The sequence below is a fragment of the Hirundo rustica genome, chromosome 4 (assembly GCF_015227805.2).
Source record: "Hirundo rustica isolate bHirRus1 chromosome 4, bHirRus1.pri.v3, whole genome shotgun sequence".
Taxonomy (NCBI): Eukaryota; Metazoa; Chordata; class Aves; order Passeriformes; family Hirundinidae; genus Hirundo; species Hirundo rustica.
In genome coordinates, this window is record NC_053453.1 from 66,649,298 (window position 1) to 66,712,858 (window position 63,561).

General features: G+C 43.4%; 1 protein-coding gene across 3 annotated transcripts; it reads right to left on the reverse strand.

Moving 5' to 3' along the window:
• Positions 1 to 484: 484 nt before the first annotated feature.
• Positions 485 to 45,887, reverse strand: STK38L (serine/threonine kinase 38 like). Of its 3 annotated transcripts, XM_058420318.1 has the most exons (15): positions 45,450 to 45,666; positions 18,733 to 18,877; positions 16,956 to 17,007; positions 15,596 to 15,718; positions 14,998 to 15,081; positions 13,209 to 13,332; positions 12,521 to 12,675; positions 11,539 to 11,641; positions 10,867 to 10,928; positions 9,375 to 9,492; positions 9,089 to 9,212; positions 6,681 to 6,776; positions 5,707 to 5,798; positions 4,383 to 4,555; positions 491 to 3,397 (listed from the first exon to the last, which is right to left on the reverse strand). In XM_058420318.1, exons 2-14 carry the CDS (start codon positions 18,864 to 18,866, stop codon positions 4,428 to 4,430), a joined length of 1,395 nt encoding a protein of 464 aa, XP_058276301.1. In that variant the 5' UTR covers positions 18,867 to 18,877; positions 45,450 to 45,666; the 3' UTR covers positions 491 to 3,397; positions 4,383 to 4,427. The 3 variants fall into 3 exon arrangements, with proteins under 3 accessions (XP_039918370.1, XP_058276301.1, XP_039918371.1); XM_040062436.2 differs by lacking the exon at positions 45,450 to 45,666 and adding an exon at positions 45,843 to 45,887 and having other exon boundaries at positions 485 to 4,555; XM_040062437.2 differs by having other exon boundaries at positions 491 to 4,555; positions 45,450 to 45,689.
• Positions 45,888 to 63,561: the final 17,674 nt, after the last annotated feature.

Consider the following 63,561-nt stretch of genomic DNA (forward strand, 5'->3'; position numbering starts at 1 on the left):
GTGGAGGGAGGCCTGTTCTTTTCAGGAAGGCTCCAGACAAGGCCAGGCAGTGTCTGCTTGCATCTCTTGGCTTTCAGCTGCTCCACTCTGATCATTTTTTTCATACAACTTTCACTGCTTCTGCTGCTCTGAACTTGGCAGGGAAAGTGGAACAGTAGGACAGAAAGGATTCCATAGTGGATCAAAGGACACAACTGCCCCTGGAAGCCTTTCCTGGATAAATTACAGCCTATGGGGAAGGTAAGACTCTGGAGAAGATCAGTACCCGTTTGAGAAGTAGCTTCTTCACGTGACTGCAGGTGGGACAAGTCAAACAATATTTGCTTTCTCTACTTTCTCATTGAATATAACAACACTGGGGTGTTTCACTGTCCGTGGAATTCCAGATGAGAATGCACAAAATAGGATCTCAATTCCTTAGATATCTCCCATTCTGGAAGAGAAATCCAGCGTACGAGGTAAAAGAAATGACAACTGCAACTTTACAAAAAGAATGCTACTTTTATTTTCAAATGCTGTAAAAAGCCTCATATAAATTTTTATAATGCTTCTATGTAACTTTCCCAACCACAACTAATGAAACAGTCTAGGAAAAATATAGCAGTTGCCATTTTGACTCCAAGAACGAGCTGCTGTGAGATCCCAACAGTAAAAGGACAAGGTACAGTGTGTCACAACGCCTGTATTTGCTCGTGTTATTGAGAAAGTGAGAGCACTTCCTAAGCATTACCTGGGCTAGACTGCAGCATTCCCTGCTTGCTGGGCACAGAAGGAATGTCACCCCTGGGGACAGAGCTGGCTGCTGTTCCTGGTGCCCATTCCTGGTGCCCATGGCTGAACTCCCCCTGGCAGGTGCCCTTATCCCAGACTGTCTCCAACGGCTCAGGTGGGGAACAATTGACCTATAAAAATAACACTTCTATAACTCTCCAGCAAGGCAAATTGAACAGTGCAAATGCAGTATCAACAAGATTTGATTTCTGAATGCTGGCAATTTTTTTTTAAACTCCTTTTGCACATGAGACAACCTCAGCTGATGTCCTGTACCTAAGGCCACTCACTCATGCTGATTGGAGATGGAACGAAGTGCAAAAGCTCAGCTGCAGTTCCCAATCCAAGCTTCCTTCCCATTTTCAGGGAATTCCAATGCAGAATTTGGATTCAGGCTCTCCACTTCCACCGACGCACTCAAGTTTTCCCTGCTGGAATAGGTAAACATCCCAGCAAACCTCTGATAACAATTTGCATACACAATTTCACGTTTTAACAGAAGTTTAACAAAACATACTTCCCAGAAAATAAATTTTCACATGGTTGCAATCATCAAGCCATTTCAGGATCTTTGGTACTCCAAGAATAAGAAAAATAAATGGCACAGTGACTAACATTGCCAAAGGAAAACACACAACCATCCAAAGGAATCAGACAGAAATAACAAAATTAAAGATATGTTGCACTTCCATTTTTTTTTGAAAGCCGGTGTAGATTAACCTGCTGTTCTCTTTAATCCATTACAGTGTCACAGTTTCACCTTTTTTAAAAAAAAACCCCTATCATCCTAAAAGCAGTAGTTAATATTGTTTAACTTGACTTACTGATTAAAATAATGCTATGTTTACAAAAAAATTTTAAAAGTCAACTACCACAATACAGGAGTTTATGCTAGATAGGTTGCAGGCTGTTTCCTTATGGATATAACTCCTATGTGAGCACTGATATGATTAATCATCTGCAGTTTTAAATTAGTATTATCTTTAGTGTTGCAAATAGAACGGTTGAGCTTTTTCCCGAGTTTGTAAACCAGTGAGTATGTACAGACATAGTTGTTTAATAGATAGCTTTAAATTAAATTTGTATTTCTCTGCCCTCCCCTAAGCCCCACAGAAAAAAAAAAAAAAGAAAATCACCAGTATCACTGAGCATTTGCAGTTTTCATGAAACTGAGCTTGTCTCAACAAGTTTGAGCAAAGACTTCTTTGTAGGACACGTTAATGGGGTTACTGTGCTCTTCTGAAAGGTGGTGTTTGCAGGAATTTCAATTCCAGTGCACACAGTGTCCCATGGATGAGACTGGAAATGAAAACCAATGAAAATTGTTTTGAATAGCAGTGTCCTTTGAGGCCAAGTTTGCATCTCAGGATTTTTCTTCCTGCTCAAGCTTCCCTGGTTTGCAGTCCAGGCCTCAGGAAAGGCACTTCCTTTCCTGAGAAGCCTCAGGAGCTGTTGGGGCACTGGCAGAATGATGCCTGGAAGGTGGATTTAAGTGAGTTATTGTTTTTGTACAGCCTTTGGATGGTCACAGGTTGAGCCTCAGCACAATGACAAGGCTAAGAACAACACTGGAGAATTTTTAAGGATCTTGCCCCAACAGCAGTACTGGGATGTTAACTAGTGTAAGGTCTGGGAAGCAAATCTGGGACATCGAGGAGCTGGATGGGCCTCAGGCCATGGCTACTCCTGGTTGAGGGGCTGAAGACAAACTGTTTGGTATAAATAACAGATATTAGATGCTTCAAGGGAGACAAAACCATGGAGGAAAGGCTGGATCAGGGATCCTGGCTGGATCAGGGAAGACTATCTGCCCATCACAGGCACCGAATGCACAGAAATCTTGCTGGTAAATGGGCTCTTATACAACGGATGAACATCTCAGTATGTTTTTCAGAGCATACAAATAATTCAGAACAGCTGATACCACAGTGCCTAACAGCAATAAATGTTTCTCTAATGGCTTTATAACAGTAGTTTCCATATTGCTACAAAAGTCTGTCCAGTGGAATCCTTCCTGCTGTATGCCGAAACATCCTGTGCTCCACTCAGAGGGGGCTGCAGAGGTTTCAGGGTGCCTTTCACTGGTGTGCAGAGGAGGGAGACAGCAACAGTGACTCTGCTTGTTCAGCCACTGGGGAATTGTTCATTGCTGTACATCTCTTTAGACCAGAAAATGACAGCAGAGATCTCTGCTGTACTGTGACAGATATAAAGCCCTGCAGATAAGCTGTGAGTACAGGCAGAGAAACTCACCAGCGACCAGATAATTGCAAACTGCTCAGGGAGCACAGCTCAGTCCTGAACTGCTGCTGAGCTGATGTACAAAATCAGAGCCTACACACGGAGGTATTTCTGCTTCTGTTTCCTCTGCCCGGGGGAAGGAGACCTGGCTCGGCTGTCAGGTTGTCACCATCCTGCAGACTGGCCACAAGAACATTTAGGTGGTCCCTGGAAATGGGCTACAGGCTCAGCTGATCCCTTCTAATCCCATGGCCAAGCCAGGTGGAGATCCTGGAAGAAAAGGAGCCCATTGGAGAGTCTGAGTCTAGTGGGACACTCCATTTCCTCTATGTGAGCAGAGGCTGCGATTCTGGAGAGGTTAGAGCAGGATCCCTTCTGCCTGCAGCTGCTCATGGAGGAAAAAAAAAGAAAAAGCACCAGTCTGGTCACTCGTCTGGAACACATTTTGCACAGAGAGAAAAGAATGTTTGAATTATGAGCAGCTCAAAGATGATCTGCTTTAAAGCAGAGGCAGGAACACAGACCTGGAAAATCCACCACCTCCTCAAACTTTGTATCGGAAAGTTTCCTTTCTGCTAAAAATATTGATACTTTTTATTCAGATTCCTTTTTTCTTCTGAAATTGCCAGTAGGCATCATCACCTCTAACAGCAGTACTGCCAACCATCCTTTAAAGCAGAAATATCGCTAAACAGATCACAGGGACTGCCTCACTGCCACAACACTGTGGGAAAAGGGACAAAAGGGACAACGATGAAGGGCTGATAAAGTCCTGCACTGGGGGCAAGAGAGGGCACACAGGACATAAGGAGGCCCAGAGGACACTGCTATTTAAAATAATTCCATGTGCTACACTCATGGGGGATGTGCAGACCACAAATGGAACACCCTTGAGCAACTGCTCAGAGAGGTTTGCAAGTGTGGACAGTTTTCTTTATACTGCTTATCTAAGCCCCACCAGGTGAACAGTACAACAACAATGCTGCCTCAAATGATATGTTTCCCTCCTGGGTGGAGATTAGATGGTTTACAGTACAAACAAAGCCACAGTACAGAGAGGCATAATTAACCGTTATCCACACATAGGCAGTGCAGGAAAAGGGATGCACGTTCCTTTTATTCCAGTACCTTTGTATAATAAAGTTAACAAAAATATTCAAATATTAAAAAAAAGAGGAAAGGGATTAAAAAAAAAAAGAAAAAAAGAAAAAAAGAAACAAACAAAAAAAAAAAAAGCCAGCTGGCACTGCCAACTAATTCCTGTAGTAGTCCTAGAAATCCTAATCCTGTAGAATTTCCGTGTGAAATCGATGCGCACCAGAGTCGATGTGTTGATAACTAACGCCAAGCGGGCCTGGTGATGCAGCTACCTGAGGTTTGTGTTTGCAATTTCCTTTGGGGGGTTGTGTTCTGTTTCACAACTTCCCAGCTTTCATGTAGGAAGGGATGGAGCCACGCTGGGTGAGCCCTTCAAACCTCTTGTAGGTGTAATTGAGGAAAACCCAGTCTTTGGATTTGTAGTCAGGTTCTGTCGTGTTTGGCACTAAAATGCAGAAACAAAAGCAAACACACATTAAAACAGTTCAACCCAGGCTTCTGAGAGAACTTTTCACCGAGCTGAACAGCCCTGAACTCTTATTTCCTTAGTCAGCAGAAACTCCTGGAAGAAATCCTGTTTCTAATCAGGTCAGTTGCCTTTTGTCAATGGTCTGAGTTATAATTTCAGGATAGAACTCTGAAGCAGAAAAAAAGGGGGATTTTGTTGTTTTTTTTTTTTTTTAATTATGTCTACACACTCTGCCAGGTTTCCATACCTTGACAGAAGCCGCTAGCACACCCACAGGATACACAATTACAAACCCTGTGACATTTCTGAAGTTCTGATTTTTAGGTATCTACATGTATAGTACCATTTTCAGTGGGTCTGAAATGCCAAAATAATAAAAATATTCTTGGCATTATCCAAATCTGGACTTATCCAGCTTAGGCACTGGTGATGGGTTGCTTTGCATCAAAAAGACAAACTTCCTCACCATTAAGTAAAAGCCATTTCAGAAAAACAAACAAACAAAAAAAAACCCCAACAGCTTTTGGATAATTCTTATGGCTGTTAACACAGCTACACTTAGCAGACAGCAATTAATTAATCACTGTTAAATATCTTCTAGTCTTCAAGTAACTGAAACCAGTGGACCTGGGAGTATTTGTATGTCACAGAACCAAGCCTTTTACATAGGAAAATTTCCTGTAACTTGCTTGAAATCAACAACCAAAAAAAAACCCCCGAAGTGAATTCATGAATTACTGTGTTAAGTAATCAACTGTCTGCAAATTCTTACCCACAAATATCTCAACAAGTATGTTTGGCACAAACCTCAAAAGTCACGGAAGATGAAAAGTAAATCAGTGCATGATATTTTACCAGGCTGCCCGGCAGGAAACTCCACTGCTTTCTGTGCTCCCTACCTGTGCAAACCATTTTTACCAATGGCTTTGACTCTTAAAATCTCTGGGCTTTGCAGCTATGAGAGATCACAGGTTTATACTCATACTTCAGAGAAAATACAGAGACTTGATCTAGAGACTAACTTGATTGGGGCATCAGAAAAATTAACGTAAACAACAACAAAGGCAACTGTGCAGTATTCTGGTACGTCACAGATGGAAATTTAGAATTCACAATGGCAGTCTCACCTGGCTGTAAAATGTCCGATTCAGGAAATTCATCAAAGTTGGAAGTATCATCAATACTTTTGATTTCTATAGGGATTGCAGCTGGTCTTTCCCTGCAAATAAAGATAAATGCCAGCAGAGTGAATACTGGGAACTGAGACATAAAATTCCAGTTTTAACTTAGCTTTTTACACAGCTTCCCTTAATGCAGAGCACAGGGGTTCCACTGAGTGCCTCACCGATGAATCTGACTCTCGTTTGCTGACACCACGGGGAGATTGTTTGGTTTCCTGTCCCCATTGGTGTCTTCCTGGCAGGCTTGGGGCAAACATCATTTGCCATTAAGTGAGAGAACATCCCACACTTATCTGCCACACAGTTATCACCGTGATCCTGTCACCAGCCACCACTGTGGTTACAAACCCAGCCCAGCAGGATTGCACTTGCACCCGGAGCTTTACAATTCCCGTGCTCATCAGCCTGGATCTCATCCAAAGCCTTTGGACTCCTGTAGCTCCTCTTTGTGACGCTCAGCATCTCTGTCCCAAACCAGGCTGGCTCTGCTTTAGCACCTCCACAGTCAGGGAGCCCTTGAAGGAGTTTTAAGGTGGCTTTTGAAACTGCCCAAGGAATCTGTGCCACCAAAACGTTCCCACTGGGACACAGCACTGTGGGAGAGGCAGTGATTTATACCTGTAAACTCACCACAGTTCTAATTACTACACTTACAATTAAATACACAGCCACCCTACAACAATTTCTTTCCATTCTGGGCAGTCTGGAGCAATCTGAGGCATCTCAAGAGAGTTAAACTCTGATAATTTCTATGAATGTCAGCAAAGCCTGGAAGCCTTCAGTATCCCCCATCTACAGCCAGTAGCTGCCTTTCAAAATGAAAGACAAATTGGAAATAATTGTCCTTGACATCACCCTACATGAAATTCTTGCTTTCACAGCTTTTATTCTCCCTGTAAAACATGTGTGTATATACATACCTGATATGTCCCCAGTCTACTCCTTCAAAAAATGGATGACTTTTTATTTCCTCTACTCCATTGCTACCAATTCTATTTTCAGAGTCGATACAAAACCTGTGAAAGGGGAAGAACAAAGGGAGTGTTACAATAAATTCAAACAGAAGCAACAGCACCCAGTATCAAAAATATCAAGAAGTTCTGTCAAGTTGTTCCATCACTTGGAGTAACATCAAAGCAGCCCATTGCCTCTAGGAGAGAAGGGAAACAGTAGAAGCAGAACATTGTTAAATCCCGAAACAAAAAACTATGATGCCAGTAACTGACACCTTTTCTAAATTGCTACATCCCCATCTTCCAGGTTTGTGAAAAGTTGCTGCATGTTCTGGTCTTGTAAGATCAGTTTGGAATGGAGGCTTAAATCCCTACTGCTGAGAACTCCTCTGGCATGTTCTCAACTATTTAAACATCCCTGTTTCAAAGTCAAGCTAAGAAGAACAGATATACTTGGTAAATCAGGACTGCTCTCTGATGGCACATTTTGAAATCCCAGTGAGCCAGCCCATTCCAAACGTGCCGTGTCCCTATTCTCCCCCTCCCCTCTCCTCAGAGATGCAGGTGGTACCAAGACCCAGGGGCTGTTTCTGATACAGCCCTGCTGCATAAGCTCAGCTCAGACCCCACAAGAAATCGTCAGTTTATGAGAAGCAGCCATGAAACAGCAGGAGGAAAAGGGTGAAATTGGAGACAGACAGGATTGGTGAGATGGGGACTGTTACCTGCAGGCCAGACAGGAAAAGGCTAAAGTCCTAAAGAAAGGAAACAGGGAGGTGGAAGCTCTCTGAGAGCAACTCAGTGAGCTCAGGGATTTGTTCCAGGGAGCAGCAGAGGCTGACCCTTCTCCTCTGGACTGGAAAAGCCTTTCAATTATCTCATCCAAGAGATGGGAATACTAACATTTGCCAAGGAATTAATTAAATCCCAGCCATCTTCTGCAAGTGTAGCATAACAGGTTAGGCTATAAACTGTCTCCAATTATCAATTAAAGCTCTTTTGCTAGCAGTTGAGTGTCAGTGGGGAAGAAAACCTGCCTGTATTTGTATTGCAGCCCGGCAGGCTGGGTGGTGCCAAGGACCAACAACAGACCTCAAACCCTGCAACAACACTCAGCCACAGGATGTGTCAGGCTTTGTCTGAACTTGAGCTTATTTTAGTTTGGATTTATCTCTATCTATAACCCTTTAGCTTTGTCTGCATCTCCCTTTAAGCTAAAACATGTTGCTCAACTTGTCCAAGCCGTAATGGACAAAGTACCCAAAATGCCCAGGTGCTTGCTGTCCAACCTGTTTTGACCTCACTTTAATAGATTACTATAACTAGGATGTTTTACCCCAGTTTTAACCCTTCTCCTTGTGGAGGCAAACTGATAAATCCAAGTAGTTGTTGTGTAAGTAGATGTGTGAGCCAGACATGCTAACAAATACACTGAAATCTCTAAAAAATCCCCAAACACAGCCAGGACTGAGGAGGAAGAAATCTTCAGCAGTAACGCTGTACTCTGTTCAGCAAAGAACTTGGGATGCTGACAAGGAAGGTTGAGCAGAACAGTAGAGAAACAGATAATGAAAATGCAATATAACTTTTTTACACGAACTTATGCATGAGGGTTAGCAACAATTCAATCATTTGAGCTGTTAGTATCACTAGCTGGATGCAGGATAACTGTTGTAGGATAACTGTTGTAGGATAACTGTTGTAGGATAACTGTTGTAGGATAACTGTTAGTATCACTAGCTGGATGCAGGATAACTGTTGCTTATTTTTGTAGGTTACTGGAGCACTGCTGGAACTAATAATAAATTCTAGTTTTGTGAAGTATATTCCCCTTTTTGCCTGTAACAAAACTGTGTAAGGCTATAACATTAGCTTTGAAAAGAAAAGAAAAGAAAAAAAAAAGGAAAAAATATCAAACCCAAAATCAATGTGTCCCCCAAACCCTCCCAGGACAAGAAGGCATTTCTACCTGACCTTGTCACCAAAACCCTCACAAAAAACCTCAATGCAAACTAAAAATTGGGATTTTGAAAGAAGTGAGTAAATCCAAAACATCCCAAGATTTCTGTTCATTGCATGAAATGCTGGGGAGTGGTTATTTTCTCACCACCTATGAGAAGAAAAAAAATTCTGTGTTGATCACTGTATTTTTGTCTGCTCTATCTCTCCTTATACCATGGTATAAATCAAGATCATTCCCAGCTTATTCCTTCACGTTAAACAAACGGCAAAGGGAAGAAAAAAAGACTTAAAAAATCCATCAAGGATGGTGACAGAAGAAGCCTTCCCTCCAACATAAAGCTTCCTTCACACAGAACAGGAATGAAGATAACCCTGGCTGGGCAAGGGGCCAGAATTGGGTTTTTCTTACTGACCTTAGAATTAAATCCTTTGCTTTCTCTGAAATGGGCACCTCTGGAGGAAATACCAATGTTTCTTTCCAGTTCATAACTTTCCTGTAAGTCTCTTGTGGCGTTTCTGAGCAGAAAGGTGGATACCCTGCACAAACAAATAAAACTTTAATCAACTTTTTCCAGGAGAGCAGTGACCTGGGCTTCTGCTTTTGTCACTGGGGCTCCCAAATTTAACAAGGTTTTTCTCTTCTGAAGAAATGGGACCTATTACCTTTGAACAACTCTTAAGCTGGGGTTTTTAACATACCTATTAGCATTTCATACATAATCACTCCCAATGACCACCAGTCACACAGCTTGTTGTACCCAGTCTGCATAAACACTTCTGGAGCAATATAGTCTGGGGTTCCCACAGTAGAATATGCCTGGAAAAAAAGGAATCACCTCTTTAAAATAGGAATACTGCGGTTTTGCACTTTGCAATACCTTTTCCTGGGGATCTACATACAGGATCTTGTTATTTGGTTGAGCAAGAATGCTTAATTTGAGAATTCACAGGAACTAAAATCCCAAGATTATTATTATTATTTTATATTAATAAACACAGAGAACCCGGAAAATATATGGAAATAATACACTTTAATGTGATAACATCATCAAATATTGCAATTGCAATATCAGAAAGTCATCTTAGGTAAAGTTTCAGGTAACTGCATTACAAAAATACCCAAGAAGTTCTAGGGAGAGAAAAAAACCCAAAATCCAACAAAAAACCCTCTTAAAGACTAAAGAAGTTCCCCAAAAGCAGTTCTGCCACAAAAATACTTTACTTCCATTTGTCTGACCATAAAAAACCACATTGTTTGATTGAACAGACCCAAAAGATTTAGGACTGAACCAATGGAAAACCAAAAACTTGGCTCCTTTTCCAACAGTGCTGATGCAAGTTGTCATTTTGGCCTTTTATTGTCTCTGTGGGAACTGTTCTTCACCACACAGTTCTGCCACATCAGCCTTCACTGGAGCTGAGAGAAAGTCTTTTCAGGGATCTAATTCCAGGCTGGAGTAAGGCTGTGGAATACAGCCCCAGGAGGCAGCATGGTGGCTGCAATGTAATCTCATTTTGTCTCATGAGGAAAGAAGAGACCACAGTAAAGCTTTTGGGAAATACTGCAGATCACTTTTTAAAAAAGTTGTGGGAAAATAAAAGGTTGCAAAATTTGACAGCTGAGGTTTTTTTGGTGAAAATCACGGGCAGGGATGGCAGTCTGAAATCCCATGGCTGACAGACACTTAGTTTTGGTTCAGTTCATGCCACAAATCCCCTCTCATCACAAACCCAGGCTGCAGCACTCCAGCACCAATGCTCTCCCACAGCCTTTCCACCACATTCCCTTCCAGCAGATGGGAATTCCTCACAATTCTCTAAAAAGGAATGCTGCAGCCACACATCTGCCTGTGACTGAGCTGCAGGATCCAGAGGCAGGAGTCCACACTGTGCACACCAGGTCTGTGCTCAGAGAGCCCCAGACACAGCTTGGCCACGGGGCTGAGGACACCTGAGGGCTTGGAACAGATGCCCACAGGGCAAACAAAGGCACAGAGAAGAGCAGGGTCTTGCTATTCAATCTGGACCCCCTTCTTTGAGTTATTTGTGATTTTGGGAGCTTGTAGAGAGCCACGTATGAGGCCCTTGCAGGTTTTACAAACCAGGAGCATTAGTACTGAATTTCAATTTAACGCTTTCTGTAAATAGTTTAAAAGCAAAGCAAAAATTGTACATTATTTAATTAACTCACCAGCTGTCGCCTGTTCTTCTTCCACGTTTCTGCTTTCCTCTTTGAGTTCATATTCTGAAATGCTAATTTACAAAGTAGTTATTAAATAAAAAAAATATTTGTGAGAATTAAGAGAAAAAAGATTTATAGGGCTCCAGTTTTAAATAACTGTTTTGTATATTTAGAATCCTTTAGTCTAGAAACAAATACTTGATTATACCTGAAAATAGGAACATGAGAGTAACTACTGTCCAATGCACAGCTGAAACTCATGTAAGTAGGACACCTACCAGCAATTCTAAATTAGAACTTGCTAAAAATTTTAGATCAGCTTCTGAAAAGTTTAATGAGACTGTCACTGACTTCAGTCCTTTGGCACATGGAACCCATGTTTCTCCTGAAATAGCGGTTCTGTAACTTCACTGACATTATGAAAAACACATTAAAATAAAGATACATTAGATTATGTGTATTCATATCTGTGTATGAATGTGCAAAAATACATGACCACTGCAGAAATCATCATTTCTTGTCTGTGAAATGCTCCCATGACCCAGGGAACAAGCATTTCCAGTTTTCCAATTAAATGCAATCAGCCTGCCCCATCTTGCTTATCCCAGCAGAAAGGCAGGTACAGTGTACAGCTGCAGCTCAAAACCATTCACATGTTAAACTAGGACAGCTCATACTCACAGAAGTCACTTGGTGGGTTGTGTGTGAGGTTCCTGTAGAACTCTGTTCTGTGGGCTTTCTTTAAACCTGTGCAGAGCCCAAAATCAGACAGCTTTACGTGACCCTAAAGAAATAACCAGAGAACATGAAACCACTATTTAGATAGGTAGTGCTTGGTTTAAAAAAAAAAAAAGGAGTTTTAATCACTGCACACGCCCCCCCAGGCCAGGATGGGCTGGCACAGGACAAGCAGGGAAGTCAAGACTGAACCTCGGTGTACTGGAAGGGTCTGTTTTCTCTCCACCAGGCTATGGCCTCCCAGGAATGGTTATATCTACAATTTCCCAACAGCTGAGGGCAGCTACTTTGTCTGGTTTTGTTTTGAACTGGATACCATCGTGACTGAGAAAGCCTCCAGGACAAAATTCCTTTGCTTTGTTTTGATGGTAACCTTGGCTTTAATCAGGTTTCCAGACATCAGTGGAGAGAGAACCCATCAAACCTGACAGGCCTGTGCATGCTGTGATAACACCTGGCCTCCATGATCTTAAAGATCTTCTCCAGCCTAGATAATTCCATGATTTGCTGATGCTTACTGGGTGCACTTCATGGCCAGAATGGTCAGTGTAACTGAGGGAGTCTCCCCAGGTGAGTGGGCGATGAAATAGATGAAGTGTACGAATTGAGCACTTAAAGCATTGTCTGAATTGTCCATAGCTACTTCAAGATGCACAAGAGCAAGGGCACCACCTTTCCACGTCTATGAATATCAGCATCTGGTCACCCTGAGTGCGTTTTCTCCCTTAAAAGCCTTGCCTTAAAATGGTTAACAGGCTTCTGAGTCAGATTTGGCTTTGTTCAAGGAAAATACAGCGGCCATTCCCTGCCCTCCCTCCAGGCAGTTTGAAACCCTGGGGTGGCACCAGTGGCTCCCACTGCTCAGCAGCAGGATGTGCAGCCTGGGATCTTGGAAGCACCAGCAGAAGGTGAGCCCAGTACATGCCTTGGCATCCAGCAGGAGATTGTCTGGCTTGATGTCCCTGTGGATGAATCCCAGCTGGTGAATGGCATCGATGGCCAACACCGTCTCAGAAATGTAAAACTGGGTCTCCTCCTCTGATAAAGTGTCCTTCTTCATTAGCAAGGTCATCATGTCACCTCATCAAAGAGAAGAAAACACAGCTTAGGGATCAGAACATTTAAAATCACAAAACTACAAGAAGCCTCAGTAGAATATATAACTGGCCTTATAGCTAGTAATCATAAAACCATTACTGCAAGGACCTACAAACCCAACTTACTTTTTTAGCTGAAAATCCTAAACAGGAATTTTAATTGAATGGCCCAGGAAAACAGAGTGGATTTTTACACACGCTAAATTTATTGCACAAGCTGTTTGAACAAGGGCTTTTCTTCGGTTTTGTTTTTACTGTTAACAGCTTCAGACGTAAAAAGCAGAAGTTTCTATTAGAATAATTATCTAATTCAAGTCTATTTAATACCCCTTCAGCCTTTTTCCTTCCCCTAAAAATCAGGAATGGTCACATGATTGGAACTTCATTTAGAAGAGTGTTAACATTTTTATTTTCACAAATTATACAGCATGCTTGTTTCTGATATTTTATAAAGCTGCCAACAAAAGCTAAGGAAGAAGTACCTGTTATCACCTGATGCCACAGCACCCAGCTTACCTCCAGGTAAAAACTCCATGATCAGGTAAAGGTTCCTTTTATCCTGGAAGCTGTAAAACATTTTCACTACCCAGGCTCCATCCGCTTCAACCAAAATATCTCTTTCTGCTCTGATATGGGCCACCTAAAATGTTTAATTTAAGAATTATTATTATTATTATTATTATTATTGGACAAATTTTGAAATACTTCAACAAAGAACATCACACCACACTCCTAGCCCTACAGCATATTTTCATGACTTTTAGCAAAGGAAATATTTTTCTAGCTCTTTCCCTACTCATATTTTCCATTATTTTTTACAAGATCCTAGGGTTTCTCTAGAAACACAAAGCACAGCTTGTTAAGCTGGTTCTGTTTGTTAGAAAGAACTGACAAAGCTGGTAGGAAAAGTGCAAGTGAGTTCAGGAATATCTGACCTTGCTCAGGATATTCCAGTTCCACCTAAGGCTTTGGAAAATGTATGGAAAGCTGCTACCCCATAATTTGCTGAAAATTAAGAATAATGGAGATTGGAGGAAGGGGGTGTGTTTTCACTAAAGCATACCCTCACCCTGGAGGAAAAATTAAAGATATGCATCCAGAAATATTTCTTGACAGCTGTAAGAAAGCAGCAAACAGTTCTTCTGCATTTGTTCCCTAGTTCTACTGGTGAGGAACATCTTCACATGAATCTTGTCAGGTTGCATGGGGCAAAGGTTCTCCCTCTGCAGGAGACACTCCAAGTGGGGTATTTATCTTTATCTGGCTTTATTAAGTCTCATTAGAAAGTATTTCTTTCCACCCTCGACTCCTCAATGCAGCTCTAAAATAAAAACAGGAAAACTTCGCTTAAAAACAGCCAGGATTTCTCCCACGTGCTACCAGGCTTGGGAAAAAAAAAAATACTAGAAGATTTTTTTTTTAATGTGTGTCCTCTGCTCTCCATGAAACAAGCCAGGCAATGACAATTCCAGCAGATAAACACTCTCCAGGGAAGATCACTGTCCCAAACTGAATGCAAAGTGTGAGCTCAGACTCCTTCCCATATCAGGTTCTGAAATAGGGGCAGCACCACACAAATCCTGGCTGCTTTGCACACCCTGCTGCTCCTCTGGTTCCCCAAATTCAGGGCATGGGCTGTAGGAGACATCATAATCTGTGCCAGGATTAAAAAAAAAAAAAAAGTACCACTACTGCAGGGAAATGCTGAGCAAATGATGGGTAAGGTTTGGACTAGTATGAAAAAAGTCCTCTTTTATCTCTTGAGACATCCACCCTTGATTTCTCTGCTTTGTGATGCTAAAGTACGTGCTGTGTCCTCACAGTGAATTGTTAGCTAAAAAGCAAAGGCAAAAACCAAACCAAACTAACAAAATCAAAGCAAAAAAACCCCCAAGATTAGACCCAACTATAAAGCAAACCCAAGGAAGACAAAGCCGATGAACAATGTGATTTCTGCTGGTTTTCCTTAAAAGAAAACATCAAATACCTCTGGTTTTACTTTGGCACAGGATTATTTTCCGGAAGTATTTTCCTTGAAATGCAGTTCTACAGATTCAATACCATAAGCTCCATGTTGATAACGGGAGAAAAATAAAACCTTTGTCACTATCCCAAACTGGTTGCAAATAAAGTGTTTTTAAAATGCAGTTACATGATCTTATCTCCTACCTTCTGCTGCTTTTGTGCTGTGGTAGCAATGCCACAGACCCTTTGCACTGCCACACCATTGCAGGGCCTTTCAAAGGTGGAAAGCATTTTCTAGACAGGGTAAGTTTGAGATTTAGGGGACTTAGAGATCACAAACCTGCTCTTTCTCCAGCATATCTGCTTTTCTCAGTATCTTCATTGCGTAAATGTGACCTGTATCCTTCTTCTGAACGAGCCGGACCTTTACCGAGAGAGAGAACCCAGTCAGTCTTCTCTGCCACAGAAATCCACTGGAAGGCCCCAGTTGCCAGGCATGGAAAAGTTGTCTTGTTAAATATTGAAAAAAAGAATTATTTTCCACCATGTACAGCACTAACACTAGTGAGGAAGAGCTTTTGGTTTTAGGAAAAGTCAGCGGGCACAGTGAATTCCAGGTAGCTTGGACTGTGTAGGTTAAAATTCAGGAGGAGAAACAACTGATGTGACACAGGGCAGAAAGGAGGTTTTTCAAAAGGAGCTGTTCCACTGCAAATCCATAATTTTAGAGGGACAACATCAGTGTGGGAAACTAAGGGTCTTTCCAGAAACCTTGGGAAATCAATGCATGTGATTAATCACTAGACTTATCACACTTGGGAGAACGGCCCAAATAGCTGCCATTCCGAATAAAACAATTCATTAATTTGTAATTAGAATGTTTCGTTACAGCGGTCAAGTCCATTTTAATCTCCTGTTCAAGCAAGAATGCCACAAACCTCTCCAAATGCTCCTCTTCCTATGACTTTCAAAGACTCGAAGTCATCCAAGCCGAGCCTGGTCCTCTTGAGGCGCAGGAACTCCGTTTCCTTGCGAGCGTGCTGTGAGCGGCGCAGCTTTTTCTGAGGACACAGGCACAGCAATCTGTCAGTCCTCTGGCACTAGGGAGTCAGGATATGCACCCTCCCTTCCTGGGGAGTTCTCTGGAATCCCAACAGGAGGGAGACTTCTCCTACATTTCTTCCTGAATTTCTCCAAGTATGATCCTCGAGCATGGTCTTTTCTACAGAAGCCTCAGGCACAGTTTCATCTTTTTTTGGTGGGTGGTGGTATTTTATTTTTATTACTTGTGTTTTTTTAAAAAAAGAAAAATGATGAAGAAAAACTATCATACTGGTTCAAATAAATTGTACCAGTCCCAAGGCCAGTGTCACTGCCTGAGGGACAGACCCTTCATTTTGGGCAGCGTGAAGGATCAATAAAAACTGAAATTTGTGCCCCATCAAAAAGAGTGATGACAGGCAACAAGGAGCTTAGCAAGCAGCAGAGGCCCTGGTTACACATCTACAACAAAATCCATTTGGTTTATGGCAGGCAAGCACTCAATTCTGAAAGAAAAATCTGTCCAAATTCCATCATCAATTTTGTCTGATGAAAGTGTCACCAGGATTCACCCTGAGAGAAGACGGATGCTGCTGGTCCCTGGCTCAGGCACCTGCCACACTCCGTGCTGGGATTACAGCACCTTTTAAAGCCACAAGATGGCAATGCACATCCACATTTCCCCACTTCTCAGGCGTTACAGCAGCCACAAAAGCTCCAAAAGGACTGAGACACTCTCCCTGCTTATTTCCCAGCCTATCCTGAAGGCAGACATAGCAGACATAGACCTCAGCAAAGCAACTTGTTGACAAAAATTCTGAAAGGTGGCAACCAGACTGAGATCCCTCTTCATCTGTATCCAAAAGGAACAAAGGTGTGATGGTTTATTGTTTAAATCAAGAAAAAAAAACGTTCAGTATTTTGCTTTCTACCCTCTTCTAACCACAGGCCACTATTTTTTTCTTGCCAAATACAACAGCAAACAGTTTTAATCTTTGTAAAGCTTTCTAGATACTTGCTATGGCCACGTCTCTTAAGAACTACAGGTAGCATGAAAAGCCTTGGATAGCTATTGCAAGTATCAGTCAAGCATATTCCCAGCTTCCCTAATAAATGGGTTATTACAGGGGTAACATTCATGTACAGAGTAAAACCTTCTGTCGTGCTGGCTGATGTTTCTGTGAGCTCTTCAAATGCCCATTTGAAGCAGTGGGACAAAAGCAAAGCAGTTTGTGAGGTTACTTAAGCAGTATTTACCTCCTCATCTGCAAGGCCTTCCTCTTCCATAGCCACTTCCAGCTTCTTCTGCCTGCCAAGGAGAGAAATAGGGGATTGAATCTTTTATTATTGATTAAAACCAAATATAACACCACAGCAAGTCAACACCTTTGCTTCACATACTCCAAGTACTGAAGAATTTGCCTCAAATGGAAACCTGAAGGCCGACAGCCCCACTCCACCCAGTTACTCATTTGTGAACAAAGCTGAGGAAAATGTAGAAGCAAATTTAAGCATACGCTTATGTACTTGCAGAATCAGACATTAAACATACATGACAAAGTATGTCATTAGAGTGATTATATCTTGTTGAATTAAGGCTGTTTTTATCAATTAGGATTACAAACCAGAATAAAAATGGATTTCTTTCACCGTTTCTATCTCAGCTCCATCTCCCACAGGCCATGCAGCTCCACCTTCCACCCCCTCTGTGTGACCACCTCCCCCTGGTCACACACCTGCTCCTGCCCCGCTTCCTCCCATGCCAACTAAACTCCACCCCCTGGATGCAGCATCCTCTCCCTCCCAGTGTCCTGCCCAGGCCAGGGCTCATGGCTCCAGCTCTTCCACACAGCCAGGCTGGGAGGCTCTGAGCGGGGAGCAAAGCCTGGGAATACCCCACAGGTGGCAGGGGGTCAGCACATGGCAGTGTGGCTGCAGGACCCCTTTCTGTCCACCCACAGGATGCTCCTTTACAGCTGCCAGGGTGCAGCTTTCTGAAGGCTGGTTACCCCCTGCAGCAGGCAAGAATTCAAAGGCTTGAAGCCAGGCTGCTGGTGCCTTTCTGCACTTTAGGAAGTACAGCAGAATCCTCTAAATTACAGGCCCTTGATAGACAGTCTATTCTCCTAACTAGAAGCAACTCCATTACATGGAATAATGACTAAATATGATGAAGAGAGAAACCCTGCTGCTTGACTGAAAACCCTTCAATTAAAAACATATTAGCAGGCGAATGATAATTTCACACACTAATGACTATCCAACACAACATTCATTATAATCAAACACTTGGTGCTCTGACACCTAACTCAAGTGGCACTTCACCACCTCAGAGACAGGACTGGGCACTGCTGGGAGAAGCTGAGTGGTGATGACCATCCCATACTCACATGCAGGGAGTACCAGGCAGCACCACCCAAGCAGAATTTACAGATGGGCATTGCATCATCCCCAGAAGTCAGCCCGACCACCTGAGAGCCTCTCAAACCCTCCATCATCAACATCCATTCCACACCAGCTCTTTGCCTCCTTTCCTCACCCCATCAAACACCTCAGCCCTCTTCCCTATCTCCTATACACTCCCTCCTGAAGGGTTTAGGAATCTTGGCATGAGCTCCACGGTGCAGAGCAGGAACAGAACCCAAGGCCATACCCCAAACCTAGCTCCCACCCCTCAGCAGCTCTGCTGAGTTCATTCCCTGGGGCACACGCAGAGGAATCAGAGGTCACCAACCTCACACAGAATGAGAAACCTCACATGAACTGCAAAATAACACCCTGCACAAGGCAGCTTCCCCAAAATAAATGATGAGGAGGTAATCGCATGAAAACATCAGAAGTGGAGCTCCTTGATCCCTCAGTGACTGGGGTGTTCACAGATCCCCCCAAAGACAGCCTGTGCCCTCTAGGAACTCACTCTCTGCCACCACGTAGAGAAAAACTTCCCCGAGCTGCCCCATCCCTGGAGATTGGAGTGCCCTTGAACAAACAGCAAGAAAAGCTGCAGAGGGGAGAGAGGAAGCAGAGGCAGTACCTGGTTTCCCTCTCCTCGTGCTGTATAATTAGGTTGCTGTAGAAGTTCTCCAGCGTGAGTTTGGCCACCGTCACTCTCTCCCGGGTGTGGTTACTCATGGGAAAGGATGTTGTAGTCCCTGCAGTCATCGCCATGGTAACATGTACTGAAACAGAGCAGGTCAAATCATTACTCACTTCAAAAAGAAAATTCAAATAATATATGTTCCTCTTTCCCACCTTCCATCTCCAGATTTTTAGGCACTCCAGAATTCACAGTAAAGGCATTGTTCCTTAGATATAACAAACCCTATTAAAAGCTGCCTGATAAAATTATCCCAAGATAGAGGGGAGGATGTGCTACCCGCTCTAAAACATAACAACATGCTGGCAAAACAAGGAGTGAATCATAGCAAAGAGCACTGCATGCTCTGGGCAGCTCACATAGCAGTGCTTGTCCACAAATAAGGAAAACGTCCCTCTGGCAGACCTCAGCCCAACCTTGGGGTGGAAAAAGGAAAAAGGGAAGGAGAGAGAAGGATCAGGCAGCTCCCAGAGCAGGACTTGTCACAACTCTGTGACAATTTCAGACTCCAAAAATTCTAGATGCTAAAAAAAAAAAAAAAAAAAAAAAAAAAAAAAGGGATAAAATGAGACAGCAAATGGACCAACCCCATACCCCAGTCCAGAGAAGTTATTTCAAGAATAAAGATAACCATTAAATATATTTGAATTTTAAAGCTGCTCCACAAAGTTACACCAGGCCAGGTGGTACTCATGGCTTTACACACATGGTCACTGGGCACCTAAAAACTGGGAAGAAAGAAGAAAGCAGAAAGAAGAAAGGCTGCTCTCCTTGAGAGCTTTCATCCTGAACCCAAAGAACTTGGATGTACTGGAAGAACACTTTTTAATGCTGGGAAAAGACATCTCAGGGCAGCTCTGAGCGCCCTGCAGCTGATCCAGGAAAGCCAGGGGAGAATAAAAAACCCAAAAATACAGCACAGTTTGTCCTAAGATTCATGCCCAACCTGGAAGTGGGTTGAGGCACTTTAGGTTGAGGCATGAAAGAAAAGCATGAAAAGCAACATCTCAGCCTCACTCTCATTTGGTCAGATTGTCTTGAGATTAGTTTTGAAAAATTACACAGAAGTACACATCACAGCAGGGACACATACCACTATCCCAGCTTGCTCAGAGCCCCTTCTGGCCTTGGACACTGCCAGGGATGGGGCAGCCACAGCTGCTCTGGGCAGCCTGTGCCAGGGCCTCAGCACCCTCACAGGGAACAATTTCTTGCTCATATCCAATTTAAACCTCCCCTTTGTCAGTGTGAAGCCATTGCCCCTTGTCCTGTCACTCTGGTCCCTCGTCAAGAGTTTCTCTGCATCTTTCCTGTGGCTTCCTTCAGGCACTGCACTTCCTTTTTATCATTTACTTAATCCTTCCATTTCACCAGAGGATTGTGCAGAAGGCAAATCTTGAATTAGGCTTAATTTAAGCAGATCCTAATAGCTTTTAAGGTGAACTGATTAGGGGTTTCATACAGAAGAAAACTCACACGTCCACACTGGGGCAGGAGGACGGCTGAACTCTGCTCCAGGCTCTTGGTTTGGATTCTGCCTGCTGCACCCTTGAGAGGGTGGGATTTTAGCCTGTGGATCTTTCATGGGATCTGGAGTGACAATAGGATATTTGTTGCCAGAAACGCAGCTGCTGTGTTGCAAATAAAGGCATTTTATAGCATCATGCAGTTATTATTTTAGCTGTTTATTTTGAAGTGCACGAGACACAAGAATTCTGAGAATAAAAATATATCTCTCCATAAAGGCACAAAGGGGTTTTAATAGCACTACAGCTGCTTCAAAGTGATGCCAATATTTCTATTTTTTAATTAATCCTTTATCCCCTTCAGTTTTCTACTAAAGAAAGATGAGATCTGTCAATTCCAACTAATATTTACTAAAAATTAGGCAGTTCTATTCTTCACACAGAGACATCCCCCGTGCTGGACACGTTTCCAAAAGCTGGGAGAACTTAGCACTGATCTCATCGTTGTGTTTATTGTACAATTTTACACTTTTTCCCTCGACAGGCGGGAAAAGATAAATACGAAACAATTGATAACAGCAAATCAAACAGAGCAACTGCTGACCACACACCAGCACCTGTGACAAGTTATTTCAAGAAATGACCTGACAGAGTAAAAATCTGCCTTCTGGTAATTTTGGAACATCAGGATAGAGCAGCATTAACCCAGGCTTGAAATGGATTAACCCGTACTTAAGGTAGAGCGGGCACACTCTCACACCGGATATTTCTCCTTTGCATGTCCTGTATTCCTGGTAGGATAAAACAACACTGCAACTTGATTTCCTCTTCATTTGTTTTCCCCATGCTCCACACACTCACAAATCCAAGTCACTGGGCTATATTAAACTTGTAAAAAGGAGATCCCAATTCCAGCACTGGCACCCCACACTATGAACAGCAGGGGTGACCCTCTTATGCTTCACAGGAGGGAAACACAGCTGAGTGTCTCCAGTTAGCTCTGCCACTGTGGGGAAAAAAACAATCCAAAACCACCACAAAGGAAATATTGTAAAACCAAGAGATGCCTTAAGCTCTCCAGAGTCCCCAAAGCGAATGAAAAAGAGCACAGACCTGGCAGGAGGTGAGAGATATCCCACAAAATCCTATGTGAACTCACAGCCAGAAAACCTCTTCAGCCTTTGTCCCCCTGTGTCAAGCCCCCAAACACAGCACAAATCCACATCCCAGACAAAATATTCAGCTGGGAGTCACCAAGTACAGCCCTTAAGCGTGACCTTTAAAAACAAATGATGCAGAGGGATGGGGGCGGGAAGGAAGGAGCTCCAAAACAGGAGCTTTTATTGACAGCACACTACTTGGACTGACCTCACCACATTAACGGGAATGCCTTGAAAAGGTGCCACCCATAATTCTTGGAAATGCCCTCAGAAGCCTACTGGCTCACCCAAATTCATGCCACCTCCAGAGCGGAACCATTCCACTCCTGCTGCATCACTGGAGTTACTTTAGGCTCCCTGGACCACGCAGAAGGTCATATTCCACCAGCTAGCCACACTGAGCCAGAACTCCTCCTGCTGACGGGGATCTTTCTGAAGGGCCTGGAACATCCCCAAGGGCGAGGAAGAAAGACATCAAACGGATGCAATGGACAGGAGCCGCTGAGCCCGCGGGACCAGGGCCCGAGCTGCCAGCAGCAGGGATGCCATATGTGCTGCCTGGCCCAGGAAACAAGCCTGTGCCTCCTGCAGGCATGGCTGAAATCCCAGCCTGAGCTCTCCTGGTGCCAGCTCGGCACCTGCAGCACGGGGATAAGGAGTTATGGACGTGCAGCAGCCGGGGAAAAGTCTTGCCACCAGAGGCAGGAGGGAGAACAGCACAGAGGGGAGGAGAGAAGGGATGTTCCTGAAGGATGAGGGAGAGCAGCCAAATCCTACTGAACTGGAGTTTTCAAGAGATGTCTCCAAGCAAGCCTCTCTCGATCCATCATTGAATAGAATATGTCAGTTGGAAGGATCCTCTCCCTCCTGGTAGAAAAAGGTTGCCTGATCAAAGCATACATTTGACCTTTTTCTTCCAAGATCTTTCCTGATTGGGAAGCAGAGAAAGGCCAAGCAGCATTGACTACAACTTCAATCTGCCCTTCCATTTGTCACAACAGCTCTAAATCGAACCCTGCATCTGTTTGCCTGGAGCTTCCACCATTTAAACCCCCACACCCATATTCTGCTCCACCACTGGTAGCTCCAAACCCCACATCCTCTCTGAGGCACCTCTTGGCAGCTCCCACAGCCTGTCACTAACGTTTTCATTAAACTATTGGATTCTGCCTGCTGTTAATGAGTGCAAAAATCACTGAGGCATCCAATCCCACCTGCTGCAGCAGCTCCAAAGAGGAGAGATGGAAGAAATCAAAGCAAATGGAGAACTGAAACACAGCACTTTGTTCTACCCTGAAACACAGCACTTTGTGGGATCACTTTCTAATCAGGAAGGGATAAGAAGATAGAATCCAAGCCTTCTGCACAGGCAAGTCTCCTGCACGGCTGTGTCAGGAAGAAAAGCCACAGGATGTATCAAATCAGGCTGGATCTACACAATCGAACTAATCCGAACTAATCTGAATAAGTCACACAATGGAACATCGTTTTTCTTTTTGAAGCCACGAGTGTAGTACAGTTATACAGTATCCCCAGAATAAATTTTATCAGGACTCAGTGAGTATTTAAGTCAGGGAGCAAACCCCACAGCCAATTCTGTCAGACAAAACCACCTTTTTTCCACATGACAAAAGGATGCTGCTGGGTCTCTGATTTGGATTTACAATATCAAGCTACACACACGTTCAGCAGGATAGGGAAGAGCAATCGTCCCTCCAAAATGACATCAATTCACAGAAAGACTGATAATAATTTTCATTTATCCACCTAAGCATACTCCTAAAGCCCAACAGTTAGGAAGACAGTTTGCTATTATAGTAAAACCCGTCAAGTTTATTAAGTTTCCATTTAACATTCCAAGAGAATTTGCCTCTTGAATCAAAGCCTCTGGATAAGGCAGATACTGAAACATATTTTTGCCTTTCAAAATTCCCATTGTTTCAGCATGACACTAAACTTGCTCCTGAAATGAAGTACACAAATGGCATCTTTCAAGAATTAGGAAGTAAAAGAGAAAGGAGAGACAAAGCAAACACATAGAGCACAATAAAGTGAGTACCTTCAGAAATTCTGGCTGTCACCACTGTGCCCAGAGGTGGGCTCTTCTGGGTGAGAAGTGAGAGCAGACTCTGCTTGGTTCCTTCCAAACACAGCCCAGCAACTCATCAAGCTGGGCACTAAAACCCACGGCTGACAAGGATTAAATTCAAAAAATGACAGGGATTATATTTAAAAAATGAGCTGCTATCTAAGAAAGCAGCACGGACACAGCAAAGCTTCAAGCACAAGTGCCAGCCCCGCGGTCTCCAAATAGTTTGAATTCTCCCAAAGAGAGACAGGATATATATAAAACTGAAAAAAACCAACCCACCATACACAAATAACAGCATGATTCACACCAAGGGGCAGTGGGCAGGGCCAGACAAATGAAAAAAAAAGCCCAAGGCTTGGCAGGATGATGTGGTGGGACGTACTCTTAGCAGCTTCTGAGACGTACAACCATACGTGGGGTGAGCAAACAGAGAGAAAAGATAAAAATGCTGTACAACAGCCGAGAGCTCCGTGAGGGAACAAAAGGAGAAAGTACCATGAGCCCAGAGGGAAAATGACTTTCTGTACTACAGTTTCTGCTAGCACAGGTTTGGCAATTGTGCTGTGTGTATTTTCACCATCCAATTGTTTATACCGAACCTCCTCCTGTTGAGGATCACAGAATGGCCTGAGCTGGAAGGACCTTAAAAATCATCCAGTTCCAAACCCCTTGCCACGGGCAGGGACACCTTCCACTATCCCAGCTTGCTCAGAGCCCCATCCAACTGTGAACACTGCCAGGGATAGGGCAGCCACAGCTTCTCTCAGACAACCTGTGCCAGGGCTTCACCACTCTCAGAGTAAAGAATTTCTTGCTATATGCAATCTAAATCTCCTCCTCTCTGTCAGTGTGAAGCCGTTGCCCCTTGTCCTGTCACTCCAGGCCCTTGTCAAGAGTCTCTCTCCATCTTTCCTGTGGGCTCCCTTCAGGCTCTGCAAGGGCACAGTGAGGTCACCCCAAAGCCTTCTCCTCTCCAGGCTGAACCATCCCAATTCCCTCAGCCTTTCCTCCCAGCAGAGCTGCTCCATCCCTGTGCTGCCCTTGGTGTCCCTGCTCTGGCCTGGCTCCAGCAGCTCCCTGTGCTTCCTGTGCTGGCCCAGGGCTGGATGCAGCCCTGCAGGGGGGTCTCAGCAGAGCGGGGCAGAGGGGCAGAATCCCCCCTCCCCTGCTGCCCTGGGTACAGCCCAGCACAGGGAGTTCCTGTCTTCTTTTTCTACAAACCACTTTAAATCCAATTCCAAAGCTTTTGATTAGCCTCCAGAAACACCTAAAACTTGACAGGACCCTGAAGTCTCTGAGCAGCAAGCTGGCAAGAAAACCCCACTGAGTCTCATTTATGTCAATCATGGGCCGGTACTTTTCAACTCTTGGGGTGTGATCTTAATATTTTTGTGTTATTTCTAAATAGAGCTTTCTGTGCTTAGAACAGAACCTTGTCTAAAGTTCACTCATGTCAACAAAAAACCCCTTTAGCTCAATAGGTTTTGACCTAATAATCCCATTCCAGCCTCGGGATGATGCTAGCTGCTGTTACTGAGGTTCATAATTATCAGATCAGCATGTTTGCCAAGCACTGCTCTGGGGTATGTTTCAGACAGAAAAATAAATATTTCGTTCCACCATAATTCATGTTTTTAGTAATATCACCATTCACAAGCCCCTGCTTTATTTAATCTGCTACCTAAAGGAAGCAACATTCCCTGCCAAATAAAACGAATCAGATATTTCACGTGCAGATTCTTCTTCAACATTTTGCCTTGACCAGATCCTTCTGACACCCTTCAGTTTTTACAAGTCTCCCTTTGGGAAGGGAAACTGAAATAAGACTGCAACACACCATCACTGACATTTCAGCATCTCCTTTACCTTGTTTATTTACTTCATCTCCTTTAGCTTTCCTTCCCCAACGTGCATTATGGTTGAGTAAGTTTTGTTACTTTAAAGTTACAGAATTAATTATATTTGTTCTATTTAAAGCACCACTAAGAAACCAAGTAAAATTAGCCCCATTGGAACAGGCTTTGCTATTTAAAAGCCAAAGATGTTCAAATGTTTTAGCCATTTTCAGTCATTCTTCCCCCATGGGGCATGTGGGTGAGGCTCCTGTTATAGTCCCAGCTAAAAGCAGAAAGTGCTCCGTGACTCCTGAACCAAAAGGAGTGGACACTCCCAGTGCCTGATCCCCAGGGCTGTGAGAAAACCCTGGGGAGGCACTGCCAGGCACACAGGACTCGGGATGCAAACACTGCATGAGTCCTGCAGCCACTGTGCTGATGGCCACGATGATGACGATGACACCAGGGAAACCCAGGGGACAGCAACACTCAGAGAGCATTTTGGGGTGTCAGCAGCCAGCTCCAACACGCTCACTAAACCCCAGAAGACCTTAATGAACCCAAAAATATGTTTTTAAGAGGAAGAAAGGTACTTCCTGCCTTGAGGTAGATTCCAAAACCTAAAAACATCCCAAAATAGCTGCGTGGGGCTCTGATTAGAGCAGACAAAAAAATCCCTCTGCCAAACAGCAGGAACCCCTCCCAGCCCAGGCCAGGGCTGTGTGCGTGCTGTAAGCTGGCATGAGCCAGCACTGTCTCTGAAAGGAGCCATCCCATTTTCCATCCAACCATCTGTTTGTTTCCCTCCCGCTGCCGCTCCATGCTTTGTGCCAGCGCAAGAAGCTGCACGACCCACACTGATCAACCATTACCAGGCTGAAAAAAGTTCTTTTTAATATAGTTTGGATGAGGCTGGTTTCACCTGCAGGGATTGACAAGGGCCACCCTGCCCCAGGCTGAGCCCACTTGGTCCTTCCCACGGAGTCAGCCCGAAAACGGGAAATAAGCGGGCAAGGCCTCCTCGTCCTTTAATTTGGCTCGCAAAAATTAATCTCGGAAATCATTCCAACACACCCGCAGTAATGATAAGGAAATATTTCCTAATATGGAATAAAAACTGAATATTGGAGTTGTGCTGCACTCCAGGATTTCCTGCTATTCAGCACAGCTGAGCAGCAGAAGTCTCCCATGAACAGCGGCCGAGATTCAGCTCTCCGCTGCTTTCGACGAGCAGCGAGCGCAAATTCATTTTCCTGACAGGAAAAGGTACAGGCTGAAACGATGTACGGGTATACACAGAATATCCAGGGGAATATATGCATAAACTAAGTCTACCTACACCTATGTAAGTTCCATAACCTACATGTATTTCCTTTGAGAGTTAATCTTTTGTCCATTTCAAGTAGCAAAGAAACTTTTGATCCAGAAGTCACAATCTTGGCTTTCACAAACAACGGGAGACTGGCCACCTAAAGTCTAAAAGAGCAATTCTACTAATAAGGTCACTTCCATCTCAGCTCCACTTGCCTCAGCCTTTGGTGATACAATCACATTCTTTAAGCTCTACTGTCAACAGCTCTGTCCCAAAGTGAGGAGCACATTTTGAGACATTCTGTACTTAAAACACTCACTCATGGGCATGCAGTGACTTACCATAACCTTCCCAAGCTCAATTCTTTCAAATAACTCATTTTATTTTCTTTACTTCTTAAGACAATCCGGCCATTGGAGTTTAGCAGTACCCACTCAAACTGCCTCACTGTGCATGTGTGTGTGGCTGCAGGCAGGACTGCCCCACCCACCCCAGCCTCACAGAGAGGGGACACACGGGTTGTACTTCTGCTCCACCGGCGAGGATGGAGGGCTAGAGCCAGCACCAGGAAGGGAACAGAGGTGCTGGTGTCTCCACATGCTGCTGTCTCCAAGGAGTGCTCCGAGTGGGAGGTCAGCTCAGGACAACACTGGATGACTAAATGAAGCATGAGACCTGATGAGGGAACCAGACCGGCAGTCCCAAGCAGCCACTCCTTTCTTCCAGTGTTTACCACTGGGTGCATTTCCATTTCCCGGGGATAAGAGAAATCAGTAGCTTGCTGGAAAGCCAACAGTGCTCTGCAGTGAAATAGCATTTCATTGCTTGCTTCACCTCACTTGTATCTGTCCTTTCTCCTGGCTTTCCCCAAGTTCCACAGAGCTGCAAATCTTTGTTCTCTCAGAAGTGTCTAAAAACAGGAAGCTCTTCTATTTACTGGAGTAATTACATTCCTGTGCACTTAAGCATTTTCACAGCTTTTAGCAGGTACTTGCATCCAGGAGTAAGAAAATATTGTTTTAAGACCTGTTAAATTAACTGGCATAAAAAAAGCCTGTGCTAAATATCTTGCTGCAATGTTTTGGATCATGAAATAATTACAAACAGAGCAAGGTCAACAATCATAAATCTGCTTCCTCCTCAGTTATTGGTTTTCTAGATAAAGTCCTACTCAGGTCCAATGAAAAATATGTCCCACTCTAAAACATGTACAACCGCATATCACGGGGAATTTCTCTACATCTTTTGTGACCAAGAGGCACAAGTTAGGAAAGAAGCAAAGAATAGGCAAAGAAGCTTTTACCACAGCACCAGTACATGTTTCAAGGAAACTGTATCACTTCTTCAGAAGCCATCCAAGAAGCTCTACTCTTAGATTTTAGGTATTTTGTAAAGCCCTTCTACTTCCTAGGGAGCCTAGGGAAGCAGGACCTTTGGGAATTAGGAGGCACTCTTGCACTGAAGAATGCTTGAGAAGAAGGCACCAAGTTTGCTTTTCCTTTTCACTGATGTATGTTCAAATCCCTGACTCTTGCCAGGCTCTTTTTAGATCCCATCAATCAAATTAAGTAATTACACATGGTAAGTCTGTGCCGGCAAAGGAGCTGACTGCTAAATGAGATGCAGAACATCAGTGCCCGGCCATGGCCTGTGCAGTGCCTCCAGTCAGCATCAATGAGCACAACAGATCCCTCTGGCCCTGCAAACCTGTAAATGCAGGGAGCGTCTGCTGTCAGTGTACAAAACACTGCAGAACAGATGTTTGCCCATTCAAATCCCACTTCATTCCTTTAGCTGGGATATTTGGAGCAGCAGACAGCTGTTGGCACACAGAGCAGACTAACGTGGTGAGGGCCCAGAGATAGAGATGTGTGTGGTTTCTTGATGTAAGAGAGGAGCACGTGGCACCACCCTCCTGGTGCCTGAAGCTGGGAGGCAGATTTGGAATGGTGGGGATGGAGCCGAGCCATACTCTTACCACCAAATCACCAGCACCAGAGGTGGAGAATGAAGCATTATCTCATAAAGGAACCATAATGACAACACCTAATCCCCACAGTGCTAATAAGGATGGCTGAGAAGAGAAGGCTTTACCCTTGTGCCTTATTATCAGACTGGTTTAGGGGAGAACAGTCAATACAACTGTGGTCTTGTATTTCAACATTTCTATCACATCACAAACACACAGCAAGTGGGTAGCTGGGGCTTATCATGACATTTAGAGGTTTGGGTAGAGAGGAAACAGCTCTTGCAGAGGCAGACTGCCTTGTAAAGTCTAAGAGTCTTCCTGCAGCCTTTCTTTCACATCCCAACTGCTCATCTCCTCCAGGGCTGAAGGGCACCAGGAATGCTTTGTTATGACAATCTGTATGTCTACATGATCCCTCCTACATAACTGCATATTTACCCTTCTAGGAAGAGAAAAGAAAGGCAAAAAAGGAATTGCAGCTAGGTGAAAGATGATGAGGTTTGTGATGGGCATTAGTTCCATGTGAGTAGTAATTCTCCAGCCTTGGCCTGGGAAAGTTCACTCAGAACGGGTGCTGTTTTCCTTTAAATTAATCTCAGATATTTGATTCTATTATCTGGTTTCCTAGTTAAAGGAAAAGGGAAAAGGGACAGAAGAGATCTGCTTCAGTTTCTATAAGATATTAAGGCTGTATGTTAAACGTGCATGAAAGGATAAATTTCCAGATTAAAAATTATTAAATAAAATTTCAAGAGCCCAGTTTCCTACGCTTTCAAGATGAAATAGATTATGGCAAGAAAAGCAGAAAAAGACAGCAATTCTCTTGGAGCAAACCTTTCCCACCAAGGAAGCCTGCAGAACAGAAAGCCTTAGAGCACATCCTGAGGGCTAAGCACTCTCTTGACTGAGAAAAGGAGCAGGACTCATTGGTAAAAGAAGGACTCTTCATGGAAGAGGGGTCACCTCAAGCAAAGGAGAAGAAATACTTGTGTTCCTACAGAATAGTTCTCATGGCTCCTTTTCAAGGTGAAAATCTCTACTGCCCTGTAAAGTGACCAAGTGTCATTGTGCCTCCATTTCTTTATCTGTCAAGTGTAGATAAATACAAGTGGAGTTACCTGCAGGAAATCTGAACGGAAATACCAGTTTTGAATAAACAATGGGTCAAGATGGAGACTGGTGGAGTGGCAAATAAAGATGACTTTCAAGCAGTGATCTGAATTGCTCGGTAAGTTGCATACAAGCAGCTATTTCCCATAAATAGTAACCAGAGAAAAACCCAAATAAGCCGTAGGAAGAATGAGATCATTTCCACTTTTGAAATATTATTTAATGTTAACATTTCCTTATGGGGATGGGCCCTATGCTCAAGGCCCTCACACAAAAAGGACAAACATTGCTGCCAAGTCCTGCTTCAAGGACTTGTCAGGGCAGGTCTACAATTGGTTCTTAGAAAGACAAGTCCCCTCCTCTCCAATGGGCTGATCCCTCAAGTCCCAGCCACACACTCCAACAGTTTTCCTAATAATGCAGCCACAAGCCAGTTAGGGCAATTCAGCAGCCTGACAAAATTAATCTACCAACCAGCCCATGCTCTTGTGAAAAGAAGACCACTCTCCCATAAGATCAGCAAATTGGTGTGTCCCATCCTCCAACTCTGCAAATTCAGTGAAAGGGGGGCAATTAAATAAGGACAGGCACAGAGGACAAGGGGGAGCAGAGCACTGTCCCTTTTGCAGGCAGCCAGACTTGGACTACATCCCAGTAAAGTCTGGATACACTTGTGGCAGTGGGAGGACAGGGCTGTCCCTTTGGACAGAGGCCATTTATGTCAGATTGGGTGCAACAGAACCCCCGGAGCCCAACGGTGACAACTGTTACACAAACACTGACTCTCACCAGAGTCACATCCCTCTTGCCCCCACTTTGGCTGGATCCATTTGGAAAGGGGCTGGTGGAGAGGAGAGCTGTGCAAAGCTCTCAAAACAGAGGCTGTCTCTACTTTCTGAACACAATCCATTTGATTCTGATGGAAACGGTCAGGGTGAGGCTAACCATGCTGAACAGCTGAGCACCCATCCACATGCTGCACTCTCCATGGATCACCCCAGCCACATTTACAAAGTCCAGGAAGGGTTTGTACCATGTGCTGCTCCCGTTTGCCTTGTGAACTCTCCCAAGTTCTCCTCCTGGGGCACTGCTCGGTTCCTGCACGCTGGGCAAAGCCCAGCATGGACAGCAAGCTCAAACAGCGATGCTGAGCTGCAGCAGAAGCACAGACACAGCCTGTATTTGAACCTGAATAGTTTTATGGTCACTCAAAGACTTAAAGCAATGCCCGGCACTTGAGCTATGGGAACACATCAGGAACATCCACTTAAATGCCCATCCTAATTTCTCACTCATTCCTTAATGCATCCCCTCTCAGTGTACTCAAACAATCTCCCAGAAGAGTCACCAGCTCAGGTATCCCTAGCAAAACCTCTAATGGTGACTTGAAGTGGATAAATACTGCAAAATAAAACCACATTAAATTGCTGTCATTTGCCAGTGATGCAAGCATTGAAACCATTAATATCTGGAGTTTTCTGTTTCCAATTGCAGATGATGTATGCAGAGGAAGGATGCTCTTGTGGCTACAACACAGGAAACTGCATTAAGCAACAGATGATCTGGATTCTATTTTATTTCCTATGTGCAAAAGCAAACCATACAGAAAGAAAAAAGAAAATATGTACCTAGGGTGTGCCTCAGTTACCCTAAAAGAAAGCAAACATCATTCCTGTAGCCAGCAGATCACGTTAGGAGGCTTAAGGAGTTCACAGGCATATTAAGAAGTTATTATTCATTCTGAAAAATCATTATTTAACCTAAAACATATGAGATGTGTGGGCCGTCCATTGTAAATGCGCTTGTGCGAGCTGCCCATTCGAGGGCTGCAGCCAAGCACGGATCTGTATCTTGCGGGGTTGGAAGGGTGTGTGGTAAGATAAACACCTGATTCGCCTTGCACTGTCCTAAAGACGGGGCTAAAATCTCACCATGAATTCAGAAACAGGGAAAATACACGGGAAAGAGCAACAGGAAGGATCACTGAATATCAGTGCTCTGCAAGAAGCCAAATTTGGTGATAGCATTTCCCAGCTGAGCTACAACAGCGTTGGAGAAATGCTGCTCCTGTGAGTCCAGCTGAGAGCATTCCCCCAATGACTCCCCAGTCCATGTTTACATATTCTGTTGCTCATATGCAAATAATATTATTCAGCTGCCCTTTAAAGTACTGATAAATAGGTAACCTTTGGAAAGTTTTACAGTTTTCCGGTAAAGCCACATGCAGTAAAAGGAATGTGGTTTGTCATATTGATATAGCACAGGGTAAGAGAGAATATGTCCCAGTTTCACAAATCACAAGGAAGCATCTGCTCTGCTCTATTCACTTCTGAAAATGTAAGGAGCACCAAAAAATAAAGAGAAAGTAGTCTAATAAAGTAGTATTAGCACAGAATCAAAAACATTTACATCTGTGATTGCTCGGATGATTAATTATTGCTTTAACTGAGCCTTAAAATATACTTTAACTTGCACTCATTTACAAAATGAAGAGCAAGTGAAATCCCTTATTTTAGAACTACCCCTGGCAGTCAGAAAAGGTCTGGGAAAAACTAGCACTCTTTACTCCACAGATTATGCTCCATTGATATTGTGCCCTACCTCCCTAGCCTAGATCCATAATAAAAAATTCATTACTCTTCCCAGATCTAAGATGGTAACTCAGGGCTGGAAGCAAGATCTGGAGGCTAGTCTACTTCCCCCCCGCCCCGCCCCATGCTCTTGAGTAAATTTTGCAAAATAAATTATGGAAATTTCAACAAATCCTGAAAGCAAAGGGAAGCTGCTCTGCTGGCAGCCTCCAGGAGGGAAGGTGTGCCCTCCCTCTTCCCAGCATGCCCAAAGCTGCAAAGGTCTTTTGAGGTTGCTAGCAAGCCTCAAGCTGCTTTCCTCTCCTCTGGGTTATCCCTCGTGTTAATACTGCCACAAAGGATCTCCATCTTGCAATGAACTGGAGCTGCAGGCTTTATTCTGCTTCCCTGTGTCATGTACCTTCCTCTCAGCCTTCAGGCAAATTATGTTTTGCCCCTTTAAAAATATTTTCCAACCAGATCTCGAGGTACTTTCCAAAACAGAAACATAAAAACACATGATCTTGATAATACCAGTCAGCAACTGTATCACCTGGACTGAGAAGCAAACGAAGCAAACCTAGCCTTCAGTCCTGGCAGGATTTTGAATGTCTACGAGCCAGGGATGATTCCTGACTGGTAACAAGTATCCACAGCAGCCTTTGGGAACAGACCCCTCCATTCGCTAGCAGAAATACATCCAAGATAGGGGAGAATCCTAGAGTCAGCATGGCTGGAAAAGACCTGCAAGATCAAGTCCAGTCCTTGACCAAACACCACCACATCAACTCAACCACAGCACTAAGTGCCACCTAAAATAATTTCTTGAAGACTTCCAGGGATGGTGAGCCACACGTGCTGACAGAGCACCCTCCACATACAGTTCTCAAACAATGCAGAAAATTTCAGTCTGATTTCAGAAACACAGAAAAGAAGGCATAACAAAATTAATCAGAACCACCAAAACATAAATGAAATCAAAAGTTAACTATCCAGAAACTGAGGCACAAAGAGTAACTTGCAGAAGCTGCCAAAAACCTGAAGGGAGAGTTGAGACCCAGAATCGGTGCATTAGTCCTGAATCTCACCTTGAGTTTAGTATTACAGTCAGATGGGGTCAGCGCTGGGCTAAGACTCACTGCTCCTCTGGCAAGGTGGCACACAGACACACGTTTGAAAAATAAAGTGTGTGCACTTCAAGAACATAAAAATGCTTTATGGAATCCTATTTTTAACACTAAATGCCACAATGAACTATGGGAAAATCTAGAATTACAGCAGGAAACAGAAGAAAAAGCTCAGTTGACCCGAGCCCGGGGATTTTTCAGAGGTGCAACTGCAGAGGATCACAGGAGCCCTGGGGCTCTCGAAGCTGCTGTTGAGGGAGCACATTCTTCACGCTCTTCTGGAGAAAAACAAATAGATCCTGACCACACTGCTGGCAAAACAAAAGGAGGCTGGGAATTCACAAGTTCATTCGTGCACCTGCAGGGATATTTGACAAAAGTGAACTCACTAGATCCTGTTATTGTTGACATTTCATCTGCCACAGGGAGCTACTCAGAAGTCACACAGCAGTAATCAGGGTGTTCATTCGAGGCAGCACAACTGCAAGTCCACTCAAGCCTTCCATGCACCTGTAATTTTCTCCATCTGTAGTCACCCTTGCAGGAGGCAGAAGCAAACATCTCCTCCCAGCACTTTTCCAAATCCACTGACTACCCAGGATGGTTAAGATGTCAAACTGCCTTGGATGTGCAACTTTTAAACACCCAAGGACAGGTAGATGAATCCTGCCTGGTATCTGACACAAAGCCAGCTCTCATTGTGATGAGGATATCTGGAAGGAGTCTTTGGATTCAGCAGTTTGCTTCCCCTCATCATCTCCAAAGCCTCTCTATTTGTTGGCCAAGCCTTGTAACAGGTTTCTCAAGCACCTCTGGAGACCCATCCTCAGCAAACAGTCCTACAGCAAACAGATCCCACTTTCAATCAAATTATGTTCCAAAAGCCCAGTGAAGCAAACAAAATAGGTGTCATCCCTCCTCCCCTCATCCCCATCTGCACCACAGGACACTGGACCCCCCAGCAGAAGAGGGCCAGACAAGTCTGTCATGTGGATAGGCACAGCTCCCACCAAATGTAAGACAATTTGAATCCAACTGTGGCTTGAACATCTCGTTATTTTTACAGCTTTTAACTCTGGGCACCTCAGACAGTAAAAATATTCTCCACATAAAGAAAGGAGATGAAGATCTGAAGCTCTAAATATAGTGTTTGCTAAAAATACCTCTTTGGAGACATCCCTTGCCAAATAGGTGCCAAAACTTCAAAGGCTGAATTATCATGTTGACATATTTGAAATGCAAGTTGTTATGATTCTTGTGAGGCATGGCTGGCAGGCAGAGATGGCATCTTTCAGCTCCAAGACCTGGTCCAAGCAGTAACTGGAAATAGCTCTTTGGTGGCTTACGTGAAATGAATCAAGGGATCTCAGTCCAGCTCTCAGCAGATTAGGAACCACAAAAGCATCTGTAAGAGTCACTTCCTTTGCTGATACCATTCTAAAGGCCAAGGACTGAATAAGGTAGGTAAACAGAATTATTCCCCCTCAAAATAGCACTGTCCTTGAAAACACAAACTGCTTTTATCCAGCTTCTTTTGTGAGAGCATCTCATTGCATTTTTACTAAATATGAACTAATCTAAGTATTCCTTTAAGTAATATCTGAAACCAAACACTTTACCAGTAGTAAAGCCCATGACCTGCTGGCTCCCAACATGCTAGAACCATGCAAAAGGAGAGCAGGAATATTCCCATCCCACATTCTAACTGCATTTCTTTCCGGAGCCAGCAGAAGTTTCAGAGCTCTTGAGCACTTTTCTTTAAGAAAATTTAGCACAGAAACAGAGGTTCACCTTGAACCGACCACGTAATTTCAAAGAAATCAACCATTAGTTGTATTTGCCTTGTATCTTGCCAGTAAAAGGGCATGAAGCAAATTATACAAATTTAGAAAACTATGTAACAATATTTTAGACTCTGCTTTAAGGAAACAAAGTAATTTTAGCTGGATGTGTCACAAACACAATTCAGAGCAACAGCTTTGAAAGCATCAGTTGATTCCATTAATAAGTGGGACCTTTTGCATTGGGATGGCACGAGGTAACTGAATCTAATCACACAATATTAGGGGATTGGTGCTGCTCAGTAAATTCAGAGATGCCAAGCTGAGCAAAAAGAATGTGTTTCATTCACAGATGAAAGCCTTCTGAATTTTGGTGCTTTGTAAACAGCTGCTAAACTGATTGAACAATGCCAGGGAAGTACACAGGGTCAAATGTGGTCAGTACCTCAGAGTACCATGTTTCAATATTGAAAAAGCACTCATGAAAAACACCTCAGTACACTCATATCTGCCTAGCGCTTCAAAAAATGTCTTAAGTAACCAAAACAGAGGCGGGATTATTCTTTGTCAGCCCCCTCTCCCTCAAAGCTGATGAGAATTATACCACCAAATTCAATATGGGTAGTAGATTTATTTAAAAAAAAAAAAAAAAAAAAAGAAAATGAGGATTCCTGGTTAGAATCAGCATTGACTGAGGTACCAAAGGAAATTAAAATAATTACAAGAAATTCTTAGCTGTTTGTTTTACTCACACATTAGTCAATGCCATTAATCTGGAAGGCCATTGGAATGCATTCAGTAAAGCTCCCTTAGCTAAATTTTATTTCATTCAAGACCCTACAGTCAGGGGGTCTGTAGCACAGGCTACATCCTGATCTATCCAAGGAAGGGAAAACTGGAGGGAAAAGCCAAGGCAGGTGCTTGCTATAGCACAGGACAAAAAGGCGCTGTTTCCCTGCCTTGGATGTACATAAATGCTGGCAGCCCACTTGTGTCAGTGACTTCATCTTGTAAAACAGGTGCTCTGTTGACAAGATCATCCCCACCCCTGAATAGAAGGAAGCTGCACCCAAAGCACCAATTCACATGTTCCAGACAGGAGTCTGGCCTTCCATCCAAGACAAATATGGAGCTAGAGCTGCACTGCTCCTTCTTGGGGTTTATCAGTTTGCAATATCTGAGGAGGATTTACTTTAGGATTCAAGGAGAAGGGGGGTGGGTGGCCCTTAATTAACCAATCTTTGTGAAAAAACCCAGCCTTGCCTTGGCATCCAAGTGAGGGAGGGAAAGCACTTGAATTCCACACCAACATAAGAAAATCTCATCCTGAAACTGCATTCTCCAGCTGCACACAGGCAGATTCACTCTCCCTAATGTCCTGAGTAAGGATACACAAGCTTTTTATCTTCTCGGTCTGTATATCTTTAAAGACGACACAACTGATGAAGAATCCTTCAGCAAAAGAACCAAGAAAATATATTTATGCTCTGATTCTCATACTGAGAAAATTACAGGGATAGAGAAATAAGAAAGACACTGACAGGGCTGATTTCAAAAATTAGCTTCTACAAGGAAAAAATACAAATAACACTAACAGCTTTCATTTTCTTGGTTTTTTTCTTGAAGGAAAACAGTATAAGCAAAATTGTCATTATAATTCTTCTCCTGCAGGCCTTGCTTCCTAAGCAGCACAAGCTCATTCCATGCCTGGGAGTCAACACCTGAAACTGGACTGAACCATAAACAAAATTGAAATTGGCTTTCTAAATATTGCTGCTTGTTTAACAAAAAAGGCAGAGAGAAAATTAGCTAAAACTACTTATCTTTATTAGAGTATAACAATCCCCCCCCAATTATTCCATAATTACTTCCCTTTTCTTTGACTTTCCACTATGATTTCAATCCTTTCAAATGCAGTGATCCAAAGTACACATTAAAAAAGTGTGTCCATTGGTCATTCCCCAGATGTTCCTTTTGACTATAAAGATCATTATACAGAGTGGAATGTTATTTTGCTTATGTGTACATAAAAAGGGGAAGCATATTTCTTCTATGCACCCTCACAAAGGCCAGAGTTTTGCACCTTACTGAGGACCAAAGGTGAAGGCAGCAGTATTTTTGGCAGGCTCCAAGGAACCTCTTTGCAGCAGAGGTGCTCAGTAAAGTTATTCTGTCAGCAGCCAGGCTGCAGCACAAGCTGTGAGCAGCAGCTCCAGTCAGTGCTGTAGGTCAGTGTGTATTCAGACAGGAGAAATTCTCTCTTCCCTGGTTTTGGTGATAAAATGTTCATCTCTTTCTCCTGAACTCTGAAAGGGATTTGTTCTTTCTTTTTTCATGTGCCACTACAAAAGTGGCTTATGTGTCTGTGAGCAAAATCAAACAGTTCACATGAATCAGGTGCCCTCTGGGATTAAATGGGGCTTAAAGATATCCAAGTGTGAGCCTAAGACTGGAGTTCTGAATGAACCTCAGCTGCCAGAGACAATGCTTACAACACTTTCAGCCTGACCTGGGAGCAGGGAACAGGGCAGGTTGTACTCGGATGCCTCCTGAAAAACCAAGTGAAAGTTCCTTTAGGTCACCCTACACCAACATCAGCACCACCAACCCTCACTGAAGGAGCTGGGATTAGACCTGAAATACATTAACTTAAATATCCACATACTGGTCAAGCCCACTAACACATCCATGGGCTGAAATTCTCTGCACTGATCACATCAGTACGGCATTCATTTCACACCCCTCACTGTGACAAAGCCCAGAGCAAGGTGGGAGGATGAGAGGACACATCATCATTCCTGTCACAAGAAACTTTCATGCAAGTCCAATGCATCCATCACATGCCAGGTATAACCAACCCTTTGGAAGTGCCAGGATTTACCTGCTCAAATTGCTTAGCTGGTAAACACATTCTAATCCTCACCTGGACACCTCCATCCTTCTAAATATGACTACCATGCCAGCACAGCTGGAATCCAAGGATTCATCCCACAGGTTTGTTCTCCTGTAACACTTCCTCTTGAAGCAATGGATGACTGCTGCCTGTAAACACTGTTAATTACTGAGAACTAGAGCAGTCAACAACTGGTACAATGTAAGAAAGGTAAAAAATTTTCCAACTTCTTTGAAGATTTGCCAGCAAAGCTTGCCAATTTAAAGCGTTCCACTTTGTTCTTTTCCCTTTATCACTGGCTCATGGGGGAAAAAAAAGAGAGAGAGAGGAAAAAGATTTAACAGTCAGAAGAATCCCCTTCTGTATTCCCTCCATCTTCCAAACAACTGGTATTGGTTTTCCAGATCTCCTTCTCAAAATTCAGTTCTGGCAATTCCATCTCTTACCTGAAACTTTCTGAAGATGTTTGTTCCTACTACCACAGCTCATCATAATTCATATGGAATCATAGTGATTTCCAACCTGTGCTCCAGAGGGCTGGGAGGTGGATGATGGGCTGAGAATGTGTTGGGCCAGACAAGCAGTTCAAGCTCTGGGGTTCACTGAACTTGGGAACTACAGCCTCAACCTCTGTGGCTTATTGTCATTTTGTCCAACTTCAACTTCACTTTTATTTCACAAAGAATAAGCAACTTACAGGTGATTATTCCAGGTGTTCTTAATATAATTGTTGCTCTTTTTTCTTTTTAAGAAGGGAAAAAACAAAAACAAACAAACCCAAAACAAAAACAAAAAACAAACAAAAAATCAAACAAACAAAAAAACCACCAAAAACCACACCACAGAAAAGTTTCCAATTGCTACTTAGGCAATTTTGCAGTGAGGTCAGCACATCCAGACTACAAGTGGGCTAAGATGCTCAAGTGAGACAGACTTTATGTGATCTCTCCTTCTCTGTTAAATTAAACACAGAGCGGGAGTGTCCATACAATAATTAACCATAAGAGGAACCATCAACATAAAGTGGTCCTTTATATTCTTTACTAACAGGAGATTAATGAAGAACTCCTGTTTTAATAAACCTCAATTCTCTGCCGTTAGTCACTACTTCCTAAGACTACCTGTGGCTGTGAAGATTGGGGAAGGACTAAACAATAAGACTTTACTAGAAATTATGCTTACAATATGATCAGGTTTGGTTGGTTTGTTTCTCTCCTCTCCTCCCCAAAAACGTGAATATGAATATTTCCTTTCCTATAGCATCCATGGAAATGGAGATACAAGCTAGCACTAATTTCATGAAGTGAAGGAAATTAATTAAACTATCAGCAGACAGATTAGTCTAGCAAGAGAAATTTTCTTTAGGCACAAAAAACCTTTTGATTTACACAAGTGAAACGTGGCAAGTCGGTCAAAGAACAGCCACTCACCTGTTCCACCAGAGCTCTTTTTCACTTCAGTGGAACCAACCAAGCACAAACAAAACCAATAAAAACCAGTGAGAAAGATGCATGTTAATGACACCAGAAATGATAAAATTCCTTTTTCACCTTATCTTGAAAGTCAGAATTTGCTGTGATGCACTTGACTGCCTTCCAAGACATGCAACGGTGGGATCTGCACCACAAGGCAACTTTACTGCAGATCAATCACAGACTGGTTGGGCTTGGAAGGGACCCTAAAGAGCTTCCCCTGCCATGGGCAGGGACACCTTCCATTATCCCAGCTTGCTCTAAGCCCTCTCCAACATGGCTTTGGACAGTGCCAGGGATGGGGAAGTCACAGCTGCTCTGGGCAACCTGTGCCAGGGCCTTAACACCCTCACAGGGAACAATTTCTTTCTCATATCCCATCTAAACCTGCTCTCTGTCAGTGTGAAGCCATTGCCCCTTGTCCTGTCACTCCAGGCCCTTGTCAAGAGTCTCTCTCCATCTTTCCTGTGGGCTCCCCTTAGGCTCTGGAAGGCCACAGTGAGGTCACCCCAAAGCCTTCTCCTCTCCAGGCTGAACCATCCCAATTCCCTCAGCCTTTTAAACTGCCTTGCTAAGTCTCACCAAGAGCATTTGCTACACCAGTGTCTGATAAGCAACAGCCATTACTCCACTAAACAGGAATGTGCTTTAACAGCTGCCTGTTACCTGTCTGTGCCAGCCATGGCTCTCATTGCTGAATGTCCCACAGAGAGCCTCATGTGCAGAACACAAAATTCCCTTATAGTTCCAGATTTTACAGCTTATTAAATCATACTTTTAATTACTGTTAAACAGGCTTCGTTCCACATATCCAGTTGCTACTGTTGGAAGAAACAGGCATTCCCACTAAATTCTTACCTTATGATTAAATTTGTTCTCCTTCCCTGCTCTGTGAACACCACATAGCACAGAACAGAGCAATCTCAAACTTCAAGACACATCAGCTGTCTTTAAACAATGCGGTGAAACGCTTTTGTCTGGGGAGCTACTAATGTAAGCTTTCCTCTCCATACAGGACTCAGCAGGCCAAAAATTAGTGACATTTTAAGTGGAACAATTCTTTCATCGTCAGCCTGATATTTGGCTGCCGTTCTGGTTACCTCCCTTATAAGGCACCAGCAAGAGGGAAGGGCAGGGAACACCTTATGCAATTGTTCATTGTAAAAAGTAATTAAAACAAATTTTAAGAAAAGTCTGTAATAAACACTTTTCCAATACACAAAAGACAAAAGGAGCCTGATGCCATTGGTCTAAGGTCTGCCACTTTTACTGGGCTAATCTGGGAAAAGGGAATTTCTCCTGAAAGGAAAGGTTTTCTTCAGTTTTTATGGGAAAAAGTGGAACACTGAAGCCTGGGAACTGTCCCTGCCTTCCCCAGAGTCTGGTTCAAATCTAGCTAATCAGCCAGAGGCAGCTCTGCACTGAGTAATAAAGGGGCAATACTGGGACACCCCCTGTCCCCTCCTCTGTGCAGGCGTGATCCACGGAAATCTAAGACATCTAATTCCAAGTTCAGCTTCAAACAAGGGGAACGGGGTTCTGTGGTGAGACCATCCAGCTCTTGGCTGATTTGTACACAACAGCCCTCCTGCAGACAAGGAAATATCCTTTGGAATTTACCTATCAGTTCAGCTGTGAGTAGGTTTTTACTAGTGAAGTCATAAAAACACTGAGATTTTCTACTCACAGAACAGACTCAAGAGTTTTCGAAGTGGCAGTGGTCTGGCAGGAAGAGGCCCTGTCTGTCCTTTGGGGGGTCCACAGTGATCCTGGAGCAATCTCATGGCACAGCACAAGCGTGCCAGAGAAGCAGTCTCACTCTGTTGTATCAGGGACAGGGATATGGAGCCCGCACCACCAGCAGAGCCCCCTAAGCACACCCAGCTCCCCACTTGTGACAAGCTGCTCCTGCCACACCACTTTCCTTTGCTGTTCCTGCCTTCAGCAGTCACTCAGGGCAGTCAGGCATCTTGCTGGTGATGACTTTCCTTCCCTCCTCGTCCCTTGGTTACGAGAATGGAAGTTATGACTACTGCCCCTTCCATACACTCCCGTGTTTGCAAGCCGAACGTCTGCAACTCCTCTGGTTTGGCACGACCCAATACCTTCATTTTAACTGCAACCAACTGTGTTTCTCATAAGCATTATCTTACTACAGTGGCTCAAAAAAAGGGCCTTCAACCAAGTACAACTTCCTGGGAAGGCCAAGTTTTCCAAGTGTTTGTCTGGGGGATGGTTGGCTGGGTTTTGTTTTCCTGCCAGGAGATTTAATTGCTAAAATACCTTGGCTACTTAATGTGACATTACACACGGTGCTCTCAGAATTGCAAACAGCTCTCTTTATTACACACAGTAGAAAAAGGTATCGCAACCTTTCATCTGGTCAAAGATAAGATTTTTTGTTTCCCCTTCTGTGGAAGGAAATTCAACACACTCCAGTATGGCAAGGTCTTTGCTAGGACTGGAGCTCCTCTACAGCATGTCAGTGATCACAGGCTCAACCTCTGGAACATAAGAGACACAGCTAATATAAGTTGCAGTACAGAACACACTCTTCCTCTCCCATATAGATTCGAGTTATGCCTTGCTTTCCTCCCTCCTATTCATTCTGTCACCTTTGGTAAACTCCATCTGTTTGCACAACCTGCACACACCAAACTCTTACTTCATCTTGGCTGTCTTGTGTTATTAAAAGGTGAATAGTTGATTCCCTTTTTACTACTTGTGAAATCCCATAAACCCAGGCTACCATTTTAACCAACCAGTGCTCCTTTTACTGGTGAAAACATAAAGACAAGTGTTCCTCAGACAACCAAAATCTGATAAAAGTACTCTTCCAAATTCTAGGTATCTCTTTTCTTCACATTCTGATCACTTGTAATTCTCATAAAACCATGGGTCAGCTAACAAATTTGCAAGTTTGTAGGCACAAATATTAAAAGCATACAACACACACTAAGTTTCAAGTCTACAGTTCAAACCAGAACATAAAATCCAAAATATAAATTACCAAGAAATCAGAAAATCATACTTGAAGCATAAAAAAATATTCATTCCTGATCCACTGTTTTTCTTTGCTTTTTTTAATCTGTAAAAAGTATTTAATGAGCTATCAATGCATGCCTTACAAGATTACCCGATTTCACAAGTAAGGCAGCATTAACTATGACTGCCCATTTTAATGCTTCCCATACTGAGCAAATTATTTATGACGAGGAAACCGAGTTTTTCTCGATCACTTATTTCTTCCCCTACTTCCTGTTTTGTTTCATATTGTTAGGAGGAAAATGTTCTACTACTTCCCCAAGCAAATACAGGAGCAGTGGGACTGCCAAAAGTTATTCTGTAGTTCTAAACTACAGAATTTTCTGTACCAATCAAATTATAAAGTCTGCACTGCTACATTTGACACCTAATTTCTGAGTCTCCAAGACAAGACTCTACCACCTTGAATACAGTTCACTATTTAAATTCATAATACAAAATAAATAACTCTCCCCTGAGTTCCTACCCCACAATATCAAATTGACTTACCCCGGTGTAACAATTTTTTGCACAACAAAAGCTATTATTTAATCACCAGACTTTGAAAAATTCTGCACCAACCAATCTCAGAAATTAGACTCCAGTTATTTATCAAACCCATATTTTCAAGCCACCGCAATGCAATTACTGCTAGTGGCAGGTCTGCCCTAAGTGCAGCTATATGTTGAAATGAGCAACAAGAGAAGATTAAATGATTGTGCGGACAATTGTATGTTTGATTTATGTCAACTGCCATTACCCTAAGACACAAAGCCTCTTTCTGGGAGACTAAAAGCAAACCATTTACCATATAATATCAGCTTAGCAGGCTTTGTGCTGATGAATACTGCATTCAGAGAAGCAATTCTTTTCATTGCAATTTCCACGTCTACCCTGCATCTTCTGGAATACAAATATCAAAGTTTATCAACCGGCTTCACATTTTAACTAATGCTCAGCTTAAACTTGGTGGGAAAAACAACATTTTTACTGGAATAAACATGGACTGAGCACAAACTGAATCTGTAGAGAGAAGATAAGCTTTGAAAGCAAGACAAAGCCAGGGGACACAGACGGTGACTAAGCTTCTTGTGGTCACCACAGGATTCAAGAGCCATCCCAAACTACAGCAGTAACCTAAATGATTAAAAAAAAACCTCCCACCCGCCATTCAAACTTTGGGGACAAAAAGACAGAGGAGCCAAGGGAGGCTACACAGAACTCCTGAGAAAGAACAGGTAAGCAAAACTCAGCCACATGCACCGTGCATGCCCCGAACTCCAGCGTGACATCCCATATTGCTCCAATCCAGGAGAGTCCCACCAGGGATTCCACTGTGGATCAGACCGCTGAGGTCAGCACCAAAAGCTCACACAAGCAGGTCCACATCAAATCATCTGACTGAAATCCAAAATTTCACTTCTCCTGGGGACATTCCCTCACCAAGAGCATAGGCCTGGTCCAAGTCCACTTCAAGTTAATGATGGGGTGTGGGTTTCCTGGGTTTTTTTAAGAGAGATTAACTTTCTGGGGAAAAAAAAAAAAAAAAAAAAAAAAAAAAAAAAAAAAAAAAAGGCAGAAGGAAATAAAGCATGATACCTGTCCTCTGTAAATATTTGCTTCTGAATTCTGCTTAGCTAGTGCCTTGGGATTTGTCTTCCCCTCAAATGTTTGAGAAATAAATGTTTAGAATTTTTTTGAGCTCTCTTAAGCAAAAGTATTTAAGCTGAACATACAGTATGCCATGTACATTATGAAGAACAAATGAGTTCACAGAGCTATGCAAATTTGACTTTTCCTATCCAAGACATTTCTTAACAAAGCCAGGAAAATGTCTACATATGGCACAGAAGGTAAAACTGCAGCAATTCTATTGGATATAGTAACAGATTTCTCACATGAGGGTGCCCACTGATCATCACTTCTCAGGTCAGTAGCCTCTGGGTTCCTATTTCTTTTCACTCTTTCGAGTAAAATTAAAGCTGATATTCTTTCATTCCTGAAGCATAAGGAATGAAAACTATTTTTCAGATTCCTGTATATATTCAGACATCTTTTATGGAGCAGGCACAACAACTTAGCGAGATTTATTAGCCTTATAAACACCCATAAACAAGATCTCTCTGCTTTAAGTGACTTTAAAAAACTGTAATCAAAACACTGAATCAGCGTACCTGACAAACCCCAAGATCTACAGACAACAAAAACCCCACTGCTCTCCAAAAAGAAGGTAAAAGCAAAACAGATACATCCCACCAAATACCTTACAGGAAACTTATCTTAAAAAAATTATATATATATATATATATATATATATATATATATATATATATATCTCAAACGTCGACATTGCTTTCGATTCAGAGGCTGCAGCAAGGCTCATTTATTCCCAGTCAGGATTTTGCAAGAGGAAGCCAGGTACATCAGCGGAGGCACGCGTGTGAACTCTGCTATTCTAACCCAAGGCGTTCCAGATCAAGTAAAACCAAACAACTGCGAGACCTCTGTAAGCTCTTAGCATTTAACTTTTACCTGAGTCAATGAGAATTGTCTAAAAACACAGAGCACGAGCCGGACGGACAAACCACGGGGGCCTCAATCCCGAACTCGTTCGGCTCGGCAGGTTTGAGATCTGCTCCTCCAGCGAGTGGAAACTTGCGAAGGTTGTTTGCTTTTCTAAGCGCATTACGGAGATAATTTCGTCCCTCTATTTATTTATTTCTAAAGAAGGCAGGACACCCTTAAGCCCAGAGCCACGTTCTGGAGCACGAGTACAGCCCAGCCCTGACCCTGCCGGCGGGGTCTCCGCACAGCCCCGGCCCCGCTCCCCCCGCCGGGCTCACCTCCGTCCCCGCACCGACACCTCCGGGGGCACCTCAGCCTCCCGGCCGGCGGCACACGAACAAATCACCGCGGGGGCAGCGAGAGGAGCCACCCCAGGGGCCGCGGAACGAGTCACAAGTCACCCCGCGGGCAGGGGGACGAGTCACACGAGGGGCAGGCGTGCGAACTGCCCCGCAAGCCCAGATCGTCCCGGCAGCCGAGGCTGAGGCTGCGCTCCCACAGCCTCCACGGCGATGGCTGCTCCTGCTGCCTCACGGCGCGGGGGGAGGAAAGAGGGAAGGCGGGGGAGATTCCCAGTGTCCAGCGGCAGCGTGCCAGGGCTGTCTCCGCGGGCAGCGCCGGGGCGGAGGGCGCCCGGCTGCCCTCAGGACCCGGCTCCCCTCAGGACTCACCTCCCGCCCGGTCCGAGCGCGGCGCCGCCCCCGCGCTAATGGCAGCGGGCGGGCCCGCGGCGGGGGCCGATGTTTACCCGCCGGCTCTCGCGAGAGCCGCGCGCCGCCGAGCCCCGCGCCGCCATTGGCCGCGCCCGCCGGCGCGCGCCGCCCGCCCCGCCCCTTGCCGCCCGCCCCGGCCGGCCCCGCGCCCCTCCGCGGCGGCGTCCCGGGATGGGAGCGAGGGGCAGGGAGCGAGCGGCCGCCGGTGCCGGGCCATCCCAGAGACCGGACGGTGCTGGGATACCCCCTGCCAGGGAGACTCGCCATCCTCTTCGGACTCGGTCACTGCACAGGACAGAAGTTCTGCCTCCTGTCCAGGTGGAACCTCCTGGGCTCAGCTCCTGCCCGTTCCTCTGGTGCCATTGCTGGGCCCCCCGGAGCAGAGCCTGGGCCCTGCTCTGAGCCCTCCCTGCTCACAGGGACACCCAGGGATGAGGGCCCCTCTCAGCTGGGGCTCCTCTCCAGGCTGGACAGCCCCAGCTCCCTCAGCCTTTCCCTGTCACAGCTGCTCCAGGCCCTGAATCATCTCTGCAGCCTCCGCTGGCCCCGCTCCAGGAGCTTCCTGTGCCTCCTGTGCTGAGGAGCCCAGAGCTGGACACAGCTCTCCAGATGTGCCTCCCAGGGCTGGGCAGAGGGGCAGGATGACCTCCCTCTACCTGCAATCCCTGCTCTTCCCACGATCCTGTCCTGCCAGACCAGCATAAACCTTGTCACTCAGCAAGCTCTGCCAGTCGGGACTCACTGAAGGGCTCGTGGTTGTGACAGGTCTCACAGTCAGGAGTTAAAGTGCCTTCAGCTATGCAAAAGGCAAATCTGTGAGCTCAGATTGGAAGAATGATGAAGAACCATCATCTGCTTCCATCGCGACTTGGAGCATGTGGAAATGAGAAGTTTCTCTTGATGTCATCACTTAACTTGAGGAGAGTTGCTGATGAGAAGGACTTAAATGACAGATTTGATTTATTTTACCTCGTTAGTCTTTATGTAGAGATAAGGAACTTAGGAGTTCTATGCACTAAAGCAGATTTCTTGCCCAGAGACCTTACAATTTCAGGATCTACAGGTGGACACAGAGAATCCACCTTGGACCTCCCTGAGCACTGTGAACCTACCTGCTCACACCGGGTTTTGAAAGCATTAGATTTGGTAGGTTTGAAATAACAGAAGCCTAAGATTAGCATGTTTTAACTTGAATGAGGTGCAGGAGTGCTTCCTGAAGAGACTGACTGTCCTTTGGGATATCTGAACTCGGGTCCCACATTTGAAACCTGAGGTAATGAAGTTCTGCACTCACGTTCACCTTATTGGAAGCGCAGACATATAACCCAGGAACAAAATTAGCGAGAGGGGAAAAGACACTCTACGATAAATAAATTCAAAATAAACTGGTTATGGGTCTAGAAATGTGGTGTTTCACTAAAGCTCCCTTCCCAGAGCAAAGTCCTTAAAAATCAGTGTAACAGTGGTCAGTGGGAGTGACAGACATCCCTATCCCCCAGCAGTTTTGACTGGTTTTGACTGGGGATTTCGGGTGTTTGTGAGTTGAGAGCTTTGATTTCAGTACCTTAACTCCTGTCTGCTCCCTGAAGCTGCCACGGGGAAGTCGAGGAGGGCAAGGGCAGTCTTGGAGAGATGATGAGGCCCAGCTGTGACAATGAAAATGGAATGAATATTCACAACGTGACGTTCCAGTTCCTGCTTTGCTGCTGGTGCTCCTCTGGTGGGTCCTGCCAGCACAGCAGATGGCAAGCACTGAAAGGCTGTTGTGCCAGTGGAAAATTACTGAGTTTTGTTGGTCCTGTGCATGTATGTGGATGTGTGAGGCGGGAAGTGGGGCAAACTTCCGTTTATTTAATTATTTTCAAGAGAGAAAGGAAAACAAATGGCTCCCTAGGACTACAAAAATTACTGGCATATAAAGAACCAGTCTCTTGTTTTAGAGGAATGAGGCATGTCTGCTTGCATTTCGAGTTTTCTGTATGATTCCATATAACTTTCCTCATAAGTCAGGATTGTGAAGTTTTCTAAATAAAAGTGCAACTAAGAAGAGAAACGGTATATTAATAAAAGCACTGGCTGTTGCTTAGCAGACCTATGGAAAAACTAAGTGTTTCATGTTTCTATTTTTATGTGGCTGTAAAAGTATTTATGTTAGCGGACATTCCATCTCAAAACACCCATGGTTTATTTTAATTTTCTAATTTTAAATATACGTTTTTGACAGAGCCGTACACATAGAAGGTTAACTCACTGCTATTAAAGTCTGACTAATGGGTTCACCACTGTTGCAGTTAAAGTTACTGGGCCGGTGGCTCGTGAATATTTGAGTTTGTCCACAGTCTTTGAAGATCTGCACACCTAAAGAAACTTAGAACCAAATGCTCATCCTGAAATGAACCGTGGCAGAGCCAAACCTGTGGTGTCTGCACAGGCAGGTGCCGTTTGTTTGTCATTGAAGCAGAGCTGACCAGAAATACCTAAGGTTTTAACCCAAACTGTGACACGGTGTAACCATTACCAACAGCCCAATAAACTTTCATTTCTGTGTATTTCCAGAGTTAGCCTGTAATATAGAAATATAAGCACCTATTCACCGTGTAGAAGGGCGGCAGCTCTTTAAGCTGCCTGGCATAGGAGTTAGACAAATATTTTGAAACAAAATCTTTGCTCTGAGCGTGCGAACTTCTGCCGGCTTTGTGCTGTCCCAGTCCTGCAAGCTGTGACAAGCAGCCAAGGTCCTGCGCCCTCTGCTCCGGCTGCAGCAGCGGCAGTGGGATCCACCCCGGGGCGCAGCAATTAAAGGCGAGCACAAAAGCCCAAATACCTCTTGTCAAATTCCACCGAACCTCTGAAGCCTTCAGAAAACTTAGGGGAACGTCTGGGGTAAAGCAAAACAACGTTGTCCTCGTTGTTGTAGTTCGAAAGAGGGAGAGCTGTTCAGAGAAAGGACATTTATGTGAGGGTTTGATATTTATTTCTTTGTGGTCAATTGGTGTAACAAATACAGAATGCCATCTTAGAGTCCTGCTGGAGATGTCTCTTGGAAAGATTCAGAGGGGGTTTTTTTTTCAGCATCAGAAATAACCTAGAATTGTTTAATTCACAAGTAGTTTGCATCTAACTACTTAATCAACATTTAGGAATCAATTCTGACTTTACTGTTTTCCTAGTCCAGGTATATTTCTTAAGAACAAGCCAGAAAAATTCCAGAACAGTTAAGGTTGGTCAGGAAATAATGCAGAGCTAGGTAAGCATAGTGCCAGCCTTTCAGAAACATTCCCACAAATAATCTACTGGTTTATGGTGATCATTTTAGCTGCTGTTGATATCACTTGTAATCCAAATTTTACTTGTAGCTCCCTGATCTGTCTGAATAACAGAAGTCTATGTTTTTTATATTCAACAGGTAGAAGGCCAGAAAAAACCTGAACGCTTTTATGTGTTTTATGACACTTTAGCAGTGTGCTGTTACACACTTCTGGTAAGATTTCACACCTGCTGAGTGCACTGTAGATCTTTAGGTGCTTGATTCCAGCGGAGCACAGTAGTGAATCAAATGTTCAGAAAATGCTGCAGCATAGACAAAAATGTAATTTCTTAATAGGTGGAATGCAAAATCAAAAGGAGGCACATATGGTCATACTTCATATGCAGTGTTTCACAGTTGAATTGAACAGTTAAGATCTTGGGTCTGCACACTCTTGAAGAATGAGACAACTCAGAAATTCATTTGGTTTACTTCTGTGAGACCATTCATAGAAGTAACATTTGTTCACCCACTTGTTTCCTGCCATGCTCCGTCTTTAGGAAATCATCATCAATATTTAAAAATACCTAATGACATCAGAATGTCTGCACTGGTTCAAGATCTGGGCTCTGTCTCAGTCATATTTCTGTCTTCCTGGTGATCATGGCCTGACATCTAAGGAAAAGGAAGAATGGGAAAAATTCACAAAGGATTCCTTGAAAACCCTCTCACCCTTCACCTATCCTGAACCTGATGTTTGCCTAAATCGTAACTCCAAGGGTTTTGCTCTTCCAAATGCTTGTACAGTCTACTTTTAAAAGCCTGGAAACATCTTGTATTCCCAGCACATGGGACAGTGTGTTGTGTGAAATTCACCTCCTTTGGCTTGTCCTGATCCTGGTTCTGAGAGCATCTTGGTGTTGATCCTGATTTTGTTAGCAGCACAGATGATGAACTGACAGTCCATGTCCATCGTGTCCATCCTGGCAGTGCTACTCTTTTTTTTTTCTAATGCTGTTCCTTCTCAGTTTTCTCTTTTCCTAGCCTGGAAGCCATTCCATACTCTCATCTGTTGCGTTGCCATGTTGCAATTTCTATTACATTTTTGGAAGGAAGGGAACCAGAATTTCACCATTCAAAGTGTGGACAAAACATGAATTTAACCAGGGGCATATAATTTTTGCTTCACCTCTTAATCTAGAGGCAGAACACATAATTTGCTATGTCTCTTAAAAATAGAAAAAAAAGTCAACAAATAAATAATATTAGTTCAATTTAAAAAATTAGGTGCCTTTTGAGGGTATTTGAAACAGTCCAGCTCTGTTCCGTACAGGCAACTACAGGCTGTTCTATATCCACACCCTTTCTGAGAAAGCTCTAGTTTATACTTTCCTGAAAACCCAGATAACTTTCTTTATATTAATAGCAACTATGTCACAGGGAAAGCACTTATATTTCCATGTGTATAGTCTAAGGAACAAAGCAACCCATTCAGCTCTACAAAATCAAGGAAATTGGTATAGTCACCTCACAGACTGTCAACTCACATCCTGAACATCTCAACAACTCCCAGCAGCCCTTCCAAAACCAGGCTTTTGCCAGTTTTCAATACCATTGAAATGACTTCTTTCCTATGTAAGTAGTATTACTTTTTTTTTTTTTTTTTTCTTTTTTGCATGAATTTCTGGCTTGGCTGTGACTTTTGCAGTCAATTTGGAACCAACAGCATAGTTCTTCCTGGCACAGAGATACCAGATTCCTCAGGCAGGAGTTAAGGATGTGACAGATTTGATTCATTTTGTAAGCAATTAAAATATTTATAGCTGAGTTCGCTTAAACAACGTCATCTCTTAAAATATTATTCCTGGATTCTCCTTGGAGAAAATCCTTGGTGGATTTGCAAGAGACATATTTAGTACATTATCTTTTTCCATAAACAAGGAAACATGGAAAATCTGGAACAAAACAGTTAACAAATACACTAACTAATAATAACTATTTTTAATTAAGGAAGCTCAGTATTATTCATCAGTTAGCACAGTCAGCATTGTCCTTTCTTTGAAATTCCAGAGAAAAATGAAGGTGACGGTTTTCCCAGTCAATCCCAGGGATACAAAATGATATACTAAACAAAAATACTCATGTTTTTCAGACATCTTAGTCTCTAGATTTGATCTGTTCTTACACTGGCTCAGTGGTGATCATGTGCTTTTTTTCTTTTTAGCAAAGATTCTCTGCAGATTTTTTGCTAAATCCATTGTTTTTTTCACATTATCCCGAGACACAGGAGATCAGTGTGTGTTGCAAGCTTAACCACATAGTCTGTCTTCTTACTCAACATTTGCTTCCTATATGGTGATCAAGTGCAGCTTTTCTGTCTGACATAAAGCTCTCAAAATAAATTAGGGAAAAAAGAAACTGGAACAAGATGTAAACAAAATGATGCAACTTGCTGTTACATTCTGTTCCCTGTTTTTCGACCCTAATGCATCTATTTTAGGGCCTGATACTGAAGTCCTAGGAGCTATCCCAGTGCACACAGCTTCTGGAAGAGCTCGAGGAGAGGATGTTCTTGCTTGGAAGGGCTGGCTGGCATCGCAGCATGGTGTAGCTGACACAGGAGAACCAAGGACAGCAAAGGAGGCACAGGAGGCACAGAGACTGGCCAACCTGGCTGGAAGGGGAGCTGCCATGTCTTGTGATGTAACTCAGAACACCACACTTCTGTCACAGGGCACAGTCTGGCCCTGTCCCACAGAACGGGGCTGAGGTGACAAGCTCTCCCTCTTGTTATCTCATGGATCGATGGTCAGTTGCAGGAGAGTCAAAACCTGTGGCTCCAGAGTCTGTTGCTCAATGTATGGAGCCAGTATGGCAGGTAAGAGGATGGATTGTAAGGAAATGGGATAAATCTCAGCAGAGCTGTGAAGAAGCGCTTCTGGAAGCATGAAAGGTTTGTGCAAAAAAGGACTGGTATAAGCTTAGACTGTAAAGCTTTGTGGTCATGTCCAGGCACTCCATTGCTAACATGAGTGATCCAGCTGTACCTCAGAGGAGATGCATGGAAGGGAGGAACGTGTGGTGGGGGGAGAGATCAGAGCAATCAGAGAGAACCTGAGAAAACCAAAGGTCCAAAGTTCAAGGAGTCTCAAGAGCAGAGCTGCTGTTTCCATGGTGGAAGAAGCAAGCACAGTGTAAAAGGATCACTGGAAAGAACTTGGGGTTTTTTTCTAACCCAAAATTAAGCTAATCCAAGGTTAGGGAAGCACTGCAAATTCTTAAGGGCTCAAAAATCTTAAATCATCTCTCCTCTCCCAAACTTTCACGAAGTTCACAGAACCATGAGTGTGGGGGAAAAAAAATGGAGATGATGGTGATGAAATCCCAGGGTTTAGGCCAAGTGCATTGGTTATTTAATCTTTTCTGCCCTGTTCCCCCACTACTCTCCAGTTCAATGGGATCATTGAAAGCCTGAAAAACTCTGTCCTACACAGAGATGCAACCCCTGCTCTGCTGCATTCTTGATTTACATTTCCAGTCCTTTCACTCACTGACTTCCAGCTCCGTTTCCTAGAGCCTTCCCTGTTCCCTAAGCCCACTTAGCAGTACCTGACTGTTCCTACAACATTTCCCCAACCACTGACAGCCTGGCAGAGGTTCTCCTCTGTTTCATGTTCTTGTCACGCCTTTCATGACTGGTTCTTCTTACTCAACAGGATAGGGGGTGTTCTCCATGTTTGCTGTTTGTTAACAGAAGTCTGTTCTAGATTTTTAATGCTAATCTGATCTTCAGTGACAAAGTTGCAGAAAGGACATTTCTCCAGCCTCGACAGCAACCAGTAAACATTGGTTCTGCTACACAGAGAGAGAAAACTTTGCAGAACTAGAGCTGTCTGCTCTTGAGGTCTGGATATTTCTCACACATCAAGGAAATGCAGGAAAAATCTTCAGGGTTAAAAAAATGATAGTTCTCAGTTTGGCAAAGGTCAGTTCTGAAATGAACTGGCTTTGCAAATTGGCTTAGCTACCCTTCGCACCTAATGTGAAGCAGGAGATTCTAGGCAAAACATTTCAAAACCCAAGCATAATTCTCATTTGAAATGGAGGTTTAAGAGCCAGGTTTTCCATGTCTCACACAATCACTATAAATATATAGAAAATTAACCTTTTTTTTTTTTTTTTTTTTTTGAGAAGATTAATTGTTTTGCTGGTGAATTCTTGGTAAGCTATCGAGAATTGCTTCTCAGTTGAGAGAAATATTATGGATCCCTGTCCATTTATCTGTCCTAGTCACAAACACATCCACACACAGTCTGCAAGTGAATCTGGCACATGAAGATGTGGCTGTACTGGCCTAACCTGGCAAAATCTCTGGCATTCTCAAGTTTTAATGTCAATAAAGGACAAGTACCTTCTCCTATTCATCCCAAAAGTGACCTTCTGCAGGTTTCCAGATGAAGCACTAACAGCTCTGGCAGCTTCCCAACAGCTTCAGCATCCCAGCAAGTTTTCAAAGGTTGCTTAGGAGATGGACTGGTCAACCCTTGCATCTGTAGGTCAAGCCCGTGTGAAATTGAGACAACCACCCTGTCAAGACCAACCTACTAAATGGGATGACATTTTGGAGGCTCACCTCTATTGCAGGCAGAGTTTGCACTGTTACAAACATCTGCCCAATTTAGCCTAGACATTTATTTTGGCAGCATTTTATGCCACTTTTCATAGTTTAAAAAAAAAATATATATATATATATATGTAAACATGCTGTAATTTCCTTTTTGCTCCTTTTCATTGTGAAACTTACTTTTGTTGCCGTCCCTTTTCACTACCAAGGTAATTGCAAGCATAAATTCCGTAAGTAGCCTTTTCACTTTTAATATACCACAACTGCACCCTGGAATATAATGATCTAAGCACAGCCTCCATCTGCAGAAGAGAGAAAAGTGATTTCAAGCTAACAAAATAGCTACAAACTTAATGCAGCCTTACACTTGTTTAGACTACTAATGAGGGTGAGCAGGGAAAAGAAAACAGTTCTGTTCCATTCCACTTATCTTGTGGTCTTGGATCTTTAAATGAAAATAATCCAATTAATTGTCACAGCATGAAGAAAATAGTTGGGTCTGATAAAAATGAGGCAGAACCCTAAAGAAAAAAAAGAGTCTGTTTAAGGTCTTAATTTAAGCTAACAAAAGATCTGGTTCCCGTGGAGTGATTCCAGAGCTTTCTGTGCGTTGTCCCTGAATGGGTCCAATGTCACAGAGGTAGAGCAGTCACCTCGGGCACATTACACACGGCCACTTGGACCTTGTGTGAGGCTGGATCTCCCTGAGTGTCCTGTTGGATGGAATTCCTCCAGAGCCCTCAGGAGCACAGAACTCTGCGCCCCAATGGAAGCAGAGCGAGGAATTAAGCCTGCAGTGCTTGAGCCTGCTGTGGAGAAAGGCCGCAGGGGGCCCAGGGAAGAAAAGCTTTTTAAAACTGCATCAAACATCAAATCCCCAGAACCGTGTTCTTACCCTCCCAGTTACTAGTCAAGGATACGGCACGTTTTTCAGAAATAACTGCGATTCAGAAGCACGGGCAATGAGCTGCCAGCAGGGTGTCAGTGGAGCTGGAGCTGCCAAAGCCGTTTCTCAGTCTCTCCAAAGGAGCAGAATGTTAATCAATGTACTCCTTTTTCTCCTTCCACTGTAATTAGCCATGCACGACCACAGCTTGACCACCTGAGTTAACTCAAAACCGTGGAAAAAAATCAGTGTACTCAGAAGGATTACTGACCAAAGAGAGTAGCTATGGAAGGACAAGAAGCAGTCAAATATCTGGCCTGGTCTGGTGAGGGTCAAAGCAAACAGTCACATGATAGAGAGTGCATACAAAAAGGTGTAAGCATGGACAAAAACTCTCTTAGGTTTCTACGGTTTAATTAGTCTCCTGTCTCCCTGGGACAGCAGCATTCCGTAGTAAAAAACATAGCTCCAAGGCTATTTCCAAAGAGATTGCATATATTAGAGTTCTTCCTCTAGCTGGAAATTTTTCATCAGCTGAACTAACAAGGAAACCCTGCTCTTTAATGAGACTCCTGTCCTCCTTCCAGAGAAGCTGTGGCTGAAAGTGTCCAAGACCAGGCTGGATGTGGCTCTGAGCACCCTGGGATAGTGGAAGGTGTCCCTGCCCATGGCAGGGATTGGAATGAGATGTTTTTAAGGCCTCTTCCAACCCAAACCATTCTGTGATTCTTTTCCATACAGAGGTGGGGGGCTGACCCACGGAGCAACTGTAAAATCACAACTGAAACCTTTATTTCTGCACCCTAAGTATTGGCTACTAAGAAAACATCATGGCAGTGAATATGGAGAGGAAAAAAGTGTCGAAAGCCAACAGCAACCAAATTATTCAGAGAAGCTGGAGAAATTTCTCATCAGAAGAAATTATTTCAGAAGGGAACAACTGGTCAAATAGTTGAAGGGGGAAAAGAATATCTTAATTCGCTTTTCATAAGTGTTGGTTGCAATAAATAAGATCTAGGAGTGTACTCCAACAAGATAATAATAGGAAAAATGGCAGAAATACCACCACATCGTGTTTACCTCCTAGCATAAATGGAATTACTCTCTAAATTCCCTTCTACATCTGTCTGTGCCTGTGAACCTGCACAGCAACGTTGGCTGGAGGGGACTCTCCAAACACTCACTTGAACTGGGGCTGCCACCACCTCTACAATGGGTTGTCTTGTCCTGAACAAGGTACCGAAAACCTCCAAGGACAACTTCTGCAGTGTTTTTCTATCCTTCCACCAAAAACATATCCTAATATCCTAAGGTCCAATCTGGACTACCCACAACAGCTTGTGGCCTCCACATCTTCACATACCATCTTACAGTGTTGAGAATTTGGCTCTTCTTTGGCTTGACGTTTTTGTAGCTCCTCTCCAAGCAGATTTGTTTTCTTTTTAATTCACCATTTTTAAATGAGTATGAGTACTTCACAGGATGCCAAAACTGCTGCGTGATCCTCTTTGTACCTGGCAGTGGGGAGTGGGTCTCTACACAAGGAGTATTTGCTTATCCTGTGGCTGTTTGCAGGAGGAGCACAACTGGTGAGCTCCAAGGACACCAGTCAGAGAGGGGAGAGTAGAATAAGGAGATCCAGAGATATTTGTTTTTCTTTAGGATGAAATGCCTTCTTTTCATTTTGAGGCATTTGTTTTCTATATTACAAACCTACTAATCAACTGGTAAACATTTACAGCTCATAGCTGGGACTGTGAGTTCCTTCTGCAGCTGATAATCTTCAACCAGCAGTGGCCATCAAGAGGTGTTGCTCCTTTACTATTCCCTGAAAGGGGCATTGGCTGTAATCTCTGATAGCCCTGAGCATATCTGAAAACTCATTTTTCTACACAAATGCCTGTGGATACTGTAAGAGTAACACTGCTCTCAGCTTCTGTGATCACCTGGAAGCTTTCTGGAGAGCTCTAGGACTGTTGCAATGTATTCCTGTTAAACCATCTGCCTGAGACATCTTTTTTTCCCCTAGAAGTTGTACTGAAGCCTGAGTTTAGAGCCCTTGATGGCACACTGAATGTTGCATAGATTTAGTCGGGCCTTTTATGGCCTTTTATTGACCATTAGAGGTTTTCTGGTGATGGCATGCTGGCAGTGAACTGCTGTGAATGTGTTTCTTATGCTGCCCCTGAGGTGGTTTTGATTTCATTTAGTCTTATCTGAATTTTCTTTTTTTTGATGATTTTTTGTTAGACAACATCAGTTGCTGCCAAAACAGGCACAAAACGTACTTTGCAGTAAGCAGATGTTTAGGTGAAACATGTTGTGAAAGTGGACTTCACTGAACATTTCTGTACCCTGAGGTTTGGGGTGCTTTGGGCAGAATCCAAAGCTGTGACTCACCACACTAAGTGCAGGTGTAGTAAGAGAAGTTTTATCACAAGAGATGATGTTCCTCTCTTCCCTGGAAGGACCTATTTTATTAAAATCATGTTAAAGTAATTCCTTACAATCCTCTATAAAATATTGGTGAAACTGAACACTGCAAGCACCTCTACTTTCCCCTCATGGAAGAAAAAAATCTATTTCAAGCAGGTTTTTTATGCTTCTACTGTTCTGCCTTGTCATACTAAGCCACACCATTAATTTCAGCCAAGTGATCACTACATTTGTGCTTTTAGGAGCTTGCTCTTTTATATCCATCCTTCATTTGATTTCAAGCTCACATGCTGTATTTTGCATGTCATTCATGGTCCTCCATCTACATGAACAGAGCTAATCCTGTCAAAGGACAAACTATCACTGCATTATAAATAATTGTCTGCTGCCTGGTCCAGGATTTCTTCAGTGTTCTTGATTAGATAAAAAAGATGAAAAGCTATTTCTCTTGCCAGTAAAAATGACATTTCAGTAGCTGGACTTTTAAAAATATCATGATGTGGCACAACTAAACCCAAGAAGGCAGAGCTTATGCCATTGTGTTATTACTCTGTCCAGTTGTGCCATTCCCCTGTCCAATAACTATTTTGAATCTAGTAGAATTGCAAAAAAAAAAAAAAAAAAAAAAAAAAAAAAAAAAAATCACTTAAGAGTTCTTGAAAAATATAGAACATTCACCAAGGAATAATTTGTAAGCAACCTACCGATAAAGCTGCTTCATTCTTCAAGAGTTACCACATCTGGTCCAGCAATTTTGACTTATCTAATGGTAAAACTTCCTGGTTTTGTTTTAAATTGCTGCAATTTCTTCCCCTCGTGTCTAAAGCACCAGGCAAGGCCTTCTGTAAGCCAGAGCAAGTGACCAAATGTCCCAGTTCTTTGTGGAGCAGTGGCAAGTCACTTTTAGTACAGGAACTTTGGAGGTGCCACATCTCCAGGCACGGACTTGCCTCATGGAGCAGATAGGCACAAGCACTGGTAAAACAGGGCAAATGGCTGGAAATCTGCAAGATTAATGTGTTATTTGTAAAACTGCATCAGCTGTAAGCAGGAGAGGTTCCCAGAGACTGGATGGCTGCAGTGGCATAAAGCAGGTGACGTATTTCTGCTGCTCTGAGGTATGTAGTAACGTCAGTGAGGCAATCGGGAATAAAAACAACAAGTGCATCTCAATTTAAAAAATTCAGCCAAGTCTACACCCCTTTGCTTGTGAAAATTTCATCACACCCTTCTTCAAGTGACACCTCTGAACTAGTTTGGGGATGTGCCAGGAAAGGGAGTCCTTAGAGAGATAGCTCCCAAATGTGAGTGACTGACAAAAGTCCAAGCTATTGCAGTATTTACATCAGGCACTGAAACTCTCAACCCAGTTTCTTAATCTCTCTTAAAAAACACTCCCTTCAGCTCCTGACTGATTAGTGCCAAAATAAGATCTTTTCAGGTAAAGTGCTCAGAGAAGCAGGCACCATCCACACCATTGTCAATGACAGGACATGGCAGCACTTACCCAGTTCCAGCTCACAGCTGAATTTCAGTCCCTCAGGGGATGCTGCTCTTCTGATCCATTGTCACCTCTGCCTTTATCCCTGCAGTGAGGTTGTTCCCTTCTGGCATCACTTGTGGGATGAAGCCTCCCTGACTTCTGTGCACATGTGAGGTTATGGCTTTAGTGACAGCAACCACATCACTCACACATAGCCTCTTCTCTCTCATTAGTGGGTTTTTATCACCACAGCATCCCTTCTTCCAGCTGTTCTTCAGAGTGGAAAGGACCCTGTTAATTGCACCTGTCTTCTGTGTGCATTCCAGTGATGAGATTTTAATTAAAAATACAGAGAAGGACTATGTTATAAGGGAAGTTGACTACTAGTATGACTACAGGAAGTAAGAGCAAGCCAAATTGCAGGTCTTGTTGAGCTAAGGTGCTTGAAATAAAGGGAAATAGAAGTGCAATAAGCTGTTGGTGATTTTTACGTAATATCTATCTTGCCAACAGAAGGTGATTTGTCTTGTACTCAATGCCAATCCTAGAAACACACAACAAAAGGAACTTTTTAAACTTTACCTGAGTGTGGGGAGAAACGTGACCAGCATTAAGGAAATTAGCTGGTGTTCTTGGGAGCTGTGCTAAGGAAGAGCTTTTCAGAATATCTGTGTGTGTATATGGGTATATTCATGTGTATTTGAAGGAATCAGGTTCACAAAAAAAAGTATCCATTAAAATTCCAGTGCTGGTGAAATGAAGCTTGACTCATGCTCCTTTAAGAAGGGTGGAGTATGTGGATTCAGACCTGGCCCTTTGGTTTATGTATTTCTCCATTTGGTTTTATTGTATGTGTCACAAAGTACCTAAAAATTCACAGATGGAAAAGGCTGAGGAATAGCACATTTTTTTTATGATCAACTGGACTATTTACCATCCCAGACAGGAAAGACAATAAAATGAAATTAAAAATCTAACCTTTTACTGAAACTGCTTCATGTATTCCCTCATTCAGTTAGGAAACATGAACTGTTCTGGGAACCACCAAGAAACATTAAGTCATTTGTAAAGAAACATTGAGTCATTTGTAGAAAGCTCAGATTATTACATCATCTGTCTGAACAGAGATTTATTGCTGCTAAAATTCTGTGCTGCAGAAACACAGCATCAATAAATCATCGTTTACCTTGTCAATAGCTTTAACAGGAGAAGGAACAGGTTGGAAACTTTTCTGGATGTAGCAATACTACGAAAGAAGATCTGGGACTGGAGTGTTTAAGAGTAACAATATTTACTTGTCTCCAAAGGGAAGGTCAGTAGCAGATCTGCATTAAGGGAAAAAAAAAAAAAAAAAAAAAAAAAAAGACTTGAGAATTCTGCTTTGTGTGATTCCTTGTGGATGCTGCCATCCCTCTGGCTGCCAGAATTGCTCCTGAGGGTACAGGTGAGTGTTCCTCACTCACGCCAGTGGAAGTGACTGATAACCTCCAGCTTGTGCCAAAAAGCACCAGACTGGGAGGATTATTTATGCCCAAGAATTTGTGAAGCCTTTGCAACTGGAACTACAATATAAATTCCGAACACTGTTTAAGTGTGTTCAGCTCTTCGCACAACTGAGGAACTGCAGTTTACAATGTGGCCTGTCTTTGTGGGGAGAGTTTTTAAATGATTTGCTGTTCTCCAGCTTGTTACCGTGTTTAAGGTAGTTACTGTGTAACTCTGCACAACAACAGGACTGTAATTTTAAGGCTAGTAGGATGGGAGCTTGTAGAACCGAGGCATTGCTAGCTCATCTATGGTCTCATATGTACTTTTTATTTCTTACTTTTATACTACCCCTTGACATTTTGTCATCTTTTTGAGTATTCCCTTACTGATTGGGGAATTTGCTCCAGAAATTTATTCCTTTATCTAATTTTAAAGAAGACTGGATAGGCAATGGGTTATTTTTCCCAATGTGATACTTCTGCTTTTCATTATACTCATCAAAAAGTGCACCCTAATTTAACTGTCCTTATACTGTATTCCTAGAACACTTTAATTCTGCACTCCCTTCAATATAGTTTATGTTTCTAATCTTTTTTATCTGAGTGTTTAGCAACCACAGTCAAATACCACTCAGTTTTATCCTAAGAAGACTTAAAAACCCCTTCAAAAAGAAACAGAATTTGTTCCAAAAGGAATCTCCAGTAAGGAACTGAAAACAAGCCTTGCTATTTCTAATGTCAAGCTATTTCACGTCTGCTTTTACATCAGAAGAGAAACTAAAGTGAAAACACTCAGCATCTTTCCTGTTTGCAGGTTGTCTTTAGAAAGGAGGTCGAGGCTGGAATGAGTAGAGTGGCCCTGTATTTATTGATCTCACCTCAGTTGTCACCTGTCAGCTATAAAAGCTCTTAATGTATCAGAGGGAGATGCTTCAAATGCAACATGGGGATTTTACAGCAAGAAAATGGCTTTAACTGAACCTCGGGAATTGCATCATTAAGCAGCAGTCTCGATGCAGAGGTCACAGTAATAAACCAATAATTCCTTATATTTCTTACTGCATCAGAGCTGAGAGGTGGAAGCTGCATGACTAAGGATTTATAAAACCAGTCTCATGGTGACTGCAGTCTTTAAGCTAAAGAAGGAATTTTTGCTGCCTGCTTGTATTCACAGACCCTCAGTTTCTCTATTACTGTTTCAAATGTTAGAAAAAGTGAAGCTGTGGACATGGGATTTGTAAAATTTTTCTGTCTGCTTTACAAACTCTGTGGGACAGCAACCCATAAATGGGTTTATGCAGTATGTGGTTGCTGGAGAATGAGATTCTGAGAAAGCAGCCAGTTAAGCAAGAAGCTCCCCAAACGAGCCAGAAGGAAATGCAGAGAAGCATGCCCAAGGTGAGTGCCCAAAGTTAGTGCAGAGATTAACTAGGTGACTCTGTGTCCTTCTCCCTCTGCATGAACTCTCTCTTTCAGTCTGGTCCCTAATCCAGGTGAGCTCCTGACATACTGAGGAAAAGGAAAAAGCCCAAACCCAAAGATAAATTGCATCCTATTTCAGCTGCATATTAAGGCAGATACACACTTTAAAACCACAAATTTACTGGCTTGCAGTAAATTTGTAAAAAAAAGTCTCCTGTTGCTGGTCTTGTTTGTGTTTTGGCCTGAGCCTCTCTTGGTTTCCATTGTGGGGTTGCTTCCATTTGTATCCCTCATGAAAAAGTATTGGAGCAAGAAACTGTCCAAGGAGCTGTCCTTTTCCCAAGGAAAGAGAGAAGAGCAGGGCAAAAGGCACGGAGGGCTGCAGCTTAGAATCTGTGTTCCCACCTGTGGCAGGTTTTTTGTGACCAAATATTTATCAAAGGCAGGTAAAGCACATCCGTCGTCATCCTGTGTATGGTTCAGGGTTTGATTTAATTGTTTTCCTGGAACCAGGGCTGGACAAGCCAGAGCCAGTTTTGTCTTGCAGATGCCTCAGGGCTAAAGTGCAGACCGAGCGCTCCTATATTTCTTTACAGGTAAATACAGGTGTGCCAGGAATTTATGGGTGCAGAAGGAAGTACCCATAGCCCCTGCAAGCAAGGGGGAAAGCTCCCTTAGGAAGCTCTGCTCTTGTCTGGGCTCCCTGTTCAAGGCATTTCATGGGAGGTGTTCCACGGATGAGCACTCGCTCCAGTTCTGGTCTCGGCAGATCAGCAAATCCCACGTGGAGCGAGGCAAATTTACCCAGAATAAAACCAGGTGCGTTCGGAACCTGCACTTTTCAAACTTGGAAGCTGAAGAGCATTTTCACCAAACATAAAATTCAAGTAGGCAGAGGAGATTCTTCAGGAAGCGGGAAGGCCTTAGGAGGTAACAAAGGTGGACTGGGCTGATCAGCCCTCCAAAACACGGTGCTTCCACTATTTGAAAGCTGATTCTTGACCAAAAAAAAAAAAAAAAAAAAAGTCTGCATGAGGGAAAAACCAAGAGACTAGATGGATCAGATGGACACTTATGAGTGTTATAAAAAATTTATTAGCTTCTTGTGGATTGTTGGCTTGCGGTTTGGGATGAAATTTTTAAAGGGAGGATGCATGTTCACTAAGATAACATGACACTAGGAAGCCAATACCTTTTCTGCAAGGATATTAACTCTCAGCAGACTTTGCTCTTTGCTTTGTTTTGGGTTTTGGAGTACTATTCTTTACCAGCACAAGTGCTCCATGCACTTCATTCTTCTTGACAGGATTTTTGGGGTTAGTGAGTACTTCACACGGGATCAGGCATTCTTATGGTTTCAAAAAAATCAGCGGAATAATCTGAAAATGTAGCTTTGAGCATAACAAGAAGCACTAGTGTATGGTGGACTTGTGAGAGCTGGATCCATATGTGAGTGTTTGATCTCTTGGCAGTCTGTGTTGCCAGGGACCAGAAGAAAACACCCAGCTGAAGACAGGAGCTGTGTGTGCAGTGTGATTAAACATCTCAGTATCTCTCCACAGGTCCTCTGTGTTTAGATTTGATTCACACTCTTCCCTTATGTGCCTTATGAAAATGGGAGCAGTTTTTACAGCAGTGGGATGAGGGCAAGAGGGGCACCTTGTGGGACATTCGAATCTCACCACCGGAGAGCAAGTCCAAGAAAAGCAGACAAAAGGCAAAGGCTTCCCTGTGGTGGAAAGGTTCAGCTTTGTGAATGCTGATGCAGACCTACTTTGTTTACACACTTGCTAATTAATGGTGTTTGCCTAGTTGTCTCACTAGACTAATGGTTAGTTTTACTCTGTAAATAAGACAATCTGTGGTTATAGTAGAACAGAATCTCTCACTGTGAGCTTGTCAAGTAAATGCAGATTGCGAAATACAAATATCTACTCCGTCCTGTGAGCAAAAACCCCATTGTAATTCTGCGAAGAGTTGTCTGGTTGAGCAATAAGCCGCCTGTGAAACACACAGGGTCGAGAAAATACAGGTGGTGAATTTGAAATCCATGAGTAATTTCAGACTTGGTTACATCCAGCTGGTTTGTGTT

What these genes read in the sequence shown, in the direction of transcription:
- STK38L (XM_040062436.2), bottom strand. Translation starts at nt 18,866, where the DNA reads ATGGCGATGACTGCAGGGACTACAACATCCTTTCCCATGAGTAACCAC. An exon ending in ATCTCCTGCTGGATGCCAAG is followed by an intron (nt 11,642 to 12,520) that starts GCATGTACTGGG and finishes TTATTTCTTTAG; the next exon opens with GGTCACGTAAAGCTGTCTGA. An exon ending in AGAAGAACAGGCGACAGCTG is followed by an intron (nt 9,493 to 10,866) that starts GTGAGTTAATTA and finishes CTTTTTTTCCAG; the next exon opens with GCATATTCTACTGTGGGAAC.